General features: G+C 36.6%; 5 protein-coding genes across 5 annotated transcripts in view; all 5 read left to right on the top strand.

The window, feature by feature from the left end:
• Nucleotides 1-3328, top strand: part of LOC116172639 — an 11378-nt gene extending 8050 nt beyond the window's left edge. Inside the window, exons 2-4 of the mRNA XM_031489884.1 lie at nucleotides 2373-2565; nucleotides 2619-2787; nucleotides 2840-3328. Of these exons, the coding sequence (XP_031345744.1) occupies nucleotides 2373-2565; nucleotides 2619-2787; nucleotides 2840-3048 (571 nt within the window). The 3' untranslated portion in view covers nucleotides 3049-3328. The remainder of the gene's footprint in view (nucleotides 1-2372; nucleotides 2566-2618; nucleotides 2788-2839) is intronic.
• Nucleotides 3329-24507: 21179 nt separating this feature from the next.
• On the top strand, nucleotides 24508-45855 carry LOC116171434 (mucin-5AC-like). Its single transcript, XM_031488283.1, has 7 exons — nucleotides 24508-24695; nucleotides 42563-43487; nucleotides 43534-43725; nucleotides 43773-43934; nucleotides 43979-44371; nucleotides 44422-44817; nucleotides 44867-45855. Exons 1-7 carry the CDS (start codon nucleotides 24679-24681, stop codon nucleotides 45221-45223), a joined length of 2442 nt encoding a protein of 813 aa, XP_031344143.1. The 5' UTR covers nucleotides 24508-24678; the 3' UTR covers nucleotides 45224-45855.
• A 3612-nt stretch (nucleotides 45856-49467) lies between these two features.
• LOC116172101 (solute carrier family 35 member E2A-like) lies at nucleotides 49468-54617 on the top strand. The gene is made up of 6 exons (XM_031489238.1): nucleotides 49468-50089; nucleotides 50134-50269; nucleotides 50316-50431; nucleotides 50479-50665; nucleotides 53038-53238; nucleotides 53292-54617. Exons 1-6 carry the CDS (start codon nucleotides 49873-49875, stop codon nucleotides 53482-53484), a joined length of 1050 nt encoding a protein of 349 aa, XP_031345098.1. The 5' UTR covers nucleotides 49468-49872; the 3' UTR covers nucleotides 53485-54617.
• A 1188-nt stretch (nucleotides 54618-55805) lies between these two features.
• LOC116172096 (zinc finger protein 85-like) lies at nucleotides 55806-58604 on the top strand. Its single transcript, XM_031489231.1, has 2 exons — nucleotides 55806-56050; nucleotides 56099-58604. Exon 2 carries the CDS (start codon nucleotides 56118-56120, stop codon nucleotides 57324-57326), a length of 1209 nt encoding a protein of 402 aa, XP_031345091.1. The 5' UTR covers nucleotides 55806-56050; nucleotides 56099-56117; the 3' UTR covers nucleotides 57327-58604.
• Nucleotides 58605-63816: 5212 nt separating this feature from the next.
• Nucleotides 63817-72089, top strand: part of LOC116171096 (dystrophin) — a 15295-nt gene continuing 7022 nt past the window's right edge. The window contains exons 1-5 of the mRNA XM_031487763.1: nucleotides 63817-64272; nucleotides 64324-64668; nucleotides 71224-71574; nucleotides 71625-71937; nucleotides 72020-72089. The exon at nucleotides 72020-72089 is cut by the window's right edge and continues 391 nt beyond it. Coding sequence (XP_031343623.1) covers nucleotides 64021-64272; nucleotides 64324-64668; nucleotides 71224-71574; nucleotides 71625-71937; nucleotides 72020-72089 — 1331 coding nt within the window. The 5' untranslated portion in view covers nucleotides 63817-64020. The remainder of the gene's footprint in view (nucleotides 64273-64323; nucleotides 64669-71223; nucleotides 71575-71624; nucleotides 71938-72019) is intronic.

Genomic DNA, 72089 nt, shown 5'->3' with positions numbered 1-72089 from the left:
TGTACTGGTTTAGTACGGTTTCAGTTTTCCAGATGTCAAGGTGCGTTTTGTTAATAAGAGTTCGCCAGCTTCTATTTTTAATTTACGCATTTGTGAAAATTAATTAATTTTCCGTTGCTAGCATAAAAATGCAACGTGAAACTGGATGTGGTTCGTTCATAAGTTCGTATGGCTTGATGTCATCTCTCAAAGTCGCCAAAAACACGCATATGCTAACAAAAGCACAACAAAAACACGTGCAAACTTTACACAAAAAAATTGATTTTAGTTTCTAAAAACGCACAGAAATGTGAAAAGCAGGTATGCAACAAGTTAAAAAGCGAAAGATTGATGACAGCTGATGTCGGGTAGTGATTTTTGCAATGTTTACGTATACGTTTTTAGTTACAACTGACAAACACAGGGACCAGAACAATTAATGAACGCCCGTTACTGATAACTAGTCCACTCATCCATTTCCTTAATGAAAATTTAATTACATGATTTATTTATGTACAATTAAGTATGAATGAATTTATAAGAATTATTAAATAGATCTATTTATAACATGTAAATTTATAACACACTAGCTCGAATTTCACGATCATTTCGACATAGATCATGAGACTTCAACTAAGCATGATTCAAGCAAATAAAAACTCTAGAGCATTCTCGAATAAACATCACATTTCTCTGGAAAAAATCATCACATTCGTTTTAATTTCTTATCGACCTGATGGCGCCTCGATGGCGCTATAAAAGTTCGCTACAATAGTTAAACCATTAAAGCTGGTCAAGCCACATAGCTTGCTGTGCTTTTGTTCAATTTTGTTTTATACTTCTATTTACCAAAGTTAAATATCTAAACAGCAATGTAATTATAATAATGGGTTAGGCTTAAAAATCAAGCCTTGCTCGTTAATCGTTATGTAGCAATTTTGAAAGCAAACCATTTTAGTTTAGAGTAAAAATTGAATAAAATATCCAGCGTTCTTTCGTTCGTTCATTCATGCATACCTACCTAATTCTGTCCATTAAGTATTAAGTTATTTGTATCTTCGCGATCTGGTACGAAATACATCGTAATCACGTCCTTGGATTTTATTCGTAACCGCATCTTTAACTAATTTTATTCTACCTTTTTTGAGTTTATACGCTCGGTAAATCTCACCGCTAATATTGCCGAATCTGCGTATTGTCTCTACTGAGAGGTTCCCTAAAATTTTCAACTCTTCCATAATGTGAGGAGTTTTGGTGAAGAGATCAAACAAACATTATTCTCTACACTCTATATTGTCACCAAGCTTCTGATCTCTTTCGATAATCGCTTTCATCTCGCTTTCCTTTCCCTATTTCTTGCTAGTACTAAGTAGGCCGCTTAGCGCGATTTGAGTCAATTTTATGAGGGACCGGTGGGTCCTCCTCCTACCTAAATATACTTATGGTTATCGTGTTGTCCAGCACCTTTGACTTCAGGTATATTGAGGAATTAGTAAAAAAAAGGGCAAGATGCAGAAAGAGGTACCAACAATGCATTGAGGTCAATACCGGGAGGTACTGTCCGACCTACAAGATAAGAATAATTTTGCAATTCGAATTAATATAAATATTTAAATAAGTCAGCCTTTCCTAAATGTAGAACGAATTAAAAGGTTTGATAATGAAGAACAATGATTAAATATAGGTCTTTGAGTCAATGAGTATACTTTAAGTCACTTCTGACTGTCCTCATTAGTTGTGCTTATGGTTTTGATAAATGTAATGCTTTCTGGTCTATTTAAAGTGAGAGCTTTTTTCTTTTAACGTAATAGTGACCTTAAATGTTTTCGAATAATTTTGCAACTCATTTGTCAAGGACTCTAATAAATGGTTATGGATGCAAATGTCACCGTGAACAAAGCCGGCAACAACATTCTTCCTCCTTTCTCGCAGTCTAAAATATCTTTTGGGTCCTCAACAATGGTGACAAATATTACATAAAAATGTGCAAATTAGCTGCAGTCATTACTAAGAAAGTCTGTTTAATCCTAATTTGTGTCAAAGAAGACGTTGTAAATGCCCTACCTGCAGCATTGTAGAAAAGGTTAATGTATGAGTATGACATTAGGTGTAATTTAATGCATCATAATGTAACTAAACTTTCACTATTTTTAACCCGTGTACATTACCGTTGAGAATCGCAAAGTGTCGGTGGATTAAGCGATGGTACGCAAAGAAAACGTACCAAATTAAGTAGAAAACCGCACGAGTAGATTTAAAAAGAGTTAGTTGAAGGTCGATAAATCTTCTTGCAAGAAGGGGATTGGCATAGAGTTTCGCAAGTTCGTGAGGAAAGTTAATTAGGACTTAGACGTGTAGAGATTTAAAAATAATCGTGATTTTGATTGTTTCAGTATCTTCTTGGGGTTCGCTTTATTAGTGCTGTCAAACGCAGCACCAGCGGACGATTATGATTACGCCGATGGTGCAGCGGCTCCTCCACCGAAACCGGCTGCACGCAATCCACTTTTAAATCGGCGAAATCATTTAAATCGGCAAGCGGCACCAAAAACGTCGACAACTACGACAGCTGCGCCCGAAGTTGCCGTATGTTGAAAATTTGTCATAACCTCTGGCGATATAACGTTTCGCACTTGCAGGAAGAAGAAGAAATACCCGAAGACGAACTGGTTGAAGAAGAAGTGCAGCCAGAAACCAGTTCCACGACAGAATCCGGCAGAAGGCTGAAAGGAGGAATCTTACGCCCATTCCGAAGCAACCATGATCTACTGGAAACTCTGAAAAAAAGACGGGAACAGGCCATTATTAGTAAGTACCATATGAAAACCGTGGATAGTCTTACAAACATGTCCATCTTCAGATAAGGCGAACTCAAAAACAGCCGCCTCTGATGTGAACGATTCGGAATCGGTCGGCTCAGAACCGGAGAAGCCGGCGTCTAAACCAGCGCGCACGTCGTCGTCATCGAGAGGGCGTTATAGTAAAAAGGAGACCAACGCCGTAGTAAATGAGGAGGAATCGCCTTCAACAGCGGCACCAAGAAATTCGGGAAGGAGATTTAGGAACTAAACGAAATTTTTACCAAATAACGAATTTATTCGAACAAAATGAGACCTGATGGAGTGAAAGCTTTCGATTTAAATTTTACCACTATACAGATTCCCTAACCGATCCTGGAAATTAATCAATGTATTTATTATTTATGATTTATTCAAGTTATTGTTGTATAATTTTAAGCTCTTATAGCATCGATTGCATTCGCCTCAAGGGACATTGTAATTTTATACGATTCGGATAATCAGATGTATTATAATAGAAACGTATCTTAGTAAACGTCATTTCCTGTTAATGTCTTTGACACGGTACTGGATTACTAATGGCAGTCTGATTGGATGTGGCATTGGATCTTTTTGCTATAATTTCTAATTTATGGAACAAGTTGAAAATGTGATGGTGAAATATGTGTTTTTTGTTCTAATGGTAGGTATTGCCTAACCACTCTGGTTTTTCCTGGAAATCATTGCAGATAGTTATTTACCACATACCGCTCCACTCCTATATAATTTATCGATGCTATTACTTTTCATAACGTGTTACTAAGAAATGTCACAGTTTGGCGGTAGCCAACGTTATAATGAAGAGGAGATGCAGGAATTCGTCTATCACTCGGTTGGCATGAGATGTTCCGTTTTGCCTGCCTGCACTTTGGACGTTTTGACATAATGGGAAACGATCTCTCTGAGGTCACTGAAGGCAATGTGGATGACATGTCAATACTCAAATTTAATGCACGATTTCTCGGAATGACATCTGCAACAAACACCAACAACCCGAGTGCATGTACTATTTGTACCTACGTGCATCCGTATGGTGAAGAACAATTAGCTTAGCTTTTTCACTATAATTATAACGAACGGAATTCCAAGGTTTAAATATTTCTTTATAATAACTTGAGTAGGGATGTTTAATACCATTTGGAAGAGATCATTTCCGATATTTAAAACCCATTCTGCAACAACAGCAACAGGGTCCATTACTGGAATCCTATAACGAAGGTTACAATACAGGGTTGCAAATTCTTGATCGTATTATTAAATGTTAAACTTTACACATGGCTACGTCAAATTTTCGGTAATAAATACACAATGCCAAAATGTTTATATTTTTAGTTTAGAAGACGTCCGTTGCTTAATATTGAACTAATTGGAAAAGTTTTCCTTCTAACCGAGTTCATACACGAATATTTTATACAGTAAATAATCCTTTCAAAAAATTTCAAAAGGGTTAAAAATGATCAGTCCGAGCGTTTAAAGAATATTTCTATTTATAGTTTAAACGTGAACATTCCAAACCTTCCAAATCCTTAAAGCAAATGGTTTGGATTGAATACAAATAGAAACACTTTACCTTAGTTATAAAGCGACTGCCCCGTGAGTCGTCCAAGCTTAGAATACTGGATTACCCTCCGTTAGGTCTCATGACATGGAACAGAAATATGTTGATGCTGATGCCTGACTCGTAGCGATATGGGCTTTATTGATTTCCAGTCCAAAGCAATACTCGAAGTTATGTTATCCAACAGTCAGAGTTAATTTTATTAAAACGCATTAGCTGCGTACAAAGTTCTCTATGGCAGATGATCACTGCTGACGTCAAAGGTCCATTTTATCGTCGAAAGCTGAGTCAGTTTTTAATTCTCTAATTTCCGCTATCCCTCATGATTTAAAAATCCCCTAAAGCGGATTTAAGAAAACGGCCTCGGTAGGATCCTACGGGGTCATTGGGTTTGACATTTGACCAATTTTCAATAGGCTTGTTACATGTGGTATATAGGTCAATTGTGCAAAGTTTGAACCGAATCGGCCCAAACGTTTGGCAGTTATCGTGTTCAGGGGCAGACGAAAAGATGGACACCCTCGACTCTCCTATAAAGCTTGGATCGCCTGGATCTACTTCATATTTAGCACCTCGCCCGTTTGTTATTATTTCCAATGAAAGTTTCCCTTTGTAAACCACAAAAAATTTTCTATAAATGAAGGTCGCTACTGACTACACACGCGTTTTTCCCAATGGCTTCTACGGCTAGTCGATTTAACTTGCTGGTTCGACTCGAATTCAGGCAACACGTACTAAGCCCACCCTGGATCTCCGACACGAATTATTTGTTATCCGACGCGTATCCTTATCTGCTTGACAGGCACTTCCCCAACTCAGAGCTTCCGTGACTGTGGAATTTTTAAAGCCATTTTGCATCGCGGTCACCCGCATAATGTCCTCCGAAAGCTTCGTATTTAAAGTCACAGTGAACAACTTGGCAACCAGCCGACCAGCGCTTCAGATGTGGATCGTGAGAGAAACATGCATTGGCAACAACGACGTCCCAGGTCCCGCTCGGGTCCATTCAGGAGCAGTTCTACTTCCCGGTAATGACCAGTGTTGATACCACCACAAACCAGACCACAAATTTGGTTCCAAAGCCAAGAACTACAAGGCGCCCTGCTCGTACGGACGAACGCGGGAAACTAGATCGTTCCTCGCCGCGTGTGGCAGTGCGTGACGATCTCTCCTTTTAAAACAATATACAGGGTGAGTCAACGATTGCGCGGAGTAACTTAATGCCTTGAAGACAAGAGTTTTCGATAGAGTACTTTTGTATTATGATATGGTTGAATATTCTCCACATTTTAAAAATATTTGGAATTATACAGGGTGCGCTTACAAAGTAGGTGTAATTGTAGGTACATCTTTTTTATTATATGGTTAATATCCCACAAACTAGTAGTTTTAAAAATAATTCGATTTGTAAGAAAAATTGGGCATTTGCAAGCGTCAGTATATTGTCAAAATTATTACTTAAATTTTGATTCCAGGTTATATGTATGTTTTATCCTGGGTTAAATAAAAGTCCAATAAATACATATACTATGAAACATTAAAAAAATAGCTTACAGGGTATTTTTTTGGTAGGTCCAAAGTTGCAAAACTTCATATTAAAAATCTGACTTTTTTTTAATGGAACACCCTGTATATTTTTTGTCAACTTTTATTCTCCAAAAACCTTCAAATTTTGATAATAATCTCCTATAACTATCTCTGATAGTTTTCGAAATATCTTGATTTTCCTGGTTTTTATATCCTAATCTTAAAATAAGTTAGGTAACTTTAAAACGTCCGCTGTCTATAATTCAACTAATTTTCTCTTTGCAACTTATTCTTTGAAATTTGAGAGCCACAAAAGTGATTTACCGGTTCAAGGCTTAATTTATACAGTACTTATATCCAATTTCTTCCTCATGAAGAAATCACCAAAGAATTTGATTTCTCGAGCTTTAACACAAAATATGTTCCCCGGCTTAACCGAATTTCTGTTCTTGCAATTTAGATGCGGGTGCTATTGGGAGATGAATTTAATTTTTTCGGCAACTTGAAACTGAACTTTCCACCAACAAATGACTGACTTAAACTTCTTTTTCCTTTTCCCGCTTGACACGACCGTGCTCGAGGCTACCATCAGGGCCCTCACCACATTAATTTGTCTCAAAAGAACTCATTCCGTTTTACGAATCACATCCCCAGAAAAACAGTTTGCCAGACACCTCGAACTTTCTTAACCCAACATTTCCACATAATTGTCAAAAATCCGCAATAGATATGGATTTGATTCAGACGGACTTCACATACTTTCTATTAATTTCGTCTTACGGCGTGACAAGCTCGTACTCGGAAACTATTCGCCGAAAAAAACAAAGAATTTAAATGCGTTAGCGGGCTCCCATTACAAAGTTATTTTGTTTGATAATAGAATAATTAATAACAGTTTGTTTACGTGCCGCGAAGTATTTTAATTTATGTGCAATATGTACTATAGCGAATATTCTAGAAATCCCAATAGGAATCGAAACGCCATAAAAGATTAGTCATCGGCGATAAGAAACGAAGACGGATGTATCCTTTCCGGGAAATATTTTCCAAAGATGACCTAAATAATTGTTTGGCAAAAACGGCAGTATCTTCATTGAGCGTATGGGAAAAGTATTCACCAGGCAGGCGCAATGTAGTACCTACGAGTACATGCCATAAACGAGTGCAGAGGAGAGTTAACCAGACACATATGCAGGAGTATGGTCACGAAGAATTATCGGCAGCCCTTCAACCGGCCTTTTGTGCAATGGCATTTTATATTGTCTTTAGTGTCTGATGAAGACGTTGCACGTTTCGCCATGGTGGTAAGGTAATCCACATGGAAGTGATTGAACCGTTTAGACTCTAATTGAAACCGCCGCGCGCCCTCGAGATGACATAGTATGGATATGAATTTTGGATCACTGGCTGTCCAGGCACTGGCAACACTATCGTTTGATTTAGGACGGCATTAGGGTGCAAACACGTTCTTTGGTCCACTCGATTTGTTGTTTCTCTTGACGGGGCTCGTGCTGGGTTTTGGCGGCGTTTTTGATTATTCTTGTGTAGTAATTGAACATCCTTAGGTATATTCTGCGCGGGTCTTGAATAGTCGTTGGTAACGTGAGATTCTTAAGCGTTTCAAGTTTGGTGTCATCGTTTGAGATGGCCATTGACAAAAAGGTGCGCGAATGTACATCGTGAACACTTCATGCCCGCGTCGAAGAGTCCAAAAGGGGCGGTGATGAGGTTTTTTTGAAAATCCGCGCGTTCGACAGGTAGGTATCTGATGGGAAGCGCGCATGAGGTCAAATTTGGAAAATATGTTGCACTAGTCTCTAGGGGCTGCGAAACATATTGAATGTGCGGAAGTGGTTACCGGTCCGGGATTGTTTGTTGCGTTGTTGATGGGGTCTCCATGAACTACCATACTTTTTGGGCACGAGGAGAAGCGAGCTGGCCCAAGGGCATTGCGATGGGCCCAATTTGCACTGGGAACATCTGTGCGAACTCGGCCCGTGCAGTAGCAAGTCTCTGTCTAAAATACAGGCGGCCTGGAAGTGGTGATGCGATGTATCACACCGTTGTTAGCACTCGCGGCGCAGTTACAGGGTGTCAACGATTGCGCTTTTTAGTCAAATGTTTTTACTTATTTACCAGTTTTTGGACTTAAAATGGATTGTTTGAAAAATAAATTAACCGATATGATTTTCATTTGGGACGAGATAGATAAAAATTGCCTTTTTTTGCATGGCCACGTCACTATTATGTAAATTACATATACCTATCGCGAAGATTACCTCTTTGACCTTGAATCGGAAAGTGGACTAAAAATAGACTACAAAACCTCATTTGGTGGGCGGCTTGCCTATTGCGTCCAAATAACTCATTTTCAATCACATTTTTGTCTTCCGACGGATTGAGTAATTTTTGCAATCGCGTGAAATTACAAAGAAAAGCCAAACCTCATTCCTTTAAGAAGTATAGTAGTTTCCATTCATTGATTTTTCTTTGTTCATCGACCTTTTGAGACATGCCAGTATAAGAACATTCCGAGTGCAAACCAGGGGGATTTCACTATAGTTAATTACTGCAAATAAGGTAATCATATTCTTCCTTATGACCGTTTGCACCGACAAATTTAAGCGGCGCTTAGCTTAAGCGTATCTTAAAATCCATGGCAACCATTGACTCAATAATCGTTGCCATGAATTTTAAGCTTAAGCTCAGCTCTACTTAAATTTGTCGGTGCAAACGGCCATTAATCTTGCATTCAGCCCAATGCGGTATCCTTCAAGGCTGTTAAAAAATTGATCGTTTGTCGTTAGTTAGAAAAACAAACATCTAAATAATCAATACCTTCATATTGTCAAATTGGATATATATTTTCGGGTGCGAACCCGTCTAGGGGGGATTATAGATTTGTAGTTGAATTTTAAATTTAAATAGTACCGAGACATTCTATTTTTAAGATTACGAATTGTGTTCCAAAAATGAGTCGGTGATTATTTCCATCATTATTGTTTTACATCGGAGGTAAGTAAAATAAAGGAGTGGTTACACACTATTACAGTACGGCATTATGATGTTTTTGATTTCAATGGTTGTGTTCAAGCAAGAATGCGTCGAGTAAGTAAAGGTCTACTTTCCTAGACTTTAATTGGAATAAAGGTTAATAATCATGAGCTATCCGTTGGCATAAAGCTTTATGAGCAGATATCATCAAATTAAATTACAACTTTTACATTATAAATTAGCGTGCTGTAGGTACACTGGAGCAAGAAATCAATGTGTAGTTTTTCGCAACTTTTGAACAGCGGAGATTAAGATAACATTCCATGATGTGAGACGCGTGTAAGAAATTAGTATTTCTATTGCGTGCAGGGACTAAGTACCAGTTTAGCAAATTTTGGCGAATTCGAATTAATTACTAACTTGCATTTCTGCACGACCCAAAGTTAAAGTTATGTAACTAAATTTGACCAATCTACTAACCAATCTAAACCTTGAGTATCTATGGCAAAGCGGATTGCATCGTAATAAGAGCTCAGCCATTTAGTTAATAAAAATGATTTTTTTACCCACTCTGAGATTTGAAAATGATTGAAGATGACTTGTCACGATTGCATAAGAAAATTCGCATAGCGGCAATATACTTTCCAGTCATATTAAAAACAATGCAATTACAAAACCTAAAACAATCAATTCGCATATTGCAATAGCTAGTAAATATGCTTACGTTACGTAGTTGTCAAAAATCTTCTTTGCCACTAAATGATTGAATAATAATTTAACGCCTACGACTAATTTATGAAGAGAGTGCAGGTAGTACTTTCGATTTCTGCCCATCCCAAGGTAAGTAAGGATTTGTGGACATTATCTATTTTCAAGGCGGTAATTAATGCACTGTTAATTTAATTCAATTCAATGTGTACCAAGTTTTTTGGGCTCATCCCGAACAAATCATTCTCGCATTCCGTTGTGTACCGCGACGCACCACTCCCAAACAAGTTACTGAAGTGCTTATTTTTTGTGATGTTTTAGTGCAATATACGCCAAGAAAAATGGTCAATGGATCGTTTCATTTTTTTTTCATTTTTTGCACGTTGCTCTCTAGACAACTCGCATTTTTAGCTGCTACTAAGAAACCGCCGAGTTTGAAATGAAATGTTATCTTCTTGATGATGGAGAGAAATCATTAATGGTCGCGATAATTGATTCCAAGGTTCTCCGGATTGCAGGATTTATGTGATTCTGTATAATTTACCCGTTATAGATACGAGCATAATTTTTTAATGAATAATGTTTTGTGAATTCCAGATTTCCAGTCGCACCTCCAAGGTCGTCTTCTTTACTTTCTTTCATTTTATGAAAATGCGATACATGCTACGAATAATGTTATTGCAGGAACCGCTCGTTTCGCATTCTCTTGGCGAAACCTTGTAAGGACACCATGTGAATTCTATATTGAAGTATATTCATCCAACACATCGACCTAAACGTTATTATAACACATACATTTCCCCTCTCACCTTTGTGTATTTCCACCTAGAGCACATTCAAAATTCTTCCTGGGGTTCTCAGGTCAGTAGCTCTTCTCCAAACAGTCATACTCATCTGACCTTAACCGCTTTGTCGGAGAAGTTTTATTTTAATAATATGCTCTGTATTACAATTTCTTTAGAACCCTGCGATCGTATAGGAAATAGGCTTTCAGTTATCTTGGTTTTTATGAAGTAGATGGTTCGAGAGTAGCCTCTACAAAAACGCTTCAAATTTCTTATGGGAGAGTAAATACGAAGGCAAGTAATTATATAGGTATGCCGCAAACGTGGATTTTTTTGTAAAATTACGTGCGTATTTTTGCTCAGCAGATGACTGCTTGCGTGCGTGAAAAATTCATACTGAGAAACTCGTACATTCACTCCCGGAATACTCGCCCCTAAGAAAACTTGGACCTTAGGAGGATTCACAACTCGCTGCAGGAAAAGTTGCATCCAGAGTACCTATTTCCTCCCAGAAGATTCGCTCTCGGAACACTTTATGGCGGCAATATCTGGCCACCTAAGGAAAATTAGCTCCTGTACAAACTTCACCAGATCATCTTACATATCCGAAAAGTATCGTCACTACCATCGATGTTGATCCACTTCTCGTACAAACTTGTAACGGTGACATTACAAGGGTTGAGGACCCTCGTTCGTACTAAAAAAAATGGATCCTCTACGGCACCTTTAAAAAATTTTTTATCACACTTAATTTTATCCTCGGTAATAAAATTTAAATGCCCCTTATCTTACGGAAGTTTGACCTTTTAAGCCTCCTTTAAAATATGAAAATCAAAACTTGTCGCTCTGGTTTGACTGCAAAGGAATAAATACGAATTCCCAAATAAATAATTGAATACATTGACCAAACGAAAGTCGATTCAATTCCATTCTCCCTTACTATTTTTCTCATTTAAAATATTGATTTGTTTGCCTAATTACAGAAAAATACTGCCCCTATCTCGTGGCTACGATTCAGGGATAATTTCCCTTTTCCCATTTTATACACAGCTTATAGCGAAACAAAAACTGAATTCATGAAAAGCAATATTATCACTTAAATGAATATAAGTTCCCAACTAATGAAAAATAACCAAATTCCTTTGTATGGATTCAATTATAATAATTAATAAATAAATGCAATACAAATCTTGAAATTAATTTCCACAGATCGAGTCCTTTAAGGATATTATGATTACGTTAAATAAGCATCCGCTGCAAAATTCTTAAAGAAAACCGACCAATATTTTATGCTCCACGTCCCATTTGAAATAAGAATGACAGATGTCATTAGAATGCATAATCATCTGTTTCGCTGGAATTGGTGTTTTTTGTATTAAATGGTAGGGTCTCTCCTTCAAAAAGACTCCCTCCGCGAAAAATTGAAAATGGATCGCTTTGAGGGTTACATAGTTGAACTCTTTAGTGACTTGCTCTCGTACAATTGTCTCTCGTTGTATAAAAATTTTCAGGATAATGAAACTTGTTTTCCCTCAACCGCATTAAAAACTTGCGTGACATTCTCGAAAAGGTAAATCGAGTTCTTGTTGGTGCACAAGAATAAAAGAGTCAAATTCTATTTACCTTACACACGTTAATTTCTTGCTTCTCTTAAGCAAAATGCCACTTTAAACATGATCTAAGCATTTCGGATTCTCAACTAGACCGTTTTAGACCGGAGAGTTTGTTCGTGCCACTACTTTCGCTTAATTTACCTTTTTAATTTTACTTTATACTTACGCAATTTAAAAATAGCTCTTTACTTGTAACGGGGAGGTTAATATTAATTATATTCGTAACTGTTGAGTATGCGTACGCGCTGCACTCAAACGGATGATTTTTCTCAGAAGCTACTAACACAAGAACTGAGTTACCACTATTCGCAAAATTTTAACTAGGCCCTACTAATAATTTAGAGCCACAGACGCGTTATGATTGTTGCGATTCACAAAAATTGGCACGGTCAAATTCACATACTACATTACGCGTCGGTTGCAACGTTCTCTTTTAAAACCGCGCGATTTAACTGTAGCGATCGTAAAAGTTGTGATTAAAGTTAAATTGGAATTTTCTATATGTAGTTTCCCAAGTAAAAAACCGAAATAGAACCAAAGCAATTGTTGCAACCAAGCCCGATGTGATCCAATCATCTGTCTGCATTTCATCCTCCACACCCGTCTTCGAACGGTTCTATGCAACCTTGCAGCTAGCTGGAGCCGCCGTAGTCGCGGCAACAGCGCCCCCATTTCTAAATAGGCTCCTTTTACCGCTCGCTTATCGCTACACCCACCTAGCGTTCGTCGTAAGCGGTACATATATGTACAGGGTGAGTCAACGATTGCGTGGAGTAACTTAATGCCATGAAGATAAGATTTTTCGATAGAGTGCTTTTTTATTATGCTATGGTTGAATATTCTCCACATTTTAAAAATATTTGAAACTATACAGGGTGCCAAAATGGTACATTTTTTAAATAGAAATCCTTGTATTTGAAAGCATTTTTGAATTCTACGTATAATTGTACGTCTTTTTTTATTATATGGTTAATATCCGTAAAACTAGTATTTTTAAAGATTTGTAAGAAAAATTGGGCATTTGAAAGCGTCAGTATATTGTCAAAATTTAAATTTTGATTCTAGGTTTTATATATTTTTCTTTTCTTTTCCTGGGTTAAGTAAAAGTCAAATAAATATATCTACTATGAAACATTAAAAAAATAGCTTACAGGATTTTTTTTTATAGGTCCTCAGTTGCAAAACTTCATATTAATAAATCTCACTTTTTTTAAATGGAACACCCTGTATATTTTCCTGTCATTTTTTAGCTCCTTATAAAACCTTCAACTTTTGATATTAATATACGTATATCTGATAGTTTTCGAAGTATCTTGGTTTTCCTGGTTTTTATATTCTAATCTTAAATAAGTTATACATATGTAATTTACATAATAGTGAGGTGGCCATGCAAAAAAAGGCAATTTTTGTCTATAATTTGCAAGGATCTTCTCTATTATTTGGTCAAGGGAGCGTTAAATTGATTTGAAAAGTAGCCACGTATAAGCTCATTCCTCAAATGTTGACATAAAATTAGTATTATTTTTGCTATTTCTAAGCAAGGTATGATGGAAATGAATGCAAGATACGCCTCACCATCGCATGCGTTGGTTGAATTGGGGCACAGTTGTCAAATTAGAAAATAATCTCAAAATAAATAATAATTATCTAATTTTTAAATAGACGATGATGCGTCAAACGTGGATTGTTTTGGTAGTTATGATCTTTGATTTAAAATAATTAAGATTAACAAAACGCTTTCCACAAAACTTATCTTAATATTGAATCTTAAAAATCTATTCTTAGAATAGGTATCGTGGGATGAATTTGTTAATGTGACAGGTCACCCGGTCACGGAGCACAGGTACCTACAGCATTTTTTTTAGTTTCTGCAGGTTTTTTTCAAACTTACATATTTATAGTAATATTAAACATTCAGTTTCGATTAATTTATTACCTTAATGTGCCATTATAAACAAGTAATTTAGCATCTTGCATAATTTTGCATTAACACTTACCTATACCTTTAGTAATACATTCAAGTAAAGTAATGTAAAATGAGCTCACACCAACCTTCCTTTTTTTTAGCTAATTTATGTCGATATTTTTTTGAATGTTTATCTGTGGTCAGTTTATATTCAGCATTATATAAGAGTGGTTTTAAAATGTAACTCGCGGAAATTCAAAAATGTTTATTAATTCTGGGGATTCGTTACCAACAATTTACGTTTGCGATTATTCAATCCTCTTCAATATTAAATAAGTTCCGAGAAGTCCACGAATTTTCTATGAATATTCCAAAAAAATTTCTACGAAATATTGAATATCCAAAAAAAAAGTGACGCTTAGGAGCCGGACGACAACGAGTATGTCAGTTTATTGAATCCCGTTTTTTATTTGAAAAGCGGTTCTCCGAATCAACAATATTCCTTCGCATTTATTTTACCAGTCGTTTTTACAAGTCAGGCTGCTGAGAAGTTTTTTCTCGTCTCGTAATTTACGGTGATTCGTCTATTAGCACACATACAAGATTGTAGGTAACCCGCAATTTGTCACAAATCCGAATTTGCTTAAATAATTCTCCACGACGCGACGCACAGGAGTTCTCGCTATTTAATGTGTTTCTCACTCGACGTTAAACTACTAATTCTCTTCTATTCGGACAGGTTTCATTCAGTAATTGCACCTTCCAGTTCCCAAATTCCAACCGTAAATCACGACATAATCAATTTTTTACAGACCAATATTCGTACATGGTCGCTCCTGAAATTAAACAAAACCCTTTTGTATTTTCGTGAAATAAACGAAGAACGATAATAATAAACGTACTTTAATTTGCTACGGGCTCACGCTCATAACTTCGCTAATAAATGCGTTTCTTGATGCCATGCTTGTTATCGCCAGACATACCTTTGTTCATGTTCGCTATGAAGCGGTATAAGCGTAAATTTTGCTATGTTTATATATGCCATGTGTCCAAGGTGAGAATGAACAGCATTGGAATCTCGAAAACCATATAAGTTACAAATCCCGTTTAATGCCAAAAACATTTCAGAATTAAGGGGTCAATTAAATGCCGTTTAGACAATTAGAAAAGTACCTTACTTCCCGAAAAAATATAAAATATCGTAATTTCGATATTTTTAGCGCATTTTTTTAAAAATTAAAAAAAGCAGACTATTGTTTGCGTGTTGTCTGCCCGTGCGTCCGTCCGGACACACTTTTGCCGTTTTGAACTACTTCTAGAGGAATGGTACCTTGAAAGTGCGAGACGGGAATCAAATTTCGCAGTCTTAGACCCCCCCTCCCTCACCCCATGAATTAATTCCTAAGATGCTGTTTTTGAATGTAAAACGTGAATAACTTTTACATACAGGACAACCAATTGGTCTCAGAGTCTTTAAATGATTCCAAGGGCATTCCACACACCATTGAAAATACTCCAGTAGTTTTCAATATCTTTTCAAAGGAGGTTCTCTTCTCTTTTTATGAGCTGAGCCTTATGAGCCTTTGTGAATCGTTGAGAATGTTTAAAGATGGAACATTGAACAGCCTTCTTAATCCTTAAGAAGGTTTTATAGATGCTTATCCGTGAAAAGCTCCTAATAGATTCACCCAGAATTGTCGAAACGAAACACATTAAAATCTTTACAACACCTTTGGGCCTTAAGAATCTTAGATACTGGCCGTAACAGTCTTTAACAGCTTGTGCGTTTGACCATTAAAAGGTTGCATGGATGCTTAAAGATAAGGGTTTTAAATCTTCAAAGAGTTTTCCAGAGCCTTCTAGGTCGTTTTAGTTTTTGACGTCTTTGATGCCTTTAAGAACTGAGTATTTAAATGGATAAAAACAAGGTTTTAATAACTTTAGTTCTAAAAACTTTTAGGAGCTCTAAACCTCTAATTCCCGGTTTCATAAATGATGATTAAGGTTAATCAATGATTAAAAATATTAGAATGTTAGCCACCTTTGATTATACGCTTAGATGTTTTCCATTCTAATATTTTTAATCATTGATTAACCTTAATAATCGTTTGTCAAACCGGACATAAAAGTTTTTGAAATTCTTCAATTCTATTTATGTTTTCAAGTGTCCTTAAGAGGTTTTCAAGAGCCTAAAGTGGTATTCAAGAACCTTTAAAAGACCTTTAAGCCATTCAAATTTGACGTCATCTCTGCTATATAAGCGGATATTTCCCCAACGACGTGGAATTTGAATTGGATCTGGAGAAAGGACACTACAACCGTTGTATGACACTAGAAATGAATCAGGAGTCCAGTTTATGCCTTTTTTTGCATGGCCACCTCACTATTATGTAAATTACATATATCTTATTTAAGATTAGAATATAAAAACCAGGAAAACCAAGATATTTCGAAAACTATCAGAGATAGTTATAAGACATTATTATCAAAAGTTGAAGGTTTTTGGAGAAACTAAAAGATGACAGAAAAATATACAGGGTGTTCCATTTAAAAAAAGTGAGATTTTTTAATATGAAGTTTTGCAACTTTGGACCAAAAAAACACCCTGTAAGCTATTTTTTTAATGTTTCCTAGTAAATGTATTTATTTGACTTTTACTTAACCCAGGATAAAAGATATAAAACCTGGAAACTACTAGTTTTTCGGATATTAACCATATAATAAAAAAGACGTACAATTACCCGTAGAATTCAAAAATGCATTCAAATACAGGGCGTTCTATTTAAAAAAATGTACCATTTTGGCGCCCTACTTCGTGGGCGCACCCTGTATAATTCCAAATATTTTTAAAATGTGGAGAATATTCAACCATATAATCAAAAGCACTCTATCGAAAAATCTTATCTTCAAGGCATTAAAAGTTACTCCGCGCAATAGTTCACTCACCCTGTACATAAACATAATCATTTCTTGCTATTCAATAAGAAAATCGCCGTTCAAGGGGAGAAAATAATGTTATAGGGAAAAAATTGTGTAACTGCAAATTATTTTTCAAAAATCGTATACATGATCACTTCCTCTTATTCAGTAGGGAAATCTCTTACTACCCGTCCAAGGAAGACAAATTCAAAACAATAGAATGTGAAGACAATTAGATTCCAACTTCAAATTGATTTTCAAAAATACCGGATAGGTAATACTGACTCATTCTCTTCATTACCGCTGAGTGCATTTTGACCAACGATCCATTCCGGAAATGAATGGAATGCAATTAAGACACTCAATTTGATGGTTTTAAATAATAATACAGCTTAATGACGCCAACACCTTTTCCAGTTTATCCATGGCGTAATCAAACCAATAGACTAATAAATTAACAGAAATTTCCCGTCCATTAACTATATATACTCACACTTTGAGATGAGAACTAAATTAGGAAACCTTTAATTCTCATAATTATTATTAACGAATATGTCTTAGCAGTCAAACTCGTGTTTTAGTGATTGAATAATATTCAAATAATCAACGGTTGTTGCAATAATCATCATTTCGGCGAAACCAGAAGTTGGTGCTTTAATTATATAATGTCATTGTTCCTTAATAACTTAAATGTGTATTTAACTATTAAAAAAGCTTCAATTGAACTTTCTTGCCAAAAAGAGTAAACAAAGAGTAATACAAAAACCTGTTCAGGCGGACAGCACCTTGAAAGTTTAATAGCTTTGTTTTTTTAGACGCTTAATTTGCAGAATTCCAATGCATCCTCTCAAAAACCATTTAATGAAGAGTGGCGGTTAACGAGGGAAAAGAATGCGTACTTGAGAAAAGATAAAAATTCACATTGCGGTCTCCCCATTGTAATTATTCAACATTATTTGACATTATCCAACTAACCGGCCTATGATAATTGTATAATGAATTCAATGAACGTAAAAATTGGAATTTCGTATGCACGACGAGCATTCCACTCAATTTCTATTGTCTTAATGACTTCCTTGTAAACGCCAGCACGGGTTTACAAAGTGATGGTAAATAAACCGCAAGACAATTATAAAACTGTAGGTGAGAAGCAAAAATTGTATTTCCGTCATTAATCCAAAAATTTTTAGTTAACCAGGAAGTGGTTGCTTGTAAATTTCACATCGTTTCCCAGTTTAACTCATAATCACAATAGTTTATACTAAACGCTCGATGAAATTGGACAGTTTCGACGTAATTTTACTATACTTATCCACGGTATGTTTGATTGATGACGTTTATTAGTTTTGATCTATAGTTTAATGTCATTAAATTAATAATATCAACCTCATGAAACTTCTCCGTTAACGGACGTGTCAGATGCCAATATTTTGTCTTGGTTTTTACCTCGGTTTTTTAGTACTGATGGTGAAATACTGATAAGATTTAATTTCAGGTAACCAAGCGTACTTATGTTACATAGTTTGTATTTACCTGAGCCCCCAGTGTATCTTCCAAAGGATTTGAAAACTAAGCTATAGGCGTTAAAAGGCCTTTCCACTGATGTGTCACTCGATCCAACGTTCAATTTTAAATTATTGAAAGGGTGGTAATTCTGCTTAGGGGGTTGACGCAGGGGTGTACATTTTAAAGCAAAAGATGTGTCCCCTTAACCCAAAATCGGCTTGTTTTTGCGTTTTTTCCAAAGCTATTTCCTTACGTGATATTCAATCTGTATCGTTTTCGTTGTACCACCCTGTATAGCGCAATGAACGTTTTGCACCTTGGACCTCAACGCTTTCGTGGTAACAATTTATTATGTAAGAGCGCGTTAATCCGATAATACAACAAAACGAATTTTTTCACCGTTGAAAGTTATACCAGTTCCTTTTTTTTTCATAAATCAGACATTATATACTTACTCTTGTAATGGCAACTCGTCACAAATTTAAAAAGCACCCCCGACAATAATTTTATCGAAATTCATTGCACAATTTTCTGGTTGCGCAGCTAACGATTCTTTTATATAATGCGGATACGGCTGTTGGTTCGAACTTTCAATTGAAAAAGAATCTTCACGTGATCTCAAAAATGGCGCACAGAACCTACATGACCCGCCTTGAAAGATTGGCGAAGAATGTCATGTTACGCGATCTAAAAATCATCGCGCTTAGGTTTTGTAAGTTTGCCTCAAAAGTTTGACTAAGAATGCCTTTCTCCCACCGAATTTTTACTTATGTACTCGCCGAGCTCGAAACGACCCCAACGAAAACCAAACTCTTTTTTACACATGTGAAGAAAAACACCGTCACTCATGCTCCGTCACGATGGTTTTTAAAACCGGCAACACTAATCTTTCGGCTTTTATCTACTTTAACACTCTTTTTATCTTAACGCGCTTTATTCTCTCGCATATTAATTCCGTTCTCTTTCCTTATGGAGCGGTACAAGTATGAAACTTCCTATACCGGCAGTTTTAAGAGGCATGTTTAACTGCATCTAACGCGAAAGTGAACGACAAGTGACAAGTGCCTGTGACAGGTGACGCAAGTTACAAATGACATTTTTCTGCAATATTGCCAATTCGTTATGTCATTTGAATGATTCTAGGAGCTGGTTGGTCGGGCTTATTACGTCACAAAGCCCGCCACAATCATCTCGTTTTGAATAAACCGCACATGTTCATTATTTTTCTGCTAGTCAGCCTCTATTTTTAAATAAACTTTTACTGTCCAAAAAAATGTTTTATGGTTTCAGGTACACGCTTATTAAATTAGAACTACGGAATTCAACTATACCTACTGTAAACCCCCATTGGTAAACGTACGAGTAAAATTTAAATTAAATTTAAAACATTTAAAGTACTTGCCAATAAATTTTTCCTGGGCCAAATTTGGGTTTCAATGGAACAAGCCTCGTAGGAGATACATAGGGGTACGCATCCATCGCATAACGGACGAAGTTCAAAGATACGGAGGATCGCAATCTATAGAAATAAACTAAGTTCATTACCGAACTCGCATTTTTAATTTTTTCTCGGTGGAAAAGACATGATATCGCACACGAATTGAGTACAAAGAGTGAAGAGCATTGACCTAGGTCCTAGGGGAACCCTATCTTCACACAATTTCTATGGGGTTGACGCAAACCGCAAACTCCAGGAGAAAAATATTTAGAAGGTACTGAAAACATTTGGTAATTTTAGACCTGTTTTATTTCCACAAAAACTTGACTGCTAGGATATGATTAGATCTTATCGCTTTAGTTTTTAGTTTTGGGCGTTGTCTACGTACACCTTATGATTTTGTGAATTTTAAAATGTGAAACCAAAATATTATTAGTATAGGCTGTGCGTACCCAAGAACGGCTTTCGTATTTGTGATTAATGAGATAAACACTAAAACGATTAATCGTTTAGTTTCGCTTTTAAATGCCCATGCCGCACCTACATTTAAGTGTTCTAGAATCATAATTCCTCATGCCCGGTGGTCACTACGAGGTTTATTAGACATGCCAAATGCGTGATCAAGCGTTACAAACAGCAGCCAGTAGGACACTATTGTAAAACGGCAGTATCATGGCATACAGTGATCTTATGTCAATAAACGCACAAGAAGTTGTAAATGGGTAGGTAGTCTTCATTAAATAAATACCAACCTTTCTCCACATCACACTTTTACCCATCATCATTTACCTTGATCCAATAGAATTTAATTTAAAAAAAAAGGGTTTGGGAATGTGGTGAATCACTTAAAATTTCAATATGTCAAGGAGCTAACAGCATTTTCTTAAGTTCTAGAAAACCTGTGGCTTCGTTTCATCTTTACAGTCAATGGCTACATTAACGGCTATAAAACAGTGAATAGAATGCTCAAAACTAAATCACCTATCACTCATACCATTGAATAACGAAATCAGTTTCACTCAACGCTCATACAGTGATGCCTAAATAGATACCTACGTAACGTCATTCCGAATAGGTACCTACTGATTATTGCTATTGCATATGCTATTGCATATAGGTACTCTATTCTCGCAATAGTCGCAATAGTCTTTGGTAGATTACAGTTTGTTCTGGAGTAGATTAAACTCCTATTCCCTACGTTCAATTTTTCCACTAGATTGTAAGTGAATCCCTGATAGTCAGGGAGACATTTCTGAAAAAGGCTCTCTAAATCATGTCCAACGGCGTTTTGTGCTACAAACTGGCAACAGGCGGTTGTAGACTAATTTACCTCCGCTGAAAACGATGCGCCCTGTTGCCAGACCCGATTTTGACATTTAAGCCCTTAAATCCAAGATGGCGGCCAAAATTGCCGTTTTTTCGGTTATTTCGAGCCCACAAGGCAGCCACTGAACGTTTTGGGTAGTTTAAGGGTAGAATAACATCTAGTACACACGACGACACCGTTTAGGCACACTTTCGTATTCATATTAAGGGCGTAAATGCCTAAACTCCGCTTAAAAACGTCAAAAATGCAAAAATTCATCATTTTTTTTCTTTCTGACCGGTTGTCGGCGTCCAATATGCATTCATATGGTCAAGTTAACATTTAAGTATGTGGGGACCTCCAGCAGCGCGTTATGGCTGGGCCCTAAATATCAAGATGGCGCCTGGAAAGTCCAAAAACAGTGAAAAAGTCGTTCTTTTTGCCGTAGTTTTACTACACTGGCCACACATTCCCCATTTCGATGGCCTGGAGCAATAATATGCGAACGGCGAATACGATTCTGGGTGTTACACAACTGAAGGGCTTAACTGCGGAAGTGGGGACTCGTCTCCTATAAACTTTAACTATGGAACCAAGAGGCAGAAGTTGGTTTAGCGGCGTAATTTGAGGGCAAATTTATTAAAACATGCTTCCCAAGTTTTCTTTGATTTTTTAATTAAAACGTAACACTTGGCAGTCGAAAATGTTTAGAATATTAAGCCCTAATACTATGAAGAAGGTATTATACAAGAATAAGAACGTTACAGAGTTAAACGTTGTCTCTTGAAGCACTGACGTTTTCTCTCTGGATAGTTTTTGGCATATTACCACAGACAACATATACTATGTCTGTGATATTACACATAGACTAGGTACTGTTAAAATCACCACCAGAGGATGATTCATGCTGCATGGCCTAGGGAAAACTGAAACAGTCAAATGGAAATCACCACCCCGAAAGAAGACTCCTCCCCTCCTTTGAACATTTTGTGTATACGGTGGATACGTTTTTCATTTAATTTACCACCTTTCACACCCCATTTACTTTTTTGTGACGCCAGGTTGTATTAATTTTTTTTTCCTTCACGTGCGTCTTTTCAACATTCGTCCCTCATCAACACGTTTTAAATAACAAGAGCAATAATTAGAGACCGAAGCCTTGTATTTGATAACAGCACCCTTATTTTCCTAGCCTCATACCTCAGGGCTTCTGTTGAAGATTTAGGGAGGCTTTTATATATCTTGGGTAGCTGTACAGGGTGAGTCAACGATTGCGCGGAGTAACTTAATGCCTTGAAGATAAGATTTTTTGATAGAGTGCGTGCTTTTGTATTGTAATATAGTTGAATATTCTCCATATTTTAAAAATGTTTGGAATTATACAGGGTACGGCCACAAAGTAGGGCGCCAAAATAGTACATTTTTTTAAATAGAATCCCCTGTATTTGAATGCATTTTTGAATTCTACGTGTAATTGTACATATCTTTTTTATTATATGGTTAATATCCGACAAACTAGTAGTTTTAAAGATAATTCGATTTGTAAGAAAAATTGGGCATTTGCAAGCGTCAGTATATTGTCAAAATTATTAAAATTTTGATTCCAGGTTTTATATCTTTTATCCTGGGTTAAGTAAAAGTCAAATAAATACATCTACTATGAAACATTAAAAAAATTGCTTACAGGGTCTTTTTTTGTAGATCCAAAGTTACAAAACTTATATTAAAAATCTCACTTATTTTAAACCTGTATATTTTTCTGTCATCTTTCTTTCATCAAAAGTTGAAGGTTTTTGGAAGAGCTAAAAAACGGCAGAAAAATATACAGGGTGTTCTATTTAAAAAAAGTGAAATTTTTTAATGTGAAGTTTTGCAACTTTGGACCTACCAAAAAAAACACCCTGTCACCTATTTTTTTTAATGTTTCATAGTAGATGTATTTATTTGACTTTTACTTAACCCAGGATAAAAGATATAAAACCTGGAATCATAATTTAAGTAATACTTTTGACAATATACTGACGCTTGCAAATGCCCATTTTTTCTTAAAAATCTAATTATCTTTAAAACTACTAGCTTTTCGGATATTAGCTATATAATAAAAAAGGCGTACAATTACACGTAGAATTCAAAAATGCATTCAAATACAGGGGGTTCTATTTAAAAAAATGTACCATTCTGACACTCTACTTTGTGGGCGCACCCTGTACAATTCCAAATATTTTTAAAATTTGGAGAATATTCAACTATATTACAATACAAAAGCACTCTATCGAAAAATCATATCTTCAAGGCATTAAGTTACTCCGCGCAATCGTTGACTCACCCTGTGTTGAGTATCACTGCGACATTAAGAAGGGTTGTGGCCGAATTTTTGACACGTGTAACATCGCGTTACTATCATCGAAATTGTAGGCCGCCAGGATAGCAGCCTTCGCCTGCTTCGTTGGAAAAGTCTATTAATGACATCCAAAATGGATAGCCTCGGCAAGGGCCTGGTCTTGCTGTTCTTTCTAGAAGTTCATGGGTTTTTGGAACGATCTTGTCTAATGTAATCCGCAGACTTTTAAGGTTCATCGCTTTCTTGTGAACCGTTAGCCTGTGTCTGAGGCATAGGTTTTCGGTACCACAACCTAGGAACAGGAGTAACAGACTTCCCCGAAGAGATCTTCTCCCAATCGGAAACCGCTGTTCTCAAAGCGGCGAAGCACGACAAGGGGTCAGGAGACGGGACGGTTTAGGATCCAACGAAGGCTGCATTCCCCCTACCATAACGGTAAGGCTGCCACGAAGATGCTGGACTCAAACGTCGGATATGATAAAATGTGATGGTAAGGCCTGCTTAAAAGTAAATTGAATAGTATCCCTGGTGAAAGGGTAAAGGAATAACTGCAGGAACTGTGGAAAGAACAGTAAAAGCGATAGTTGGCAGGAGCTAAATTCAGAAAACCTAGCAGATAAGAGTAAGAAAGAGAGACGTTTGAGCCACATCTTCGCGTGGGCGTTGTGAAAATATATATTGCGTACTAGACAACAGGAAGTGGACCGTGTTTAACCGAACCAACAATCAATAGTACTATTACTTGCAAGTGGAATGATTCATAGCATTATGGGGGCGCTTAAAGAGTTGCAGATTCCAGAAAAATGGTTATTTATTTCTTTGGTAAATTTAACAATTACTCACGTCACAGGGTTAGGAATTTCATTCAAATGTAGGTGACAATTTCCATTAGGTAAGTACTGCTTAGCGGAAACGGTTTTAAATCTGTGCGTACGGTATGCGTGAGACAATTAAAAAGCAGTCAATGTCATCAAGTTCCGTGGGGGCTTGGGATTTTTTGGATTTAAATCAATTTTTATCAAAAATGGGTCAGTGGCATACAGACAGGGTGAAGAGAGCGGCTTTAAAAGGATTGACCACGGTTAGCCGGAGGTTACTTGAGGCGGCATAAGCGAAAGTTGCCCCTGTTGAAGTTGGTACGGTGTGCAGTGGACATGTACGTGTGAGTGAAGTACGAGTTCTTTAGTGTTGCACAGTGAGGTACCGCACGGCGTTATATGATTGATTGTGAAATAATTTAGTACTTCTAGTTTATTGAAATATGGCATTCAGCTTAACGTAAGTAAATTTCAATTTTTTTTAAATTTTTCAATTTTTACCTCAATTAATTGAACAATTTTCGCACAATGTGCAGAATGATCTCTTGTTATAACTCATACCGTAAAAAGTACCATATGCCACAGGGTGCGAATGTACCATGTCAAATTCTTTGTCTCTTAACACATAAACGGACAAGCTTTCTGATTAGGTATGTAGCTGTAAATTAAACGTGTTGAACGGTTATTCAATACCACAACCAAATTATTAATACGCGAAGAAATTGTTGACGGAAACCAATGAAATTTATTGATTTTCGCATCGTAATTATACAACTTTACGACAATGGCGTACTTTCTAAAGGTTCCCAAAAGTGTTTTCTAATGCATTTTTTGGGTAAAGTACGGGTAATTATGCATAAAATACAATGAAATACGTTTCAATCGAATCTGATAGTGAACAACAATTAGGTGAAAATTGTTCTTGCCGCAACACGATTACAGAAATTACCATATTATTATTATTACCAAAATACGATTTTCGTAATACCTCCCTGTTCAATAATAGACTTTCTAGATTATGTATACTAATCGTTTAAAAGTTTAATTCGCTTCTGTCATCACAACACGTTGGCACTTTCCCTCTTAACATTCTGTCTTAGGATGTCATAGACCAAGCCCCAAGCTAGTAAAAGTAAAAACCTTGAAGAATTGTAAAGTTCACGTTAATTATTACATTTTTTCATACCGCACTACTCTTCAAGTTCCTATATATATCGAAGCGGTTTCTAAGAAACCTTCAACCTATTTTTTTGGGCGATATTAACCTTGATTTCATTTGACACCGTTAATACAAAGCAATATTTCGCTACATTTTTACGTGAAAAATAAGAAGGTGAAAGTGGGACTGAAATTAAAAGTTGTTTTACAAACTACCACTTTATTATCGAATACCTACATATTTATTATTTGTTATTTTCTACTTCGTAAAACGTAATGGTACGATGAATACCTAATTAGGTACCTACTTTTCGTATACAAACGAAAAGAATGTCAAACCTCTTGATTGGCGATACGCTTTGTCTGTTAGCGGAGACCTTATGAAATTTTGTATGGATTTATTACTTACTCAAGGAAATCACGTACAACTTCCTATAGTCAAGTTATACGTTCTGATATGTTCAATAGGTATGATCGAAACGATAATAGGCGACTGTCGTATTTTATAAGGTTAACCCTTTCACATTGTTATACTTCAGTTTTTGTTATCCAAATACCTTCCACCGAGTATTTCAGAGTATACGTAATTAAAAACCAAAATCTGATAGTATTCCCTAATATACCTACCTATCGAATTTGCTCTAAGGAAATCTGAACATTTTGCATAGGATCGCTGTTTTCACCTTGATTTCAATGGTATCGACATTTGCAAAACCAGAGAAGTTTCTTTGTTTACTTTTACTTTCAGATAATTGATAATTAGATGATTTAAACGAACACGCAAGGGTAACATAATCGAGAAACCAAGTGGGTTGTGAACACAATGGGATACTACGTTTACTACAACGTTGGTACTTACCGTTACTTATCCCTTCCAGTCCACACACTTTTCAAAAAGAATTTAAGCTTGTGATACTTTAGTGACCATAGTTACCCTTTTCTCGAAATATTCGCATTTGAGTTTTTCACTTAACCACCGATGAATAGATAGATTAAATTACATTCTAAGAGTACGTAGTATATACTCGTAGTTTCGTCCTCTTCGCACTCAGGGTTTGTAATAAGTCAATGTATTTGACCGTTCATCATATGACTTAGGGCATTGAATAAGCACCTTAGAGGGCGTAACTGCCATCTCAAATAATTTTAAAATTACTATTTCTTTAAATTTCGCATAATAAACTAAACATTCTTGTTTCACATTTTTAAAGAGAACCAGTTTATCTATCATTTTCTTAAAAACAAAAACTCAGTTATTCCAAAAACAAAGTTGGCGTGGGGCGTTCAATTGTTTTTGCAATAACCTGCTTTAACTTCTTAACCGTTTGAACGAGTGTAACAAATTTGGTATCGTTGAAAAGAGCATTCCTTGGGCAACAAGAATATAGTTAATTTAGTTGAATCCTTCTCCGCCAGGGCGCTAGTTTTGACACCATGATCCAAAATCCTAAAAAAATCAAATGGAATGATATGACTTTTTCTAAAGTAGCCAAATAACACCCAAAGAGGCCAGTGAAAACCGTTTTTCAAAATCTTGTTCCTAACCCCAAATATTGGGAAAATGAGATTAATTAATTCATTAATAAAAATGCTTAAATTGTATCTTATTTGACGTATTTCCGGTATTTGTCGATGGTGCGAAAGATTGTTTGGAAAAGGACCCTACATTTTTAGGTACGCCTTGGAAAATTAAACAAATGAAATACGATGCATTGTAAAATAATAACAGCCGTAATTTGTAAATTATTCTGCTGTGTTTACATTCAGAAAGTGCAGTTTTTGAATTTGTAATCTTTTCTAAAATGCCGATTTGTAACCAAGAAGCATTTACCTACTATGTTGGCGGCGATGGTTCGTGGTCAATTCGGATAACGCAAATAGAAGATGTGGGCCGCGATGGTCGCATTTTGAAAATACTCAAAATATATCGCCATATGACGAACGGTTCTCGAGATATCGCCGAGGAACAGTCTTATTGGGTCACCCGGTACAGTACTTTTTTATGTTTGCTAATTTGCTAATTTTGGAGTTCACGCTGTACCATCCAGACCAAGTTCTTTCGTCCAAATCTAAATTTTTTACAATTAAACCAGACGTTCGTTAGATAGTTTCAATTCCAGAGTTAGTATCTTATCTGTTGAACTGATGGTGTGTCTTTACGCGTCCATAGCTTTGCGCTGAGTGTTGCTACTGGTGCATGCCATACACTCATTCAGGCTTCTCCTATCAGAAAGAGATCCATGGGTAGGTCTAGCCATGTCACATACAGTTGCCGAGGTGATTCGGTTTCGGTGACCAAATGACGGGCGAAGATCCCACGAGTTGTCTATGATACGCCTTCAAGTTTCCAGATCTTGGTTACATTGGGTGGGTGTTCGATTCAGGTGGACGCTCCAAGTTAATTTGTAGTCGAGCGTCGTCCCAGGTACTGCACTTCGTGCGTCATCCTTGTACCTGCATGGTACTATTTTCTTTCTTCTTGTAAAGGGCACTATAGCTGATTTTACAAGATCCAGCTTTAGATCATCTGGTGAGCCCGTACTCCTTTGGTGTCCTCCTTGCATTATTATTGCAGTATCATTAGCGCATCTCTGAGCGGAGTAACCTTTGTCGTTGGCAAGTGATAGTAATTCCTTTATTTGTTACTCAGTTGTAAACGTTGATTAACAAGACAAAACGCAAACGAGTAAACGTCATCTTTAAACGCTACTGACTTGTAAAACTGACCGCTGACGTGTAAAAATTTTACAAGTTAGTAATCTAGTAATTTCATTGGCCAGAATTAATGCGAAGTCTCTGTTACATGGATAACATGATATTTTAGACATTTCTTCGAGATCAATTTAAGAACTAATTATTTACGTTTACTATTGTTTACAAATGAGTAATAAATAAAATATTGTTCATTATACGCCAGGTAATAGTTTTAACTGGCTCTAGGAGATGACAGGCTCGCCTGACGGCTCGCCAGTCAACTTCTCCTATCGCCAGTAAAAACTCACTTACCTGATGGCTAATAATGCAAAATACTATTACTGTAGTGGACATAGTGGTAAACTCTGAGACCTCGCTCACGTTTAGGATTCGCCAGATGTTGAGTGGGTGACCTCTTGTTTTGCTTCTGGGCCAAGCTAAAGATGGTGTTCGGTTTCTGTCTATCACTTTCGCCCGTTCTTCGGCATTTTTCAAAGGGCGCAGCTTCGGAACTTTAGCCATAGCTTGGTTGAATCTCTCTCGCACGTAACCACGCACATGTTCTTGTCTCGTAATAGTGACCGGTAATGAAATCACGTGCCTCTTCTCGAACCGCGAAGATTTTGTCTCTCTAGGTTGCCTTTCGCCAGCTTGACCTCCGAGTACTTCGGGTGGTAATTGGCCATTTTTAGCGTAGCAGCAAATTCCACGAAAGTACCTTTCTTGGAAGTGACTGGTTTTGTTTAGGACTTAAAACTATCGAACAAATTTCCTGGAAAATTGCGAATTCTTGCGATTCTCGCACGATTAGAGCGTTGTGCGTGGGTGCACCATCCTGTTGAAACCAACAGATTCTAACTTTTGTTTTTTTTGTACCGTATATCGTTGTATTTGTAATAACAAATGCTATACAGTATGTACTTTTGCCTAATTTGACCATCTACGTATTTTATATGGTTTTCGAGATCACCATGATAGACATGCTTATCATGGACACACTGCATATCCCACAGTATTTGAGGTATGTAGCTTAAATTTGGAATATTGTTGAAGAGTGAAGGCCTTACATCATTATTCATAAGTCATGTCAAATTGTTAAAATGGCCCAGCAGTCGCTGGCTTTATTGAAATAATCTCCTGCTTTTATTAGTTTTAATAGCCCGCATTTGAAATTGTATCTTGTATTTAATATGTTTATAAATTAAAGGCAAAATTATATCACCCTGTACTTGACTGCTTTAATAACAAAATAAGCCAAAAAATTAGCCCCTTCCGTATAACGGACGATCAAAAATGAGTTGCATTAGAGTTACCTTTGGAAGTTAAGGTTAAGTACGATTTCCCGTGTAAACCAAAATTCGCTGACTGTATAATAATAATCTTTTCAGCTGGTGGTTGACCATACTAATATTATTTATAATTTATATCGTTACTTACCTAAGAGCGGGGATATAAAATTTGTGGTTCCAAATTCTCATTGTAAAATTAATGGTTTGTAACCCAACACTAAAGCAATTCAAAATTGAATGAAGATTCCAAAATATTAAGACATACATATTAATTTAAAATGTTTGTTCGTAAACAGTTTGCGCATTAAAGTTTCAGATCTAATAAAATAGTCATTATGCAGATTTCAATGGGTGTAATATCAAATAAATTCTGTGTTGACTGAGATTAAGGAATATTAATATTTCAGCGGGTGGACTGAAAATATTGTCGCAACTCATATCGCATAGGACTGAAGAGTCTTTGTGAGCAGGATCCCACCCTTGGGACTTGCAAGTTGTCCCTCGTGCGAGATATTCAAGCCTACAGTTGACATTCGAGGTCAATTGGAGCCGTAGATGTAGCTAGTTTGGTTACAGCATCTCCCATTTCTGTGAGTTTACATACAACAAATTGATACAAATATCAAACAATTCGATACTTCCTATATTTAAACGAATGACTAAATATCTAAATCTACCTTCGAGCCAAAACGATTTAATCGAAACATAGTCATAAGTTCAGCAAACATTTACGCCAAAAATGATTAATGTTGCCACGAATGAAAGTTGACGGCAATTTTCGTGCACGCGATGCAGCATTGAATTAAACCATGTCAATTTCAAAAAAAGATTGAAAATTGTCAAAAATATAAAATGTTATACACAAATGTAAATAAATTATAAAGCTAGTTATAAAGAAATGCAAAGATTACTACCTGCATTAAATAACAAACCAAGACGGCTGTAAGAAGCGTTTGTGCCCTCAGGAGCTAAGGGATCGGTTTCGAGCACCGCCAGTAGTAAACTTTTGACTTACCCGAATGTTGGCAAGGACCGGCAGTTAGCTTGTTCCTTATTGATCATTCGATTCCAATGGGGGCACGAGTGCATGAACACAAAATAAGTTATTAAGCTTCCGGAATCAAACACGAACACGAACGATAGCTGCAGGCTGCAGGTAACTTAACCACAGAATTTGAGTAATAAGTAATAAGTATATCTAGCAAAACAAGCTACGATGAAATCAACCCAAAAGAGCGATAAAATAATTTTAAAAAACACTTAATAAACATAAAATTAGAAATAATTAAATTAACAATGAGCAACTACGATAAATTTAATTTAACCACTAATTTTGATAGATAACTGAGCTATGTAATCACATACGCACGGTTGAACAGGAAAAACATGCATTAAATATCTTTTCCCATATAAAACAATCAACTTCATTCTTATTTGGGAGACAATCGACTTTAGTAATTATTGTTTTAATTGGTGACAGGTACATAATGTAGGTAACTGATTTTTAACTGTTACTCAATTTGATATTTCCACAAAAATAAAAAATAGATACTTACTTTGTTCGTTCATCCCTTCTTCCGGCTGTGTCAGATCTTTACCAGAAGAGCTTTTGGTTCGTTATGGAGTTTTTTCACCTCTCGCCACACTTTTACCGTTTATTGTGTTTGTAAATTGTAAATCATATCCGCCTGATTAATTTCGATCCTCCATTGGCCAAAACCCAAACATAAAGCTCGCTCAGCTTTAACCACCATTTTGAACCAAAAAGACCCAAAATCTTGATCTAAATCCCAATTTGATTGAGGAAACGGTTAAATACACTGATAGAGAAAAAGAAAATTGACTTTGTCTGCATCATTAGCGAGCAATTATTTATTATGTGCACGTATTAAAAAAATGGATTGCGCATGTGCAAACTGACCTTTCTTATTTATGGACGGATTGTTCTGAAATCTTAAAGGAAGGTGCATCCTAAACAATAAATTAAACGTAAGTACTTACATGTACATCAAAAAATAGATTGATGTGTGCAATTATGGAGTTTGGATCACTTCTTCTGAAATTTTAACTGAAGATGATTCTTATAAAAGCGGATTGAAAACACACGTCAAAAAATGGATTGTATTATACCTTTGAATATAAAATTATATTCAAAGATTATACCCAGAACCAACTTTCTTAGTTGCACGCGGATTTTGACAAAATTTCAACAAAAGATGCTTTTCATAGAAGCCAATTGAATGCACTTGTCAAAAGAATATACTGCACATATGCATAATCAATTGTTTTGTTTGTGTGGTGATTTGTCTGAAACTTTGACTTGCCTAGTCTGTGAGCATTCATGTGTGGGGTTCGTTATCGCAGTGTTTCTTATACAAGGAAACTGAAAGCGCATTTACAACATTACCTAAATCACACATGCGCAGACCATCTCTTTTATTCTTGGGAAAATTTTTCCGAAATTTTAACCTCCCGTCCAACTTATTTTGTAATAGACTGTAACGGATAGTTACAAAACCAAGACTGAAAGTTCAGGTCGTAGGTACTAAAAATATTAATTTTACAATAATGTTATTTGCCTGCAAAAATTATGCAGTCAACTGGCTCCATATAACGAAAATCCTTAAAAAAAGATTCTAGGAAGGACATTTTCCTTTTAGTACTGAAAAAATCAAATCGTCACACCTCCGCTTCAGACCACTTGATGATGATTAACGTTTCGTACCGCTCAACGAGAACGCTCTCACGGTTCAACACACATTCCCTCACAGTTCAATACCAATTTGCCTCACGGTTAAACGTGAACAACAACTTTCCGCTACTTTCTCTTTTTGAGTAACACCCATTCCGTGACTCAAACTGTTCCAACAAATAAAACTAATTTTTCCGCCCAATCAGAATGCTTGCAGCTATAAGTTTAGTTCGTGTGGAATGATATCCCGCCGAGTCTGCAGATCCCACGCTACGCGGCAGGTGAGATTGATCTGAAACAAATGTTTGATTTGATTCCTTCCACTACCCTCTCCTATAATAATTACGCCTAAAACGAAGAATTCCTCCACAAACCAGAAAAAATCAGACACAATTCAGATGCGAGTTTTCATCGAGATCCGAAATCTTCGTTGGGACAGCAAGTTGTACTTCCAAATTACAAATTCCGAGTTCCTATACTAACAGGGGTAGCTGTTCCTCGCTCTCAATCCATGCCCATCATTTCTCTTCAACACGTGCCATACCACTACAATCTTCTTTTGCCTTTATTTTAGAGTGGGGTCCAGCTAAGGCTGCTCTACCAACCCAACCCACTATACATTTACAAATATCCATGCCCGAACCCGGATTCGAACCAGGGCTCTTAGTACCGCAGTTCGCTTGCAAGTGAACTGCGCCAGTACCACACGGATCGCCTCTTTGCTCTTAGATTTTCCTTGACGCCTCCATAAACCCTCTCTGCTTTCTGAACCACTCGTTTTTTCCCATACATCACGATAACAACATTACCTCTATACTACACCTATGACTTTTCTTGAACCTTTTTTAGGGACATTATCGCACTACCATAGAAGAGGGTTGGGCTCACGACTGATTTTAAAATGAATCCCGTTGTCCTTCTTGTTATACCCTTATCGGTCTAGGATTCGTTTAAACTACCGGAGTCATTGATATCTCTATCCAAGTTCCCGTCTGCTGTGGCTAATGGCCCAAAGTATCGTATGTCTTCGCCAAGCTTAGTCCTTGTGGCTTCACCTTTCCTACTTTTGCTTCTCCGTCAAACCACAGGTGCTCAGCCTTCTTCCTACTAATTTCATGACCACCTTCCACGAGGATCTATTCTCAACGTTCCACTATTTCTTCGACGCCTCCACCAAATCATAGCCTTCTAGATCTATGAAGATGTGGCAATTTTTCTTTTCGTCCTGCTTCTCCAACACCTGTCGAAGAGTAAACCAAGTTTTTCCCTTGTAAATAGACACAATGGCACTTCCCTTTCAAATATCCGGAATCATCTTCGCAAACCATACAAATTATACCCCTCAATGTGTTAATTTCTTCAGCTCCCAAAGCTTTCCACGCCTTGTCCACTACAATCCACTGGAACACCATCCAATACCCATCCCTTAGCGTTTTTTTTTGTTTTCTTGACTGCTTCGCAGACTTTTTTGCGCTGCAAATCAAGTCTTTTGCTCTCTTCATTCAATAATTTCTTGAAGTAGTCGTACCGTCTTTCTTTGATGCTCTCTTCGCTTCTACCTCACGATTCTTAGTCATTTGCTTTACACGTGCAAGGCCTCGATTATTCCTTACTTCGCTATGCTAAATAGTTTGTTCTACTGTCCTTCCTGCGTTGCTACTATCTCATAGACTTCATGTAGAATACTAACTTTTGCTTTAGTTTGCTTCTTTCTTCTATCATTAGCTGAAAAATGTTGTACTTCTTTTTTACCTCTGTCTTCTCCCTAACCGCCTGTTGGGCGCAGGTTTTGCGTATGTTTAATACAAAATCTGTTTGGCGTAAGTACAATTTTTCAAGTTTGATAGTATTATTTTTGCAGGCGGTCCCAAAAGTGGTCCACAGGCCCCAACTTGAAAATTCTAAATGGGACACCCTGTATTTTATTCGATTTTTAAAATCTAGGTTCAGTTCTAAGATAAATCTGGCGAAGATATGATATTTATTGAAAAGTAGACATAGGCATTTACGTGTATTGCTTTCCCTTTCAAAGTTCAACAGCCTTTATCTCGAAAACGGTAACAAATATTATAGATCTATTCTGTATAGATTTGTAAAATTTAACGTGGAATCTAAAAACCAATTAAAATACAAGGTCTCTCGTTTAGAATGTTTAAGTTGGAGGCTGTGGACCGCTTTTGGGACACCTTGCGTAAATACTACCAAATTTGAAAAATTGTGCCAAACAAGTTTTTTAAAGCAAATTGCAACCAAACGACACATTCTAAGTGGTTCAAGTTTAGGTAGACCCGAATTTAGTACGTTGGGAGCTGAGAAACGGAATGAGAGTAATAATGGGATGAGCAAAACATATTTGAAAATACCTAAGCAGTATGGGTCTCGTTACGGAGCTGCAATCAACTTGGCTATCCGTATGACATTCAGAAGCCGAATGGGAAATAAATCGTGTTTCTCCATCCTGACTGAATGCAAATTTATTTGTCACTATAGTACACTTACGTATTACTCCGACGTAAACATTGCACTTTCCAAATATGTAAATGACATTTTCCGTAATTGGCACGTGGTGATGCGTTATTTATTGTAGGTAGATGTTTCCTGCTTCTTGGTACAATTTCCATTACACCCACATATGTATAATAGAAGTCAAATGTAGGTAAATAGCGTTAACCAATATAAAATCAAATGGCGTTTATGGATTCCTCTTACTACCTTTCAAAACAAGTTCGTGCAAGTAGTGTTATGAAATAGATGAGTCTAGACCTTGGCTCTACTTTTCCCGCACAGGAAACGGTACTTATAACGCATACAAGAAATCTCAACGAGGTAACCTTTGTAGTTTTGCTGATTAGGTAATCGAATATATTCTTCTAAACGGAAAACATTACCACACGGTGAGGTAGTAAAATAACATGCAAATGCGATCTGCAACAGACGTTTTCTAGAAATTAATATCACTCCGTCGGTGATTACATTATTCATACATAAAATGGGATGAAAGTGATCGCATCACATGCAACAAGTGAGATTAATGTTTAGAACTCACTTTCTTCGTTAAGGAAGGTCGAAATGTGACCTTGATAATCAAATTTCTCTTTCACTCTCTTCTGCCCAACCCAGTGTGATTATATGTCAATGGCACGAGAACTTTTATAGAGCTGAGAGGAACGTTCTGTGCACTTATTAATTCACAAAGCAAGAACAATGTGAAATAATTCTTATCTTTGGTCCATTAGTGTTCTATTCAACAACGGAGTGCTTCTTTGTATTGAAATTTGACTTATTGTTATTGAAGCGAAATTTGTAAGTGCAGCAATTGGTATTGGTGTCACACCTAATGACCTCTCTAATCCTAGTTCTATGTTCCACACACCAACATGATTAGATGCATGGCGACGAAAGTCAGCTCTTAGTGCAACTTTTTTGGAGCAAATTCTCTACCTATTATATAGTTTGTAACGGGTAGTTACAAAATCAGTACCTACTGAAAGGCATGATCGTAGTAATGATTCTGATTCTAAAATGCTGATATGTACTTTCTCGAAAAATATTATGCCGTCGCCTAGCTCAGTGTAAGGGAAATTTTTAAACAAATTTTGTAGGAGAATGGACATTTGAGTTCTATAATTAACAAGTTAAAAATCGTCATGCTTCTGCTCTACCTGCTGCTTTAGACCACTTGATTGCAAATAAACGCAAAAACTAAATCTCAAAATATTCGCAGATCTTAAAACGAATCAAATGTTGCCTTCAGTTATAACCCTTGTCATAATAGCAAAGTAAATGTTGACTTTACTTCAAAATCCAGTACCGAGTTTGTACGAAAATGGCATAAGTGGCCGCTTTGTAGCGCATTTTCCAACTCATGGTGGAAGGCGGTATTATGGCCACTTTCTCCGTCCGTCCGTCCATCCTTAACTACTAATACAGTTTTTAAGATACTTAGTTCGTTCTTTTTGCATTCGGTAGCTAATTACTCTGGCACCTTAACCAAGAAAAATTTTGCCGATCAATGTGCACATGCGCAGTCTGCGGAATGTAAACTTTCTTATTTGTAGAGGTTTTTTTTCATTTTAACCACCGATTCTTATAGTAAAGCCAACCATATCTCATATTGTAAGCATCAGGTGTGTGCATACGCTAAGTTTCTTATTTATAAAAATATTTACCCCATAACTTATTCTCCTTTGCAGACATAAATAGTTCATTATAAGAATTGTTGGGAAGTACTGATTAATTCACGGAAAATGCGCTAGAGCTACTCGCCTTAAGGCAAAAAGGTTTTTTTTAATTTTTTTTACGTGGCCAAAAATACAAACAATCTTAGAAAAATATATTGAACGGAGCTAGAAGGTTTTCTTTAGCTAATGTTAAGTCCAAATGGAAAACAAAAATTAGTTTCCTTTAAATATTGGTCCACACATGCAAAATACAACTTTAATACTTTTTTTCTATAGTCGTTTTTTTTTGGTAACTCATCTCTTAAGTTGGCAGTTACTAGTTAGTACAAGTAGGTACTTCGTTGGGTTACTTCCATATTTGAACTTCAAAATGTGAGTCTTACTACGCTGCCAACCTAAAACTTAACGGCATAAAAAATGTTCCCAACATAAAACATGTTAGTTCTAATGTTCCCTATAGTTTCTGATAATGATTTTTTTTAATTAAATTAAAGCACCAAAATAGAAAAAATAGTATGAAAAACGCGTGTTACAATGCTTTATTGTAATACTCCTATCTTGCGGACACTCGTGGCTACGCTTCGCGTCGCCACTCGTGCCACAAGATAGTCGTATTACAATAGGTCGCATTGTAACACTTGTCTTTCAATATACTATTTCAAACTAATTAAATCACCTAATCTTGTTCTCCCTTGCTATTTAAATCACAAACCACTAAGTATTAAGGAAATCGCTTTATTTTTAATACTCGTATCAAAATACCAATAATACGCTTACCTTATTATCGAGCTCCTAGAAAGTTCATAATTTTAGACTTTCTATCCGTCCGTCTGTAGACAAGATAACTTTCGAACGGTTTCGAATTTTCTTTAAGCAATTTTAGGCGTTCGATTTACCTACATATGCTTAACTTCGCTACTGGAGAGGCACGCAACTTTTTCCGCAAATAGTACACCCTCTCGAGTATTAGAGTGCCACGCCAATATATACTGAGTCAAAGATAAGGAGAGGCGCTATGGGCATTTATAGAAAGGGTAGGAGATATAAATTTAGATCGGTTTTAACGATTTTAGTATTTTTTTCTGGCGTCAATTTTGACCTAGAACAAAACCAATGACACTTCCTCGCAGCAACTTTTAATGCTCTTTAAGGTGGAGTTAATTTTTGAATCCCACGTTTCGTCTTTCCCGAACTATCATCAACTAATTTTTTTTAGATGCGCCCTTGATATTCCGATATCATATTCTTAAAGTCCTCGTGGTAATGTACAGGTGGTCGACTCAATTTTTTGGACCGCTTAACCTGAACGCTCTCGCGGTTCAATGCTAATTGCACCACGACTCTCCCCAAACAACTAAATTGCCATACAACTCCCCTTTTTTGAATCACACGTCACGCCCATCTCGTGACTTATTAATCCATTTCCACCAATCAAAACTAATTATTCTGCCCAATCAGAACGCCACCTATAAATGTACTGCACGTGGAGTGAAATCCTGCTGAAGTAGGCGGAACCAACGCCACGCAGCAGGCCCGATACTGACCAAATGTGGCCCCTAAAAAATCTTTTGGGCTAATCGCCCACAACGCTGCAAGCTTTTACACGTTAGAACTGTATTTAGGAACCACTCCTCCACGCAGGGACACCTTTTTCGGTTTCCTCCAGAAATTTGAATATAATTTATTTCAAGCAAACTCAATTTGTGGTTATGCATCCCGCCGTTTAGACTAAAATAATTTTTGTTTTATTTTGCCTTTATTTTTGAGTGGGCGGGGTTTCAGTCAACTATACATTTACAAATATTCATGCCTGAACCCGGATTCGAACCAGTGACCCTTAGTACCACAGTTCAGCTTTAACTAAACTGCGCCACACGGGCCGGCCGGTGTTTCTGAAGGAACTGAATGTATTTGTGGTGGTAATCGTTAATCTCAAATTATGCTTATGGAACACATTCAGTTTCGACAATAAAAGTCAACATCTTGATTTATGCTACTTTTAACTACCTACTTTCATTTTGTGCCAGAATTTTAGTCGTGGTAGGTAGGGTTCATCTCGATTATTGTGTGAGACAATAAAATTTATACTTCTTGACCAGTCATGATCGACGACTGGGTTGCGATTAGGTTTCCATTGGCAAATGCCTTCCGTTTGGGAAAAAATATTCATTGGGAGCACCTCCATAGTCTAAGAAGCGATTGTTTTCTGGATTTTGTTATGATGCACTGGTACTTACTGGAAAATAATATACCGACAATAATTCTTTCATTTTGGGTGCAAACAAGTCAGTAGCTTCCTATAGTACCATCAAATCTACTATTTCAAGATATTTTATCACTCGAAAGGTGAAAATGGGACAGAACCTTATCCGGCCCGAACAGTTTATTACATCGTTGTCTTATGGGCAGGTACTACCAATGTGTTGGTATGTAATTTAGATCAAAAGTTTTTTTTTTTGCTTGCATAATGAAGTTAGGTAAGGTACATTACACCTTAAATTGGTTATAAATTACAAGTGGTCGCACCTTTGAAATACCAGAACGGCGTGACCTTGAATAAAAGATCACAAAAGGTGTCGCGATAGACGCGAGTCGCCGTTCGGTTCTGCGTAATGTTTAGAAATTCAGGTTGATCTGGCAAACTATAGCTCACCTTGGCCGCATCTTTGGTCGATTGAAGTGAAGCCGTGGATTATTACTCACCTGGATATGGATACAACTCTCTGTGTAGAACGCAAAAAACGAGATAAGTACCTACTTACCTAAAAAGTTTATATGAGGCAATGCGGTTATACCTCGATGACATAGTATCAAAAAACACTAAAACAGTTACTTGAGTGAAACGTTCTGGTGCTCATTTTTGACGGTACAGTTTTAGAAAACACCAAAAAACCAAGTTGAAAGCTCCCGCGCCATCAAAAAGCAGAGGATAAATATTGTGGGAGATTTGGAGACATGGAGGTAAGTGTGGGACAACGCTAAACACACATTCAACATCGATTCTACAATATGCAAAACTTAACAATTCGAGGAAATATCTCTTGAATTTGAATAATTTTAACATGACATTAATCGAATACAAAATTTGAACAGTTTATGAGTGGCCAACGCAGATAGATTTAAAACCAACCCCACGTCTTTTCCCACTTGTAATTTGTGAAACCACTCTCGTACATCAAATATATGATGTAAGTACATTGTTAGTTAGCCGGACTTTCTCCAATCCAGAATGTATCTAAAGTCCTTGAAACGGTAACCCTTAGACCAAAGTGGTATTTCGAGATAAATGCCGCTAAGTAATTTTGTTCGACAGTTACCTCTAATTTAAGGGTTACAAGCAAATGAAGGTAACAGAATTTACAATAAAGCGAATACAAAATTTACACGAAAAATTGGAATTTGAAAGTTAATGCTAAATACAAGTGTACTCGCTGAAGGCAAATGTAAAAGTAAATTTTATAATGAACCTGTATGAACCTCAAACTGCACCATAAGCAAAGCTAAATCAAGACAAATCTTTCATTTATATACAGACTATAGGCTTATTTATGTTAACCAATATGAATAAGTAATAAGAATAAAATGGTTTTTCCTGCCAATTCCTGAATAGAGATCCGGGATGGTTCGTGCATTAGGCGAGCGGTAATCTCCCCATGTTCTCCATTCGTTCTCCTTCGGTGATGCCGAAGGACTGTCGGAAGGTCGTGCTATTCCAAGATCCATCATGGTTTGAAACTCCTTCGGGGCGGCCTCGAGTTTTCCGGTTGCCGTGGGTTGTGGGCTACAGTTGGCCTATTTGAGGCATAATGTCTGGCGGTTTGGTCAGGTGTATAGCTCGTGGTATTTTCCATTTTTCGGTGCGGATCCAATACTTCCTATTTCGTTACCTGCTTGCCTGCTATTGTTCGTTAGCGTGGTCAGCCTAGCGATAAGTTTCTGGTCTACCAGGAGTTCGTAATGTGCCAGAAAATCTGTCCCGATGATTAACTTACTCGTCATATATAGTTTGAACCTCCATGGAAAGTTCCTTGGGAGTTTTAAATCTAGGTTCATGTTTATAGTACCGTATGTACCGTTGACCGCGTACAGTTTACATGAAGAAATTGCCCGTCTGTCTGCCGTTCTGATACGTGGAAAGACTTATACCTTGGCTTCTTTTCCGTCGACTGATTTTAAGCATTTCCTACGAACGAAACGGATAAGTGGCAGTATTCAGGAACGACGACTGTGTACGGAAACGCGAACTGGTATTAAGGGCTGAAATATCCTACGATAAACCGGGCCAAATTTTACGGCTCAATTTTGCTCTCAACTTAACCAGCACACATTTCTCTGAAATACGCCAATGTACTCGTATATTCACGAAATGATAAAATTAAATAAATAAAATGCAAACGGATACAAGTAATTCTTTTAGCTAAATTTAATATAATTTACGTTAGCTGCTCGCATATTTTGGGCAATTACATACAATTAATCAACGGTAAGTGAAGAGATATTACCTTGCAGTACTGTGAGATTCGAACTTTATTAACAGTAGTGGCTGACAGTATTGTTTTTATCCTTTACAACCAAAATCTCAATTTCTTTAGAACCAAATTAAACGAAAGTTTGTTTTTCTCTGTTATTGCTGTCGTTGCGAAACCGAATTCTGTGTAGGCATCTCCTACAAAAATTATGAGAATAGGGGTTTACAGTATAGTTGAATTCCGTAGTTCTATAATTAAGCGTATACCTGAAACCATAAAAGAATTTTTTGGATAACAAAAGTTTATTTAAAAATAGTGGCTGATTAGAAAATAAATAATGAACATGTGCGATATTAGGGATTTATTCAAAACGTGATGATTGTGACGGGCTTTGTGACGTAATAAGCCCGACCAATCAGCTGATAGAACCATTCAGATGACTTGGCAATATTGCAGGAGAATGTCATTTGTAACTTGCGCCATCTGTCACAGGCACTTGTCACTTGTCGTTCACTTTCGCGTTAGATGCAGTTAAACATGCCTCTAAAACATCAAATCCGACACACGTCAGACCCTCGCACAAGGTTGCCGGCTCACTTCTACGTGATTGGTTGTAGGTTTGTGGCGTATTTCGACTGAAGCGTTTCAAATTCGAACTAAAAACACGGCTTTTCATTAATTTATTTTGGTTTTATTTTACTCGCAAATAAAAATTGAGGACACACGGGTCTTTTTATTTTTATTGTACTTTGTAGATCAGAAATAAAAAATGAAGCCGGGATGACCCTATTTATGGGCATAAAGTAAAAATGATAAAATTGATCAAATGAGGAGTTACACCCCTAACTATTCCAAAACGTTTCTTTAATTTCTTACCGTAACACATAGGAGGGTGGAATTGACGAATTTCCTTGGTTTTTGTGTCATTTTTATGGTTTTTGCTTTCGAGTTTTCGTGTTGAAAAATCCCATATAGCAAATTTGGTAGAGGGTTTATCTTATTTATCGCACCCCTGTCAGATTAAAATTCTTCATAATCACAAACCACTACTGGACCATGAAATGACCTTACAAGCAGACGCTCTAAATCAATATGCAATGCAATTCTGTAATGAGCACGACTGACATTTGTAAAGGAATACTAACTTTCGTTAACCATTGAACTTACCATTAACTGCACATACGGACCCAAATTTAAATGTTAAAAAGCGGAGAATGCAAAAGATCAAAGCGTCATTGAATTTCACCTTTGCCCTAACGATAATTACAGGTGGGTTTTATTGTTAGTTGTTCGATAATAATTGTGCATTCCTATTATGCAGACTCATCAAATTATGCAGATTTGCCTATTTTAGTTTAGATTTCTGTTACAACCCTTGCATAGTTTTGAAATCTTCCCACCAATATTTGGTAAGTTTCATGCTTCGCTGATTTAAATAAGATTAGCAACGATGCAAATGAATATAAAATTAATCTGTACTGTCGGTACAACTGCGTTAACAACACAATATAACAGTATAGAGGTATGTGCAATAACCAGCATTAAAATGTAATTATCCGGAGGCGAATGTAGTTGACAAAACGTATTTATTACAATAATTAGAAAGCGCATTATTTCATACTTATGCGGTTTTTATAAAATACAATATTTACATAACGTTATTTAACAGTATGTGCTGGCATTTTATTCCAAAATCAAATGAGTAAATATTGAATTATGGCGGAAGACGCTTAACAAATAGGTAATTATTACGTAACATATTCGTGAGCTTCCGTATTATTAATATGCACTATGCAGACATTTTTCACAACAAGCGTCTACATTTTGTTTCTTTTTTATTTTAGATTTTTATTGGTTTTTGTTGTGGCGCACTTATCCGCTGAAGTTCCTCCAGTAGCAGTACCAAAACCCGTAGATGAGTTCGTATTCATTCAAGCGTCGAATAGTGGTGCTCGTCCAGTAGCTCGAAAAGATAAACCCTCGTCGGATGCTGAGGGAGCGTTTGAAACAGCACACAAACTTCCCCCATATATAACATATCTTTTAAACGACAACGACACAGATGCCGATCAAGATAGCGAAGTCGCCAGACAAAAACGGGGGGCCGTATCACCCGCACCCGCTCCTCCAGGTTCCATTAAATTGGATCCGCTAGCACTCCTGGAGAGGTACAAGCAGGAGTTAAGTTCGACTACGGTAGCCATGACTACACCGACAACCCCCAAAAAAAGAACAAAAAAAGAAGCCAACCCAGCAACAACAGCTCATCCTCGACCCGTTCTAACATCAAGGGGACCACCTCCATCACGTGGGAACACTAAAGAAAGCTCGCTTTCAACAAGTGAAAGCGAAAAGCAACGTTCTCGGATACAAATAAAAAAAGGACCAAATGGTCAAGAGTATGAATACGAATATGTCTACTACTACTATGACGATGATGACGATAAAGACACTAAAGAAAAGGTATATAACTCTCACGATGGCCCTGCGCGGGAGCAACAAGAAAAAAATAACTACAGCAAGGAAGCAGCTTCCAACGAAATTGTTCCCAGCAGAGGGCGATCTCGTGGCCGTCAGTTAGAAGATGAAGATGTGGTTGGTGAAGACCGCCTGCCCCCAAGCACAAGATTCCCGCCTAGAAGCAGAAATTTTGCAACGACTCCAGTTTCGGAAGAAGATCCCAAACCAACCACTAGAGGAAAGACTCGAGGAAAACCCTTAACTACGATCCCCACCGCACCAACCGCAGTCAATTCCGAAGAAAGTCAGGTAAATCGATTTCAGTGCAATACTCTCGTTCATTGATTTGTAATAGAACTCGCGGGGTCGAACTCGTAATAATGTCCGAAGACCGTCTTTGGAACTTGTTGATAGCGCGAGCTTCAACACTAATTCTGGCGGGGCTGGGCCTGATCCCGCAAGCGGAGGGCCATCGTTCCCATCAGACTTACCTGCTGGACCAGTTAGATTTTTAGGAGCTACGCCCAATGAACGCATCGAATTACACGTAAGGACCTAATCGCCAGTTACTCAAAATACATAGGCTTGTTTTAGGATCATGATAGAGCATCTGTAAGTGCAGAAGTTTATCCTGAATCAAGCATAACTACAACAAGTTCAGCCGATTCTACGACAATGACTATATCGCCAATGGATAAAGTGGCTTTAGATTTGTATGCAATTCTTCAAGGAACGCAAAAGCTCTCGGGAGAAGACGTATGTTTCAACAGTGGAAGCACTTAATTATTTGGTTTTAATAGGATAATGACGAGAGCGGTTCCACTACCGACGGTTCTGATGGTACAACCTCCCAAGGAACAACGGATGTTCCCACGACTGAATACGTAACAACGACTACCACGACAACGACCACCACCACCACAACAACGACCACTACACCCGCACCAACAACCACCCCTTCCGAAGCTCCAATAGGCCGAGGTAGATTCCGTGGAAATGCAAACAAACGAAAACCTGCACAATCTACAACGACAGCTGCGCCTGTTGAAGTGACTCCAGACACAAAGCCCAAGGGACGATTTGGAAGGCCTTCATTCAATAGAGTTAGACCAGGCGCGAACAAAAGTACACCTGAACCCAACAACGAACCCAGTGTAACAAAGGAAGAAGTCAAACCTGTAAGCCGAGCAAAGGTCAGCCCCCCATTATAATACCATTCTATCAATTAACCTAACACTTTTAGCCTGCTGCAAGGCCTCGTTTTGGAAACAGAGGCAGACCCACAACTGAGGCATCCGAGGATGCCCACCACGAGGAGACCGTAAGCAGTACGACCAAATCAACTGTAACTCGTCCACGATCCAACTTTAACATTCGAACAAGAAATCGCAGTACGACCAGCGCCCCTCCTGAGGAATCTCCCCATACATCCGACGACGCCCACGCGGAAGAAAACGCTATCAGTACGCCTAAGCCGAGGGCCAGAATAGTACCAGGAAATAACGTAAGACCTCTAAGACCAGGACCAAAAATTAGCATAGGAAGGGGGCGATTGTCAACGACGAGCACAGTCGCGCCTGAACCTGCAGCCGAGGATCCCTCTCCCAAAGACTCGGAATCCGAAGACTCTCCCAAAGAGGTAAAAACTTACGCACCCTACTAGATTTAATACCACTCTTTGACCACAGGAGCCCACTACTCCTGCGCCGGTCGAGGACAAAAACCCCCTGCACCGATTGCGTAATCGACCTCGTCTCAGTCCCGCCGCGCCAGCTCAGCGGCCCAAGACGGCCGCCAGCACCCCCGTGCAGGTGAGACGAGTCAACCCTCTCGCGAACAGGAGAAGGCCGGGCGCTCCCGAACCGTCCACTACCGAGGCGGCCCGCGAACCCGAACCGACCGAGGAGCCCGCCTCCGACGACGATGAAGAAGAAGCGCAAACCCAAGCGCCAAGTTCCTCCACTACCGAAGAACCTAAAGGACTAAATAAATTACTAGCCGGCCGACGAAGGTTAGCCCTTCGGCAGCCCGGTTCGCAAAACTAAACACGAAAAGTACCATTTATTCGTAAATAGAGACTTTAAATTTGATAGCTGATGAAGCACGTGAGTCATCCAACTATTTTATCTGTCGCATTTCCCTTTCTGAGTTTATTCGTTGCTAACTGAAATCTTCCAAATTTAGGCTGGGTCAACGGACAACAAAAATATTTTTGGTAACGTTCCATTAATCCTCCAATTGTTGTGTGAAAAGCACTCTTAGGTTGTGATTGTTTAACAATAAATATGATTGAATGAGTCAAAAGTAATTATAAGTGTGATAAATGTGTGGAGTTATTTGAATGAAATGTAGATAAATTTTCCTATCGCCTAATTCTTTTTAATGAAAACACCTAGGTATTTGTAATTTTGTATATGTTATTTAATGCAACTTTAGGTTCGTTAGTAAGTACCTAATTAATTAAAGCAGTCAGTCTTGCGAATATTTAAGTTTGAAAACAAAAAATTTGATGCCTATGCAATCCATAAAACTTTACATTGTACTATTTTAGTTTTAAGCCAACGTGCAGGCCTGAAATGTGCCAATACCCATGATATACTAGTTATATTTATTATTGTATAGTTCCGTGATGCTTATTTGTATGTTATATTAGGTGTAATAAACAATTTCTGAAATTTACAAGTTTATTTATCGACCCCGCTGCAGAGCTAAATTTCCCTATTGTAACATAGCCCGCTGATTTTGACTGGTTTACTTTATTTTTCTCTCCTCTGCAACCACATTAAACTTTCTATTGGAGAAGGAAAAAAATCTCAGCGACATGTATTTAAAATGAAAATAATATTCCAAAAAAAGAAACGATTAGAGAAATAGAGCAGGTAAATGAGGAAAATAAAGAAAACGGCAAGACGAAACAAGGAACAAGAAAAATAACAGTTCGTCAAACTAAATGTGAGATGGATCATCTTGCCTTAAACGTTGGGTTATTTGTTTACGCAGTTTCATTAAATCTGGAGATGGCGGAAAGGAAATGAGAGTAGGTATATAAAGAATTAAACTAGAACCGCGTATATTTTTCTAGAACCAAGTATTAAATTGTTAAAAGTTAGTGGGTTGGGTTGGTAGAGCAGCCTTGGCTGAAACCCCGCTGGCGGACTATCTAGCCTCTTGCCTTTTGTGTTATTTAATGCAGGCAATAATATTTGTTTGTTCTGTATACAAGACTTTATATTTTTATTTTATAATTTTCACTCTTTGCTTTTGAAATTGACATGATTTAATCTCAATTACGGAATCATATATGGCAAATGCCGTTAACTTTTGTTTGAAACTGTTTTCATTTTTGGTGTAAATGTTTGCTCAAATTATGGTTATGTTTTGGTTGCATGATCTTGACCGGATGTTAAATTTATATAAATTAGTGTACGGAAGCTACCACTTTATTCGCCTTGAAGAGACATCAATCACAGAGATGGGAATACTGTAACTACACTAGTTACTTTTAAACGTTAACCGGATTGATTTTATTTCCGCATTATTGTAGTGTGAAGTTAGCGTAGAACCTGGGAGTGTGATAAGAAAGAGGGATGAGATTAGAGCAGCATAGTATGAAGCAAATTTTATCATTGTACCTGTACCTGTATAAAATGGCCGCCTAGAGTTCGTTGGCCACCGTCGGTACATATAAATACAAACGTATTTTAAAAAATTATTCATCCATCTGGTGTAACATTTTGTTATTTTCACTAAACAAGAAGTACCTAAACACAGTGTAGTGTACTTAACCCCCAGATTCTACGCTAAACTACAAGAACACGGAAATAATGTCAACCCGGCAACGTTTAGAAATGGCCACCCGAATTACTATTCCCTCCAAAACTAAACAAGATCCCGCTTAGATTTGAAAAGTGGTTAGAAACAAGTTTGGGGAATTATGGGTCAAGTAAGCAGGTACCAAGGATTCAAAAAAAGGTTGAATAAACAGGATGTGACTCATCTTTGATGCAATAAAGTCCTTTTGTTGAAAACAACATGTCCTTGTAGGCAAATTTAACTAAAAACAAGATATGTGGAAATTATTGAATCGCCACTCATTTATCGCACATAGATTCTAAACTGAAGAGCTTTGTTTAGCGTAATCCCGCTCCGAAAAGATGGATAACCCGCCCCTGGTTTCGGGGTTTCGAGCCTACAGTTGAATGTCGAAGACAATCACAGAATTAGGTGTCGTAACTCAATTTTGACTAAAGTTTTTACCGCCCCCGTGACTGCTTCATTCACGGAGAAAATTGTTAGTAACAAACAACAAGTCAGTACATACATCAAACGAATCGGTAATTTCCACATATTAAAATAAAATGAAAACTTATACAGTCCCACCATGCTCAGAAAAGCCCCGGAAAATATGCGAACTAATTTTGAAATAATTCAGGCTGGCCAATAGAAAGTCTGCAAAACGACGCGATACATTCCACGTCATAATTATTCCGTTTTGACAGTTTGCGCTTCACGTTATTTTAGTTTACACTTTGCTTCTTGAATTTGCTTTATTTTACGTTTTCCGTATCCAGTTTTATACACACTCGTCTTTTTCAAGACGCATATAGCTTGGAATACGATCTGATAAGGTATGTAATTCCCTTAAAGTGTTTTTAAATTTTGCATCAGAATGTACGGTCTAAATTTCTAGCGCCCTCGGACACGTCCTGTCAGGGACTTTCTGAGCGTGGTGCCACTGTATAAATGTTACTTCAGGGACAAGACCAAGTAATCAATATCAATAAACATAAATTAAGCAAACATTACACCAAAAACGTAAACAATTACAAACAATAGCATAACGGTATCACATACTATCCTTGCCAGGGATCTGTGCCCCTGCGTCATCATTTATATTTTATGGTATAATATGAAAAAAGCTAGTCAAATTATGTCCGTAATAATTATATGTATAATATCCTTGAATGATAATGTATGCTCAGAGATGGCGGCAGCGGCGCTAAAAAACTTATTGACATTACGAAGTTTTGTTATGCTGTGAATTATCTGACGAATTTGTAAAGCGCAATTAATGGTCGGCAAAATATCTTAATCTGCGCCTAATTTGTAAATATCCAAGAAATGGAAAGAATCAAACAAAATGCAGTGACAGATGAACGAAATGAGAGGTTATGTATGTCGGTCAACAAAACAATCACGTAGCTAGTCAAATGAGTATCCAATTTTATAAACATGAGAAACAGGAGTCACCTTATTTTCATCGGTGTTCTCTTTTCACCGCATTGAATCCATTAATAGCGTACGTCGAACGCGTGAAATGCACTTTATTTATGATCTATCCTTGTTTGAATTGCGCGGTAATGAAATGGCATTATCAACAAGTTAGATGTTGCTTGATTCGTACGTTGATGACGCAGGGGCACAGATCCCTGGCAAGGATATTATGTGATTATGCATTGCGGTTAAACCAAGTAAATTTCAAAAACAAAGATGCAAACACACAATAAATATAAAATGCGGCATACAAAACATAAATACGATATAAAGAAATGCAAAGATTACTACCTGCATTAAAAAAACACAAAATAACAACAAACATTTATGGAGCGACACGTTCACCACCGCCATTCAAGACAAGATGCCAAACGTAATTACCCTCGTCGGTACTTTTTAGATGGCGCAGGCAGCTTTTTCTCACCCCAGAAATTGCATAGTTGCCAATTCTCAAACATGTATGTATCGTCGTAAGTTGTATATACACGGTGGCACCTCTCAACAGTTTGTTTGACACCGGGAATATGGCCCCCACACAGAAAACTAAGTTAAAAACTTTGATTATATACTACTGGATAGCGCATTCTTAATGATAGAAGAGTACAACCCGTATTCCAATTCGTGCAACCCAGATAGCTATAATTTTTCAGTGAAAAGAAATGAGATACAAGGAGAAGTTTGTACCAATTTGAATTGCGCATGTCAGGCGTTAATAAACCGGAAACTAATGGCGTTGTCCGTATAACCATAGCTGATTCTTTGCTTTGCTTGTTTATTTGCTGTTTTACCTTTAATTAATCGTGATAGTTCTGCGTTGTTTTTATGTTTGTAAAGAGAATAGTGCATAATATGCAATTAACATGAAGCTAAATGTTTACTTCCAAAAAAGATGTAACGGTTTCAACAGTCCGACTATTCCCGCGCGAAGTTTATACCGTAAGCAGGTGCAAAATGATTTGGTACAACATAAGTCTATCTCTTTTTTTGGAACATACATTTTATTTTTAAGGAATGCGCTATCCAGTAGTATATAATCAAAGGTTAAAAACATGTTTTTGAGTGTGACCGCCATTTTGAATTTTCTGGTTAGCAACATAGGTCATATTTGATATGTCATTAGAAAGAATACAATTTTACTCTTTATTACTAAGACTATTGACTAACTGGAAACTAAAACAGCCCTTGAATAGATTGATTTATTCGGTACAGTTTCAACATTGGAAATCCTCACTGGTGTTCATGTCATTCATAATCCGGCCCTGTCTTGTTTTTGTAGTTGTCACTGTGCAATGTTTGTTTACGTATTTTATACATTTGAGGTTATCTTTGAACAAGATCAGGAAATTCGTGGCACAAAAGTATGAGATTGTGCGGTATCCTGCATTTAAATTTTAAATCTAAGTGTCGCAAATAGAATAGAATGTTAAACAATTCTTATACGCAAGTTTCTTCAAATACCCAAAATGAAGTCCCTCCAACGAAGAAAGATAATGAGCAGGTACCAACAAGCAGCAAAACTGGGCTTCGAAACATTCGTGCAATCGTTTTCTTACTGTTGTGGTACATCTTTAGCGGGTGTACGCTTTTTTTAAACAAATATATTTTAACTTATCTAAATGGGAATCCAACAATGTTAGGTAAGGAAGCGTAACCAAGTTACATGTGGTAATATACGATTTAGGTGCTTGTCAAATGTTAATGACCGCAACCTGTGGATTTATACAAATGTACTTTCCATGCGGAATGTACAAACCGACGCAGAGGTTTCATCGTCCCCCTGGATTTTATCGACACATGGTTTTAGTCGGGTGCACTAGGTAAATACACTTATAACGGGATGCCAAATGTATGAATTGTTTACAGGTTTCTGACGGTAGTATTAGGATTAATCGCTTTAAATTATGTAGCAGTTAGCTTTACCGAAACTATTAAGAGTTCGGCACCCCTGTTTACAGTTATAATATCGAGATGCTTATTAGGTAAGTCAATTCACCCGTTACCTATGTCTCATTTTCACTCTTAACAGGCGAGCAGACCGGTTGGTTTGTTAATTTAAGTCTGTTGCCGGTCATGTCAGGTTTAGCCCTTTGTTCGGCGAACGAAATTAGCTTCGAAATACGAGGGTTTATAGCGGCGATGGCGACTAACCTTACCGAATGTTTACAGAACGTTTACTCGAAGATGTTAATTTCGGGAGATAAATTCAAGTATACGTAAGTACTGAATCGGTTTATGTTTAACTTGTTAATACAATTTTCTGGGCCTGGTGGGTAAGTATCTTTCGATTCTGTAGCTCGGTTTGTATGTGTAAAATATAGTCCTAAAATAAGAGTAATTCTTAATCCTTGAATTGTTTCATTATAGGATTTTTATTCAAATAATATTTATTCGGGAAGGAATTTAATTGTTTAGTTATGTTTCTCCAAAAGATTTCTACACTTCCTAGGTTTGTTGCTGAGCTATAGGATGAAATCGAAAAGTTTGACTTATTGGGGTGTGGCGTAGTCAAAAAATTGTTTGGTCCACCGTTCCTGAGATTTGATCCAATGTTGGTATTTTTTAAATGCGGCACACTGTATATCACAACCTATATTTTTTTTTAATTTTAGCCATGAACCAAACATTGAAACCTTATTTTTTATGGTTTTTAAGTTGGCCATGGATTCATGCAGATTTTGTTTTTTTATTGTACCTATTCATGGCAGCCGATACCAATCAATAAAAATGGCTGACTGTAGAATCATTTCAAAGTTTATCAAAAAAACGAATGCAAATCATTGACCTTAAGATTATAGGGTGTTACATTCAAAAAAATACCAACATTGGCAATTAGGTCAAATCTCAGAAACGGTGGTCCTAACAATTTGTTGCCACTGGATTCTATAAGTATGTAAACATGTCCAACATACGCAGTGTCAATCTATCTTACATGGGTAGTAAAATATGAGAACATCCCAAAAAGTCAAACTTTTCACTTTTTCACCCTGTATCTCAGCAACGTACATAGCTAGATTGATTCTATTTGCGACATTAAAAGTTTCACAAAAAAGTGGTACAGGATCGCGAAAATCCCAATTCTGGATCATTAAAAACAGCTGAGATGCACCGTAGTGTCAATCAAAATAGGACACACGGTACACTGCCAAAATTATAAAAAAATGTTTTGGTTTTTTAACATTGACATTTTTTCTCTGTTTTTTAATAATGGTTCGCCTTGTATATTTTTCAAAATTTTTTTCCGATTTCAAATGCATCTAGTATTTTTAAATTTCTAGTGAAATTTGCGGTAGCCTTTTTTGAAATATTTGCGTTTATAATAATTATCATCAAATTGTTTTACCAAATCATAGTTATCATGACAAAACAAATGATTTGAAAGTCCCATTAATAATTAGTAATTTCTGCTGTCAAAATTATTTTATTCCATTCCATCCATAAAATGAGTTATACAGATGAAGAAAAGATAGAGACAACAAAAGAAATAGAAAAAGGTTGGGATGTAATCTAAAATTATTGTATCTGATTAATTAAGATTTGCACGTGCCACATTTAACACGGACTACCCCCTGGTGTATGCCACATCCATAGCACACATTTTTGGGCTTGGCAGTTCCAGTTTCTTCCGAATCCACCTGTCGCTGACTGGCCGATTCATTCTCCTTGGGGAACATATCTCAAATTACAGAATTTAGTTTCTTTTTTTAAAATTTTTTAGTGCAGGACTTGGCTCTGACACAACAAAAAACTAACATTGACTTGTAACACTTATAAGAGTCGGCCGCAAACAAATTCCATAAACTCGAATGAAATGGCTACTCAAATTTTGAACTGGAAATGACTTTATGAGAAACAGAAATGCGAAAAATCTTGACACAGAAAAATAAATTTCTACCTAGATTCCGAATTGGGATTCAAACTGACATATAATTAATTGATTCCCATATCCGACTAGACCACCGGTGCAAATTAGCGTCCCAGACTTTACGTTCTCTTTCAAAATAATCCGAGACTCCTTTTTTCTTTGTTCTGCGTAGTTAAGGGAAAACCACTTCCACTAATAATCAATAATCCAACGGCGTGTTCTCCGCGGCACTCGAAATTCCGCACCGTCGTCCGAACTGATAACCACCTGCATTGCCTATCTCGCACGCGGCATTGTTTAATGCAAAACCAATATTATTAGTATTTCAGAATAGTCTTCAAACAACAATATACATTATATATTCATTGGTGTATTTGGAAGAAAACATTCATTGCGGAAATTTGATTTTTACATTTTTCATTGTGAGCACAGATTTGTTATAGGCTTATAGGTCTGTGGCAGTTTTATTTTTAGAAGAAAAAGATTCATTTGTTTTTGCATCATTTTGTCCCCAGACGGCACTTGGATTTTTGCTGGAAAATGTTGTTATTTCTAGTAATTGAAGATTTGGCAGTCTTTGACACTTTGTAGTAAGACATTTTGTTAGACACGGTTAGATTTTGTTTATTTAGCTCTACTTTCCAATTTAAAGTCCACTTGTAACAAGCACTTATACATTAGCTAATGTGTGTTTAGAAAAAAATTATCCAGTTTTTATTTCAGGCCTGCCGAATTGCAATTTTATACAAGTATTGCAAGTATTATCGTACAAATTCCCACGTCTTTGATGTTGGTCGACCTGCAGCATGTGGAAAAACCAGAAATTAAATTAATTTTCTTCTTTGTACTTAACGGAATATTCTTTCACTTTCAAAGTATTACTGCATATGTTCTGATGGACTACATTAGTCCGGTGGCGCATAGGTGAGTTTTTAATAAACCGAAGAAGAAAGTGATTCGGTTTGTTTGTTTTTTAGTGTTGCCAATACCACAAAAAGAGCATTTTTAATTTGGCTATCTGTTTTGATGTTTGGCAATTCTGTAACGTTGTTGAGTGGTATCGGTACTGCAGTCGTAATAATTGGGGTCTTACTGTATATTAAAGCGCAGGAGTATGATGATAAAATGCATACCGCTAATTTAATGTTACGGAAGGTGAGAGCAATATAGTGAAAAGCTAGCAGTTGAAGGAACATTGTGATCGTCGGTCATTTTGGAATTAATATAAAAATGTGATATAAATAGGTGTTCATTTTAGTCTTCTTCGAATTTTAAGTGAGTCATTCCAAATGTTTCCCAGTTCTTTGAATCTACGTATTAGTCAGTATTTTTTTTATCAGAGAATTCTAGCATAGGTCAATTTTAACATGTGATTTATTGTGTGTGATCATAAAGGGTATTCTATAAATGTTTGTGTTACCTATTTTGTTAGTGTAACTAGCTTATTATACTCTTCTAATGTAAATAAACATTCCATTTATTTTATTATATTTAAGAAATTGTTTTTATATGGCATTTCAAACGTGCTTTGATTATTATTATGCCATTTAGTAAAAGGACCAAAAGAGGTTAGGGAATGATGGTATGTCCAGGTAAATCACTTTGACAGTGTCATTTAGCAATAGGGACATTAATTTTGACGGAAAAACTTACCAGAAGCAACTCTTTATCCTTTTTGCTTAATGAGCTGTACAGTTATTATTTCAATCTAGTCTTTAAACAATCTCAATATATGAAATAATCTAAATATTTGTCATACAGATTTATTTTTTTAATGTTAATGCATATTTTTCTGAAGTTCTGTTTGAATACATAAATTAAAAAAATTAAAATGTTTCAACAATAGAGAAAATTTATGTAAAATTGTTAGTGTCATGTCTGTTCGAATTCTTTCACTTCAACGTGAAAAGATAAACAATTTTAATTTGAAATGGTTGTAAAACCACACTATAGAGAGATTAAAGTACGTCATAAAAGTCAATCAGTGGCAGATATTTAGGGATTAAAATATCTTCACATACACAAGAATTATTTTCCTTTACTGTTTCTACTGTTTTTGGGTTCGGAAGTGCGGGTCAGAGTTCTTCTGAGTGCTCCGCTACCATAGTGTTTATTGTCACAATGGTAATGTGCACTTGAAGTCCTAAGTGGCATTTCAGATCACAAAACATGAAGCAGCGGTTGTCACTAAAGTACCAAGTGCAAGTCTGTGTGTCACTGCTTTTAAACATTTGTGTACTAGTCGAATTTAAACAATTCTGTATATTTTCTGTTCCTATTGAATAAATAAATATTTGTTGGCATTCTTTAATTTCCTCCTAATATAGCGAAAAGGTGGGAAAGTAACTACTGTCTAGTATAAGCTATAAACCAGTTACGGACAACTCAAAAAAATCAAACACAGTGTTTTTTAAATGAGACATCCTGTATATTATTTTTTCTATTCATTGAGTGTGACTTTCAAATATAAATGTTTACATGTATTTTTAAAAAATAGCTTGGTTATTTTATTTCAAATATTTATTTTGGAAAAAATTAACTACTAGCTACGCCACTGAACTAGGTTTTACCATGGTCCGTCCTATATGGTTTTTACCTGTAATTTGTTCAAAACAAAGGTACGAGCTAAGAGTAAAAAATAAAAGGAGAGAACCTTGCATTAAAAGGGGACTTGACGGAAATGGACAAAAAGGAAGTGATAAAAGTGCGAGAAGAGTGGGGAGAAACGCGTCATTATTGGCAGTGGTGTAATAAAACAAAACTGACATCGTCTCTTCTGTTTTATGATAAGTCAAGTCGACATAACTGACCAGCGCAAAGGAAGTGATATTTTGACGACTTCCGTCGCATGTTATGCTATTTCCCACCACCGCTATATTCTCTCCTGTTATTTTTTACTCGTAGGGTACGAGTAAAAGTAGGTTGTTACTGTTATGCCAGGTTTTTCTTCTTGCTAGTTCTTTTTTATCTGGCTTTTCAGTTTGTATTTGCTTTACAGAACCAAGCTTGTGCGTAATAAATTTCATTTTTCGTATTCCCTTCGAACGCATCTTCCCGATTATGTCTCACGTTTCAGCACATTAAAAACGGATTGATAGTAATGATCGTAAAGAGAAACAAATTCAATTTTATTTGTGCACCGAGAATATGGCAGCCACACGAAAATTGACCTCAAAGCAAAGAGTAACTAAGTATTCTTTGCTCAAAGCAAGAATTAAAGATAGAGGACGCATACGAGAAAGGCTTATTATGACAACTACGCATGCGCATTTAGATATTTTCTGCCTTCCCTTATGGACAAAATACGATAAGATTTCCCATAACATCAGTTGTCAAAATCTTAACCTCAAAAATCTATTTTTGTGTAGGTATATATTTTGTTATTTGCGGTGTATGTGTGTATTATAACGGCGTCCAAATTTTCATCCATTGCAATCACGCACAAATGGCAAACAAATCGAAATATTAGGTTAGAATTGGTGTCATAACTTTTCCTCTCGGAACTCCTAAAAAATAAGAGGTCCGTGACTCCGTGTGGATAACAAACGACACGCCACTAAAAATCGAACGCTCGCCGTTAACGATACTTGAGCTACATCCACGGTTTATTTGTTCTGTTTATTTCTCACTGGGCAGGAATTGAATTTTATTTCCTACCTTGGGTATGTTTGGAAGTTTCGCTCGAAGTATTTTTGTGTTTCACGTAATAGTGAAATAGAAATATTTGTCGAGGAAGGTAAGTCCATAGTTGTTTTGTTACAATAATTAACGCCCTTTGTTGTAGTTCTAAAATTGTGTAAGTAATGATGTCCGCTAGTGTGGAAATTGAAATAAAACAAGAAGAAATACACACGCTTGATGATAAGAAAGTTTTAATTAGCAACGAATTTTCCGGATCGATAAAGCAGGAACGTGATGAAATTAGTGTGGATTATTCTAATAGCACATATAATTGGGAAAATCAAAATAAAGTGCAGCATGCAGATAATTTTGTAAAATACAACTGTGGTCCCACAGAGGAGAAGCGACAACAAAATTCAGGAGATTTTAAATGTGATCACTGCGACTCTGCAGCTCATGAAAAATGTAGTTTGAGAACACATTTGGTAACACACAACACTGCTAAGGTTTTAAAATGTGCCCAGTGTGATTTTACAACTAATGGTAAATCTAAATTATTACTTCATCAGTTAATACACAAAACTACTAAAGATTTAAAGTGTACTCAGTGTAATTTCGCAACCAATTATAAATATAGTTTTAAAATGCATCTCCTAGCACACAAGACAACCAAGGATTTAAAATGTGCTCAGTGTGATTTCATTACCAATGTTAAGTGTACTTTTAAAGGACATCTGAAAACCCACGTTACTACTAAGGCTTTTAAGTGTGCCTTGTGTGATTATGTAACCAATAACAAAGCGCATCTAAAAGCACATTCGTTGATACACAAGACTACCAAGGAATTGAAATGTGCCGAATGTGTTTATGCCACCAATGACAAATCAAATTTGAGAACACATGTTTTAATACATAAAGACACTAACCCTTTCAAGAATACCAAGAATTTTAAATGTGCACAGTGTAATTACACAACCAATAATAAGTCCCATTTGAAAGTGCATCTGTTAACACACAAGACCACAAAGGATTTAATATGTACCCAGTGTGATTTTGCAACCAATTATAAAGCCAGTTTTAAAGCGCACGCGTTAACACACAACACTACCAAGAATTTGAAGTGTACTCAGTGTGATTATTCAAGCAATAATAACTACTGTTTTAAAACACATCTGTTAACACACAAGACTGCCAAGGATTTCAAATGTGCTCAGTGTGATTTCGCTACCAAACATAAATCCAGTTTAAAATCACATCTTGTAAGACATAAGACGAACAATTTTTTAAACTGTGCTTGGTGCGACTACACAACTAAAGCCAAATCTACTTTGAGAAAACATCTGTTAGTGCACAAAACTATCAGTACAATTACTGAAAACATTACAAATTAGTCATAAAACTTTCAGAATTTACAAAGGTCCAATTTGTTTTGTTCGAGGTTGTTCTGTTTAGCACCACAGCATAGAACATTCAGAGGACAGCCGGTGGTTGCATCCAGTACTTTTAATCACAGACTCGGTTCTTTTTCACGAAACCTGTAAACTGACAAAATTATAGGTGTTGGTCTGCGATGTGACTCATACTTTCTGGGACATATGATATGCCTTCTAGAATTTAAGGTTTGTTTGCTGTATAAGCAAATTGAATTGTGCTTATTTTGTATGATTTCGACACAATTCACTTCAATTTTGGTGGAAGGAAAAGTGTCATAGTTTTTGTTAAACGTCAATGCTGAATAAATAGTGAAATTCGCGCTTGTGTAATAAATTTACGTGTGAATACAATATGTGATATTAACTGATATAAATTCATCTATTTAAGGGTCTTTTTAATGTAGTTTCTCGATGTTAGTGGTAGTTCCTATGAACTTCAATAATTAATTGTCCACATACATAATTCATGTAATTAAATTTACCTTACAATAACATAAATTGCATAAATTTATGCAACCAAGTCGGTTTGGTTTGTTACTGCATTTCATATTTCACAGGTCCAACAATTTCGTGGAATTGGTGCAGGAATATTGCAATTAATCTTTTAATAAGCCGCATTTAAGTTAAAGTATTACTTAGACCCCGTCCGGCAATGAGCACGAGATGAAAAAGAAACAGATACAGTGGAAGAGTGAAACTACCTATTAGCATTGTTTATAAATTAATAAACAATGCTATTAGGTACTTTTTCCACTGTTTAAATGGTTAGTCAATACATACAGCAGAACATTACACTGATAATGATAATCTATACTTCCACATGAACTGTACATTTTATTGAAGTTATGTACTTACATTTGATTCCTACAGTTTGTTATAGTGTGTATCATTTCTTTACTAAAAAAATTTCCGATTTTTTGCATATATTTACAGATCTTTGAAAGCTACTTTGTAAATGGTGATGAAGGTCTTAAATGATGGCAGCGCCGCCTATGCATGCTCATTAAAATTTACAATTACCTTCCAAAGATCATCAAACACTTGGGCATTGAGGAGATACCTTGTGGAGAACTCATAATATAACTTAGATGAATTCTTTGCTAGGCCAACTCCTTAATTCCAGAAAGTGCAATTAATTACTTATTATTATTTTCTGATGTTTGTATTGTGTATGACGAATGTGTGTAATCCTCAAATTACTCTTACATAATAAACATTTCGTATTCGTATAAACCATTTAGCACCTGTATCAAATCTGAACCTAACAGTGAAGAGGGTCTAATTCTGCAGGAATGTAAACCTTGGACTAAGATGTTCAATTATCAGTTCTTAATTCTGTTTCTTCACTTACAAACCTTGCATATTATGTACTCTATAACATGTCACTAACACGCACAGAATTCAATTTGCCTACACTCGAGTTCTACCACTGCATTACATGTTGTTTAAACGCATAATTGAGATTTTTTGTGAAATCACACAATATATACATCATTGTACGTCTTGTCTAAAGATGTATTTTCCAAAAGGTACAAGCAATTGGTTTCAAAATCGGCGCACAGATCGCAAATTTAATCCTCAACTTTTATGCGTGGACATATGTTTTGTCATGTGGGATTTAATATTGGTTTCGAAATCACAATGTGCACATTTTAAATCTTTAGTAGGGGTATGTTTCTGCATAATATGTTTTTTCAAAGTGTATTTGAAATTGGTTGCGTAATCACACAGAGCACATTTTAAATCTTTGGAAGCCTTATGAGTCAACAGATGAGTTTGTAAACTGGCTTTATACTTCGTTGCAAATTCACACTGAACACATTGAAAAGTCTTGCCAGTCTGGTGTGTTAATAGGTGCGTTTTAAAATTGGGTTTATAATTGGTTGCATAATCACACTGACCACATTTGAAATCCTTGATGTGCGTCAAAAGATCCGATTTGGAATATAGTTTATAATAATTAGTTGCGGGATTACACTGATCAGAAGTTTTGTGCGTTAACAAATGTTTTTTCAAATTGGACCTAATATTTGTTGCAAAATTACAATGGACACATTTAAAATCTTTAGTACTCTTGTGCCTTTCCATAATGTGCTTTCTCAAATTGTGTTTGTTATTGGTTGCATATTCACACAGAGTACATTTTAAATCCTTGGATATCTTGTGCGTAAGCAGATGTGTATGTAAACTGGCTTTATAAATAGTTGCAAAATCACACTCGGCACACTGGAAGTTTTTGAAAGTCTGATGTGTTAACAAATGCATTTTAAAATTGTTTTTACGATGTGTTGAGTAATCACACTGTGTACATTTTAAATCCTTGAAAGTCTTGTGTGTCAACAGATGTATTTTCAAATTAAACTTATAATTTGTTGCAAAATCACACTGAGCACAATTAAAATCTTTGGAAGTCTTGTGTGTCAACAGATGCATTTTCAAATTATATTTATAAATGGTTGCAAAATCACACTGTACACAATGGAAATCCTTTGAAGTTTTTAAATCTGTGGAAGTCTCGTGTGTTAATAAATGTTTTTCAAAGTTAGATTTACAATTAGTTGCATAACTACAGTGTTCACATCCAAAAACTTGTCCTTTAGATCGTAGTAACTCTTCAGAATGTTTCTGGGAGATGCCTTCAACAAACTCACTTTCTTGCTGCACTTCGTTTTTAAATTCCCTTTTCACTGCTTCATTACTACAAACTGCACTGCTTGTAATCTGGCCAAGTTCTTGTTTTATTGTTGAGGAACCATCATGGGCAAGAAAAACATTTTCATTAACGAATGTGTCTATTTTTACTTCCGGTTTGGGTTCAACCCCCTCAGTTTTAGCAATTGCAGCCATGAGCACATAAATTAAAATTTATCAAGTGAAACAAAATCCAACCAATCAAGTCAGCACTGGGAATGGGAACTTGGGTGACATCACAAAATTGCAACGCAATACGCAACGCAGTTTCTGTGGTAAAAACCAAAGATTGCCTCTGGAAAAAAAAATGCGGTGGTTCCATACCAAACATGTCCATGTCCATGTTCACAAACAAGTGTCAACAGTACTGAGAGGTTCCACTCTGTATATACAGGGTGATTCCTATAGTACCTGCTACCGTTTGGGAGCGTGTAGGTGGTGCGTAGGGGAGTATTTTGATATAGGACACTTGGGGTCGGAAATCTAAAATAAGGGTGCCAGAGCCAAATTTACCTTCTGGAATTTCGCGCCTGTAGGTAGGCAACCCAACCGGCCGGCGGTGCACACGGAGCGATCTCAGGCGGCGATGTGTGGCTGACACTTGATCAGAATTTTGTTTAAACCCACGAAATCCCGTCTGCAACGACGCGTATCAAGTGAATAAACACTATGGCACGTTTTACTAACACGGAATGCTAGTACGCGGGTTTGCCTCGAAACGTTCCAACACATCCTCCTCTAAGGCATTTACCAACGGGCGATCGCGATCACGGGCGCTAGTGGGCTGCGAAATAGGAGGAGGTCGGTGTAAACAAACAAACTTTTCGAAATGGGTGCTTAAATGACCCAAGTATCGATGTGCATTACGAATCTGTGTGTAAAGTTAAGCCTCCGTCAGCTTACCTGCAATTGCCCTGTCTCGCACAGTCGGAAGTGAACTTCTTGAAAGACCTGTCTGCAGGGTAACTGACGGTTTGGATACCGCTCAGCGTACGCTCGTCGCGCAGCTCGTGCGTTACCATTTGCCAATCCGTACATGAAGTGCATGTCCGCGTATTCCGTGTTAGTAAAACGTGCCATAGTGTTTATTCACTTGATACGCGTCGTTGCAGACGGGATTTCGTGGGTTTAAACAAAATTCTGATCAAGTGTCAGCCACACATCGCCGCCTGAGATCGCTCCGTGTGCACCGCCGGCCGGTTGGGTTGCCTACCTACAGGCGCGAAATTCCAGAAGGTAAATTTGGCTCTGGCACCCTTATTTTAGATTTCCGACCCCAAGTGTCCTATATCAAAATACTCCCCTACGCACCACCTACACGCTCCCAAACGGTGGCAGGTACTATAGGAATCACCCTGTATGTAATGTACAACTTACGACGATGCACCATTGAACTATAAAAAAAATAGATACTCGTAACTGGAATGGCATCCCCCGTAAACAAACGATACAAGGGCGCCGTGACATGAGAGATAGGTAGAGGTAGGTATACCTAATATCGTGTTGCACTCACGTGGCGTTATGCGTTTTACAAAACAATTGCCAGACAAAGATGATTATACAAACAACGTGCCAAACAAGGATGACGATACCTACCACAGCCTACGTTAGGCGGCATTTTGGTTATCGATGCCGTTCCGGTTACAGAGTATGTATACAGTTCAATTGAGAGTTGGCAACCACGCAATTTTTGGAGGGGGCAGCTGTCTGTGCCTAAAGGGTCCTATTCACATGCGGATATATACGGAGGATTTTGGTAAGTGGATTTATTGCCGAATTTTTGATAAAATAGTAAGAAATACACCTGAAAATGAACTAATTCGTATATCATTAGAAGATGCAAAAAATTTCTTTCGATTGGTTTGATTATAAACCCTCTAAGTTAACATGGGGAACAACTATCTACAAAAAACCTTTTACCCATGTTAATTCCTTATGTTCGGTTTGGAAATATTCACCCGGTATGTATTGTATGTTTGTATCATGTTTGTACATATTGATTTATTAGCCGTTACAAGTACTTTTTCGATTTTGTTAATTTGAAATGGCATCTGAATGGAGCAAGGAACAAGTGTCCTTTTTGATTAATTTATACTAGGATAGAAACCTTCTCTATAACGTTAAAATGCCAATGTACACGAATCACAAAAACAGTTTGAACAAATTGAAGTGTCTAGTGTGACCACCTAAGCTGTTTTTTGGCGATGCAGCGGGTTCGTCTAGCGGTTTAAAGCGTTACGAAGCGTTTTCATTCGTGACGTCATACATTTGGCAGTCGCCGGAATGCACCGATTGGATTCGAACAACTTTGTAAATATGTAGAGAAATCCGCTGCATGAATTTAATTCTGGTATGGTAACGTGGTTGATTTGTTAAAACACGGGGGTGTTTTTTACATTCTTCAGCTGGTCGTTATATTTCTAATGCAGAAACAAAAGTTTCAAATCGCCATCCCATTCAGTTGGTTGAAAACGCTGCATTCATGACGTCATTGATTTTCCGCGAGAAGGCGCTGGTTTAACAACGCTTTTCAACCGCTCGTCGCTAAAAAACAGCACTAGTTTGAAACTTTCTTCAAACTATAGAATTGTGACGTCATTAGTCCAGTTTGATCAATAGTATATTGAAATACAAGTGTTACAATGCGACCTATTGTAATACGACTATCTTGTGGCACGAGTGGCGTAGCGAAGCGGAGCCACGAGAGTCCACAAGATAGGAGTATCACAATAAAGCATTGTAACATCTTTTAGTACATTTATTTTTTAGAATAATTTTTGTATTTTACTTTTATTATTATTATAATTTATTATAGTTGTAAATTTAATGTGTTTTTCATACTATTTTTTCTATTTCGGGGCTTTAATTTAATTAAAAAGTAATTATGAAAAACTACACTTTAGAATTAATATGTCTTAAGTTCGCAACACCATTTACGTTGACAAATTTTAAGTTGGCAGCGTAGATAAACACAACACTGACATTTGGAAACTTTAAATTCCGTGAATGTGTAATTTTTTATTCGTAGATAAATTTATTTATGGTGGATGTGTAAACTGCTGATTTGGAATGTATTAAGTTCTTCGTGTACCAAAAATCAAGGAAAACACATAAATTTTACGTAATTTGATTTCACATCGGATGATTTGAAGTTGACGTCTTGGCGAACTGCCAACTTAGAGATGAAAAGTTACCAAAAACAATGTTACAATGGAACTCATTGAAACACTGTTTTTGCCCAAAACAGTTGCACAAAATTCTCATTGTAACACCGAAATAGAAAAACCATTTTGTCAAACTGTTTGATAATGTGACATGGGCATTAGAGAGCCTTTTTAAGAAATGTCTTCCTGGCTATTGCTATTGATTTTGATAGTATTAGCACAGATATACGTTTGCGTATCTGTGGTTTTCGTATTAGCATTAAACAGGTGTGTATAATCAATGATACTATAGTTCCTCTAGATATTATAATTAATTTGATATAAATAAACATTTAAATAAATCACTTAGGTATACCAATTCCCGTTACACTGTTACTGTACTTTTAGTAAAACCAATAGAGCGTTTGTTATTAAAGTGAAGTATTTTCTCGTTTTTTAATCGGAAAAAACGAGAGGTAAATGTTCTAATTATTGAAATAGTTTAATTTCCTGAAGGACAAACCAATTCACATTTAAATAAATAATGCGAGAAGCCCGAGCCGGCTCTGTTAAATTGATGGTGAGTGGTGACATCAGTATAAAAAGTTCCCATTGCAAATTTGTATGCATTACTCATACAAGAAGGATGTATTTATTATACAGGTGCGCGGTCATCAACCCCTGTAACCAAAACATTGATCCATTTTTGCAATGATTCCTGAAACTGAAATAACGCAAAATAAACGAGAAAAATGGACAGCACAATAGAATTAAGAAGTGATTGAAATGTTCAGGGGGTGCACATAAATAATAGAAATATGCAGAGAAAAGAAGAAATTTTTGAACAAAAGCGATTGGAACTGGAATCATGCCTTCAACGAATGGAAGCTCGACTTGCAACCATGGTACCAATAGGGCACACAGCGGACGTTTTGGAAGCACAATTGAGAGAGCAGAAAGCATTACACGCCGAACTTCATCAGTTTAAAGGACAAGTCGAGGCCTTCCAGCAATTAATGCAACGAATCATTACTAGCCGTCAAAATGAAGATACTGGTCGTTTTAAAAAAGTATTTTTCAAAAAGTGTACATGCACTAAATTAACTCGCATTTCATTGCAGGTAGTCGAATATGTAAATCAACATTATTCTCGTATAGATGCCTGTGTTATAAATAGAGGAAAAATGCTTCACTCTGCTTTAAGCTCGTTACAGAACTTGGATCGGTCGCTGGACAATTTCTTGGGGTGGCTTAGCGAAGCGGAGTCCGTCTTAGAAAGTTTAGAATCTGAACCCGAAACGCGTCGGGGTGCTCAACAACTTAAGGAGTTGCAAAATGATATTGAATGTCAGTCGAACACGCACGCGGCATTGCATTCGTCCAGTATGGCATTGCTTGGATCTCTTACTCCAGAAGATGCGTTAATGTTGCAATTGCGTGGCGATGAAATGGAACGAAGGTGGCAGGTAAAATGATTTTTGATCCTTGGTGTGTTAGATTAAATAGATGCGTTCAGTTTGCCTATACATTTGTGTCAACATTTGTCTTAGTGGAACGTTAAGCGAAACATATCATTTGTTAATATAACTAACGGCCAGTTGCACAAAAAAATAATCCAGTATTATTGTTTAATCCGGTATTAAGACATTTGATTGGCTTTATATTGCAGTAGGCAGCCAATCAAATGTCAACATTCTTGTTTATTAAACTCAGATTTGGCAAATAATGTAGGATTTTGATTATAATTCTCTTTCCCGCAACCGGCCGTAATAGTTTCAGTGAACTCTTGACAACGGGTGGCCAGGAGGTCGACCTCGAAGCTCATGGGTGATAAATGAATTAATAAGAAAAAGGTGAACATATATAAAGGTAAATCATATTTTTGACATAAACATGTTTCTGAAAAGATTTGGCAGCATTGATTTGCAAAGAAAAGTTCTCATAGAAAAAATTAAAATTGAAATTGAAAATTGAGACTCAAAATTTTTATTTCTAAAGGCAAAAAAATTTTTTGAGTCTCAATTTTTAATTTTTTCTATATTCAACTCAAAAATATATATGGAGTACTTCATCAAAAAAGTTCCCATCTCTAAAGGAAGGTATAGGTAGCTTTGTAGGTACTTGACATCATTTTTTGGTTCTACCTGTCTTTGCGAGTCTGTATTCTCTACTATGAATCTTTGAGTGAAGGAATTAGGTAGAGGCGCAACCTCCAAAGACAAATCGTTTCACTTTTATCTCTTACTAAGCATTTCCCTTCTCTATCCAACACACTGGAACGCCGACTAGAAACTTGCCGTCGGGATCTGAGATACCATAAGCGCTGTATAAATCTCATATCCTACGCTCGCGACGATTTCTAGTATAGGCGTTGCGCCTCTATCTGGATTTCTTCACTCAACGTATGAATACTGTAAAAACCAAACGTCGTTCCCGTTTAATAGAACATCACAGTTACATCTTACACACCCCTCAATATGAAAATCGTTTGGAGAAGCAGTGCAAAACATCAACCCAAAAATTAACAAAAAATTTTCAAATGTTAATATAGGGACGTTATTATTATTATTGAATTTGAAACCATTGTTTAATAAATACTTTCTTACATCTTATTACCCAGTGTCCAGCTTACAGTCAATCACAAGATTTTTTTATGAACACAAGTAGACCTCACAAGTCAACAGTTTGGGCATCCCTGATATACAAGGTGTATTATTATTATTATTATTCTCAAAGGTGGTCTCCTATTAGGTCCTTGTATCGCGACCTTAAGGTATATTGTACTTTTTATTTTTGATCCTACTACCATAGGATGTCAATATCTTCAAAGAAATCTAAAATCCTCCTGGGAGTAGCGTCTTGTAGCATTCCCTGGTGCATCTTCTCTCCTCAAGAGTCAAGGAACCTATGCCTTGACCTTCACGGTGCTTCCCAGTCACAGTATATGCATGAAGAATTTTTGTAGAGAATTTAATAACCTGTCATATAATGTAATGTTCCATATAAAAAATTATTAATTAGTTAAATTTTTGTTATCTGAAAAATGCGATGTTGTTTTGTTTTAATAATAATAATAATAATATATATTTTATGTTATTTATGAGTTTATGACTATTTTCTGGATCATTTACTAAGAAAGTGTGGTACATATGTTTTTTCAGAACAACGAGTAAGTAACTTTAGCGCATTTTCCATACTTCCCAAAAGTCCGCGCATGGGCAAATTTGATTTTTAGTCAAGGGATAAACACCTGGGGAAGTAATTGTAAAGCAAGTCGTAAGGAAGGACGGATAAGTCCCGGAAAGCCTGGGAAGTAAGGTGAAGTTCGGCTCTTTCACCAAAAGTCACTGTAGGGTCCGTCTGATGATGTCCAATTGCCTAACCTGTGGTCTGGTTGATTCGTTCTCAGCAACATCGTCAGCCACAACCGCGATATTCTCGACTGAACGACCAGTCCGGTGGCGGCCAAGCGCCGGAATGTTTGCCCAGTTGGCGAAATTCAAAATGGCGGACCAAATATGGGGTCGTATTGTGCGAAAAATGGGAATTTTTGAAGAAATCATTTGAAATCTTGTACTAGGGGGGGTTTTGGACTCGCTGATTACAAATCCGCTGTCAGAATTGCAACATTTAAAATGGCGAACCCAATATGGCGTCGTATTATGCCAAAAATTTGCCTTGCTTCTTCTCCACACTTTTATTATAGTACTGACAACGTACGTTTTAGCATTCCTAGGCTGACTGCCCGTAGAAAAATTCGCGTAAACAAATGGACACACTCTTGAACCGTCACGAAGCTAGCAGCAGCAGCCTTTACTCGTCGTTTCCATAGAATAAAATCCTTCTTCATGGAATTTCAAATAAATCGTCAATCACAACAGAATGCACTAAACGTCCCCACTTACGCCGACATGAAACGCACAATTCTTCGTTACACCGTATCTCCTCGTTAATCAGCACAAGATGTGCTTAAGTTTTGTCTGGTCAGCACTCCTTATTGCAAACTAATAAATAAAAACCTTTTATGAAGTACGCAGACGTGTCTTAATTAAGCCATATTATCTAAATTGAACAATTAGAAAGCGATAAAATTTAAACAAAAAAATTACGCACTAGAAAATTTCTAAAAGGGAAAACAAACACTGAATTATTAATTGAAAGGAAACGAACTAACTTTGTGTTTATTTCGTAAATAATCTCCCAGATGTATTTAATAAATTAAAATAATCTCATATACAGGATGTCCTTATTCATCATCATTATTTTTGATGTTTATATACATATACAATATACAGGGTGAGTTTTTTTTCATTTTAAGCATTGGGATCTCGGAAACCATAAGACATACGGATTCGGTTAAATGAGGAAAGAGTTGTCGTTTTAAGAGCTTATTTAAGATATGCTTTTGTTTTTGGAAAAAATCCACAGTTCACTAGATTAGAGCGAAATGGTATTTAGTGATTTTTCATTTAACTGTTGTAGAATCGTTATTATTAGAGATACAACAAAATGACACGAATAAAAGTTTTAGACATTTTAACGCTTAACATGATGAACATACTAATTTATTTTTAGATCTTACAATTTCTGAGTTATAATACAAACTTTAATTTTTTTAAATGGCAGTCATAGTTGGCTTTGACATTTTTAAAAAGGACAAATGTTTCTCTTTATAACGATATAAGGCTTAGCTAAATGTACTTTAATAAATAAACGCCCTGCAGTAATTTTCGTATTATTGAGAGGTAAGTAAACAGAGTTGGCCATGGAAAACAATATTTAGTGAGATAGGTACCTTTCATTTACGACGAAAATTGGACAGGCTAATGATACCTTCATTTTCTACCAAATGAATTTCAAGATATGTAGGATGGGTTAGATTTGGAAACACGACGTAATTTACACTGGTTTCAACACAACGGTGCCCCGCCGCCCAACTAACTTCAAGTTAAATATTATAATAGACAGTAATGAAGAGAACAAAAATGTTTCCCATTGCAAAATCTGTTTTTACTACTCTTAATAATACAAACAGTTCTGTATCATGTTTATTTGTCAAAGTAAGTACAATGAACCTTATATCATTGTAAACAAAAAAAAATGCACTTTTTAAAAATGTCACAGCCAACTATGATTACATTTAAAAAAATGTAAGTTTGCGTTATAACTCGAAATTTATAAAAGAAGAATAAATATTATAGATCGTCTCACGTAAAAAAGGAATCGGGAGAAAGTAGTGTAACCTCCCACTAAGTTTATTGTTCATCTCAATGTCGCTGTGCTTTGAATAAAGATAGGTATAAAACTGCTAATTATTCGGGCCGTTGGAACCACCCTCTAGACTCCCAATGAATGAGCGAAGTGTTTATAACCGCATAGATGTTTATAATTTGAATGGCTTATACAGTTGACCATTCAAATTATAAACATCTATGCGGTTATAAACACTTCGCTCATTCATTGGGAGTCTAGAGGGTGGTTCCAACGGCCCGAATAATTACCAGTTTTATACCTATCTTTATTCAAAGCACAGCGACATTGAGATGAACAATAAACTTAGTGGGAGGTTACACTACTTTCTCCCGATTCCTTTTTTACGTGAGACGATCTTATAATAAATGTATCTTATTAAGCGGAAAAAAATCTACAATTTTTGTTCTTTGCATATTTCTGTATTTCCAATACTAACGATTCTACAACAGTTAAATGAAAAATCACTAAATCTGTTTTTCGCTCATATCTAATAAACTGTGGATTTTTTTTTCAAAAAACAAAAGCATATCTTAAATAAGCTCTTAAAACTACAACTCTTTCCTCATTTAACCGAATCTCTGTCTTACGGTTTGTTCTTGTACAAACCCATGACTTTTTTTGAAAATTTCGATTTAAATTGTCGTCTCTAGATGTGCACATACTCGCGTTCGATGTGACACGATTGATTATTCGAGTTAAACTACCTACAATTTCCGTTGATTTATATATTAATGAGAATGTTTGCTAATATCAATGTTTGAGGCCCCAAAAGAGACCTCACTAAACCTCTGCACTTACTTTATCTCGTAGCTTACGGTTAGTTACTTTTCATCGACTTGATGGCGTCCCTACATGGCCCTGGATTTCTAAAATAGTCGCTATAGTAGTATTCTTAGAATGTATTCTCGTGAACATGATATAAGCGGTTACTATACATAATATTGAAGAAGCAAATCTAAAGTTGATTGATTACGTTTTTTGTATCCGTATAGTGCCAGACGTTAGAATTGCTATATCGCAATATTTTATGAGCCGCGCTATTCACTACCCCTCTTATTTGTTTGTTTGTGTTATTATTTATTACAGATAGACAGAACGCGCCCTTCTGAGCTCAAAAGGCTGCGACCTGAACCTAAATGTGTCCAATATAATTTTATATGTGACAGGATGGTCTATCCGATCGCATATTGAAACTTCCTATACCGCTTCCGGGTTAACCGGAAATCTATGCAACTGCCATATCACACAGAAAAGGCCCACATCAAATTGTTCAATGTTTCGTTTCAAATATTTACTTTTGCGTGATACAACTTCCCCGTGTAATATAACAGACACCACACATCCTGCATGCACACGGCATGCTAGATTTCATAAGTTTTCTAAATATTTAATCGTGAAACTCTTCATTTTTGTGTATACAGTGCTATTTATTAAGAAGTAGACATAGGGATTTACGTGTATTGTTTTTAAATGACAGAATCTTCTGAAGAGCGCCTAATTTTATGCAACCAAAATAATTTCCTAAAACAAATAAAGATCTATCTGTCATATTAATTAATTTGAATATTGTTGCTTTGGCTTTCGTATTTTTATTTTCTTCCGTGTGCGATGTAGTCAACTGAAGAAAAATTGATATTGTCAATTGGTATAGTGCCAGTAACAGTTTAATGAGTGTAAGATATGTCATTTCTGCGAAACCAAAGCAACAATATTCAAATTAATTAATATGATAGACATATCTTTATTTGTTTTCAGCAGTTATTTTGGATGCATTAAATTAGGCGCCCTTCATAAGATTTTGTAATTTAAAAGTAGACGTAGCGAAAAACAATACACGTAAATCCCTATGTCTACTTCTTAATAAATAGCATTATATAAACCATATTCATATTTTATGTTGTACAGAAAATTGATTGCTCTTTTCAGATATCTCAAAAAATTATAGGCATTGCATTCGAAAAACAAAAGGTGCATTGATTTCTGGTTAAACCGAAAGTTTCAATATGCAATCGGATAGATCGTAATGTCATATAAAATTATATTTGACAAATTTTTCATATCTCGCCAAATAAAAGATATATTGAGGTGACCCTTTTATCTCGCACGCGCTCTATACTACAGCCTCCTATTTGTAATATTTTGAGATCACTTGATTGTGACATCAAGTATTGTTCATGTTTTATTCCTGTCAATTACTTTATTTCTTTAGCTTATCAAGATCGGAACAAGGATCACTTAGTCTGCCTTGTTTCCCCTTCCGGTAAGTATTCCCTCTTCTCTTCTCTTTTGAAATTGACTAAAGACTCATATATCTGGTTTACTATTACATTTTTTTGTGCTTTGTTTTTGCTAGTGTATGAAAACCCCCTTATTCAACTCCTACCTCTACTTTGCGTGAGTTTACCGTGTCTTATCTCAAGGTAATTTTGTTACATTTGCTCAAAGTGAACATAACAAATTCTAATACAAAACATTGATCTCAAAGTCAAATACTTTGATCGACATTGCGTTTAATCTTTAATAAACAACCACATTTAACGTTAACAATAATTGAAATGCACATACAGGGTGACCTGTCATTACTGGAGGTGTTGAACAGTGGTTCCACTAAGGTTATTATCTATGAAACTCAGTTTAGATTGAAAATTTAAGAAAATGACGTCATATGCAAAGCCGACATAAATTATGAAGTGAACTGAGCATCTTCTTTAAATGTTAGTATCTTGCATTTTGATCCTGTAAATTATAATTTGCTATCTTTTTGATAGGCTTTGAATGCGCGTACTTTAGATTTGCGTAATCGTTTGGAGCATAACGCAGATTACTGGAACACGTTATTGTTATCTTTGCGAGAACTGACCGAGTGGGTAATTCGTAAGGACACGGAGCTCGGACTGGCCTCGTGTCAGGACGATCACAGAGCATTTCGGCAACAGCTCGAAGACAAACGGCCACTCGTTGAGTCTAGCCTGCGAAACGCCAGGCAGTATGTGTCCGGCGAAACATCGGGCGAATTGGCGCGTAACTTAAGAAGAGAACTGATAAAATTGTCAGACAAATGGAATGCTCTTATCGATAGGTCTGATCAGTTGTCTGCACGTTTTGAGCAAAGTGCGGCCGTAAGTCCCCACTTTACCTTTTCTTTATCAATTCGAATGGACATTTTTAGAAAATGAAACAGCTGGAGGCGAATCTCAAGGAATCTGCTACTGCTGTGGCGAGTCTAGAAAGAATGACACTAACGTGGAGCACCCCGAGAAGCGCCGCGGAAGCCAGAGACTTGTTGTCAAATTTGAGAGTATTGGAACAAAAGTTACCACCACTACAACGTGCCCTGGAAGAAGCTAGGCTACACGCCGCCATGCTTGGTTCACTTCTGCCTACTTCTCAGGCGGCTCAACTCGAAGATTGTACTGCCAGGTGTAGAGCGCTTCAAGCGGCGATACGCGAGAGGCGTGAGCAACTGCAAAGTAGTAGTCAAGGTAAATTGATTACTGTGACTTTATACTGTAAACACAAATGTAATGGTACCAGGTCCCAGGTTGTAAGTGTAGACTTTTTTAGGGGAATTATCACCAGGCCCATCAAGTGTCCAACCGCCATGGGAGCGAGCAACGACGCCTAACAAAGTGCC

Source organism: Photinus pyralis, unplaced genomic scaffold, assembly GCF_008802855.1.
Source record: "Photinus pyralis isolate 1611_PpyrPB1 unplaced genomic scaffold, Ppyr1.3 Ppyr1.4_LG5, whole genome shotgun sequence".
NCBI classification, from domain to species: domain Eukaryota; kingdom Metazoa; phylum Arthropoda; class Insecta; order Coleoptera; family Lampyridae; genus Photinus; species Photinus pyralis.
Note: the sequence above shows the minus strand (reverse complement) of the source record. Positions and strands in the feature narration are given on the sequence as shown.

Coding starts and splice junctions, on each gene's coding strand:
- LOC116171434 (XM_031488283.1), top strand. Junction 43,935..43,978: donor AAAAGCTCTCGGGAGAAGAC/GTATGTTTCAAC, acceptor TGGTTTTAATAG/GATAATGACGAGAGCGGTTC. Junction 44,818..44,866: donor CCGAAGACTCTCCCAAAGAG/GTAAAAACTTAC, acceptor CTTTGACCACAG/GAGCCCACTACTCCTGCGCC.
- LOC116172101 (XM_031489238.1), top strand. CDS start 49,873: ATGTTAAACAATTCTTATACGCAAGTTTCTTCAAATACCCAAAATGAA. Junction 50,090..50,133: donor TGGGAATCCAACAATGTTAG/GTAAGGAAGCGT, acceptor TATACGATTTAG/GTGCTTGTCAAATGTTAATG. Junction 50,270..50,315: donor GTTTTAGTCGGGTGCACTAG/GTAAATACACTT, acceptor AATTGTTTACAG/GTTTCTGACGGTAGTATTAG.
- LOC116172096 (XM_031489231.1), top strand. CDS start 56,118: ATGATGTCCGCTAGTGTGGAAATTGAAATAAAACAAGAAGAAATACAC.